This window comes from Tachyglossus aculeatus, chromosome X2 (genome assembly GCF_015852505.1).
Source record: "Tachyglossus aculeatus isolate mTacAcu1 chromosome X2, mTacAcu1.pri, whole genome shotgun sequence".
Taxonomy (NCBI): Eukaryota; Metazoa; Chordata; class Mammalia; order Monotremata; family Tachyglossidae; genus Tachyglossus; species Tachyglossus aculeatus.
Genome location: NC_052100.1, coordinates 5,278,521 through 5,337,234, shown reverse-complemented (window position 1 = coordinate 5,337,234; position 58,714 = coordinate 5,278,521). Strand labels below are relative to the sequence as shown.

The window sequence follows — 58,714 nt, the reverse complement described above, 5'->3', positions numbered from 1 at the left end:
GGCACCCCCTTCCTCCCTCCGGCCCCGTCTCCCAGCCCTCACACTGTGTTAGCCGCCGTGTACTAGTGACAGCCGTGCCTACGTCCCCTCCCCGGCCGGGCCCTGGGGCTCTGGGCTGCCAAGGCCTTTGGTGACGGGAAGCTCGCCCCTGGCCGGGAGCCAGGTGGGGAAGGCGGGGACCGAGGCTCACCCTCTTCCGGCGGCTCCTGGAATTCGTCTTCTCCCTCCCGGGAGCAGCTCCTGGGAGATGAATGTGGCCCCGGACACCCTCGAGGAGCCGCCCCACGCCAGGGCTCCGCAGGCCCGGCCTCACGCCAAACTCCAGGGATGGGAGCAGCCCTTCCCTCCGGCCTCGCTGCCCGGATCAGCTGCCCACCCGCCCCTAGCCACTGCTGCCACATTTGAGCGGGCCCTGGACCCCACGGGTTGGCTGCCACCCGGCTTCCCCCACCCAGGGGCCCCCCCGGCCATCTCAGGGGCCAAGGCTGGTGCCCTAGCAGGAGTCCAGTTACTATTTTTCCCTGCGGGAAGTTCTTCCATTGAGGCTCCTGCTGGGCCGGAAGCTGCTCTCCTTCTTCCCCCTGCCGGCCCCCACCGTGCGCCTTCCAGGGATTCTGGGAGAGAGGATTCAGCCTGGCCTGTGCTGGGATAACCACCCCCTTCCCGCCCACCCCCCCACTAGCCCGATCCCCTCCGGAAGCTTCCCCAGGGCCAGTCTCTGGAGGAGGGGGTCGGGTTTTCTCAATATTCCGGTCTCGTCGGATGGCGTTCCCTTGTCGTTTGAGTTCCTAGCAATAATCTGGACCCTCCTTGTGTGGCCCAGGATGCGCCCCCCCCCAACCCCACACTCCTTTCTCCCCACCCCTCATCCTGGGGCCATTGTGCCGTTGCTGAGCCAGGCTTCTTGGGACTGTGACTTACCCAGTATGGCACCGTATCTGTGGTATCGTTTGCTTGCGTTGCACTGATGTTCCGAATATTTAAAGACTGATTTTTACTACTTTTTGTTTACTGTTAAAATACCAAGTGTCTCCGTGGTTCCTGATGTGCGAAGGTGAATACAGTTAAGCACAAACCTGCCACCTCCCCTGTCACTCCCGTCTCTTTCTTCCATGCGGTCGAGGGCCTCTGGTCCGGCCTCCCCTATACCCACCTGCCAGTCATGCCTCTTGATTATCCCCCCAGCTCCTGATGCCCTCCGCATATGGGGCCACTGGCTGTACTCCGGAGTAAGGAACATGAACGTTCAGAAAACGTGGTTCTTGCCCGACAGCCTCACGGCCCGGGGCCCGCCCAGCCTTCCGTTATCACTACCTAAGGAGTCTGGTCGTAAGGAGGCAGGGAGACTGAGTCACACCCGCAGAGAGGCGAGGAGCTGGTCAAGTTCCTCCCCTGCCGCTTAGAAAGCCAAAGGAGTTGGGACAACTAGAATCAAGCCGGGTGATTAAAAGTGATCCCATACCAGAAATACTGAAAATTGGGGAGGGAGGGGAGCGCCAAATCCAGCTTGATTCAACTCCCAGCAGCCACTGTAGGGTGCGTGTCCACTCTCACTCTGACCCTGCTTGGGATGGGATGGGGAAAGAGCAAGGGGACTGGTGCCATGGGAAAGTGACTCAAGATAATCAGATGAGACATGGTCCCTGTCCCACATGGGCTTCAGAACCTAGGAGCTAGGGAGAGCAAGTCTCTTATACCCATCTGACGATGGAGGGAACAGGCCTGCAAGGGTGAAGTGACTTGTCTAAGGGTCCACAGCAGTGCAGGGGAAGAGTAATCTGCTCTTTCCATTAGGCCACAGTCTCTCATGGGACAAGTGCCCTTGTCTGTAAAGGCGTTTGGGGCTCCTGTGAAGTGGCACCATTTCAGGGGTGATTGGAGCTCTCCTAACCCTAAAAGGAAGATTGGCTATGTCCCATTTTACAGGGCAATCACGAGTACTTATACTCTGCAGAGCACAAAACTAAGTATTGAGAAGAGCACAGAACTAAGTATTGAAGAGAGCACAGCAGAAAGACTAAATGTGATCCCTGACCTCAAGGAGTTTATGATTCATTCAGTCATTTATTGAGTGCTTACTGTATGCTGAGCACTGAACTAAGTGCTTGGGAGAGTACAATAAACAGATACATTCTCTGTCTATAATGAGCTTACAGTCTAGAGGCCGGGAGACAGACATTAATATGTAAAACAAAACCAGATATGTACATAAGTGCTGTGGGGCTGGAAGGGGGGAATAACAGAGGGAACAAGTTTAGCAGGGGAAACGCTAATAATAATAATAATAATGTAGGTATTTGTTAAGCGCTTACTATGTGCCAAGCACTGTTTTAAGCACTGGGGGGAATACAAGGTAATCAAGGTTGTCCCACATGCGGTTCACAGTCTTAATCCCCATTTTACAGATGAGGAAACTGAGGCACAGAGAAGTGAAGTGACTTGCCCAAAGTCACACAGCTGACAAGTGGTGGAGCTGGGATTAGAACCCATAACCTCTGACTCCCAAACCCATGCTGTTTCCACTGAGCCACTCTGCTTCTCTAAAATCAGTTACAGGTGATTATAATTATGGTATTAAGCACTTACTATGTGTCAGGCACTGTTCTAAGCCCTGAAGCAAAGGTAAGGGGAAGCAACGGAATGGAAAGATAAAATAGAAATGCCACAAGAGAGGGGAAGACGCAGAAGAGCTGGAGAGTCAGTTGTGGGGGAAATAGGGTAGGGAGAAGGGAGATTAATCAGGGAAGGCCTCCAGGAGGAGACAGCCGCTCAGGAGGGCTTTGAAAACCGGAAGAGCAGGTGATCTGCCGGATATGAGAGGGGAGGGTGTGAACAAAGGGTCAACAGGGAGAGTCGTGAAAAGGCAGTGCTAAGCAGTGGGTAGTTACAAGTTAATCAGGTCAGGAACAGTCCCTGTCCCACATGGGGCTTACAGACTAAGAGGCAGGGAGAAGAGGTAAGTGAAGCGCTTAGTACAGTGCTCTGCACATAGTAAGCGCTCAATAAATACGATTGATGATGATGATGATTTGACTTTGCAAAGGCCACATGGCAGGCAAGCGGTGGAGCTGGTATTAGAACCCAGCTCCTCTGGCTCGCAGGCCTGTGCCTTCTCTGCTCTGCCATTTGTCTGCTGTGTGACCTCGGTCGTCACTTCACTTCTCTGTGCCTCAGTTCCCTCATCTGTAAAATGGGGATTGAGACTCTGAGCCCCACGTGGGACAGGGACTGTGTCCAACCCAAGTTGCTTTTATCCACCCAGCGCTTAGAACAGTGCCTGGCGTATAGTAAGCACTTAACAAATACCATAAATATTATTATTTCCCACTGCAGACCGTGCTGATTTTGTTATGGTATCCATTAAGTGTTTACTATATGCCAAACACTGTTCTAAGCAGTGGGGGAGGTACAATTTAATTAGGTCGGACACAGTCCCTGTCCTGTATGGGGCTCACAGTCTTAATCACCATTCCTCAAGACCCTTTCTGGGGGGCAACTCCCCCAAGCCTAGGGCACAGGGAAGGCAAACGGTAGCTACTTTGACAGCTCTTTAATAAGAATTGTGGTATTTACTACACGCTTCCCATGTACCAAGCAGCGGGAGAGGTACAATACAGCCCGATCCAAAACAGTCCTTTTCCCCGAGGGTTTCAATCTAAAGGGGAGGGAGAACTGGTTTTGAATCCCCATTTAACAGATGCAGAAAAAGGTCCAGAGAAGTTGTGAAAAGTTCAGTTGAGAAGCAGGAAGGCCAGATGGAAAGCACATGAGCCCGGTAGAGGATCTGCATTCTAATCCGGGCTCTGCCACTTGTCTGCTGTGTGACCTTGGATAAGTCCCTTCTCTGGGCCTCAGTTCCCTCATCTGTAAAATGGGGATTGAGACTGTGAGGCCCATGTGGGACATGATCTGTACCCAACCTGATTACCTTGTACCTACCCTGGTGCTTAGTATGGTGCCTGGCATACAGTAAGCACTTAACAAATTCCACAAAAAAACCTGTGTCCTACCCAAGGTCACATGCCAGGCAAGCGGCAGAGCCAGAATTAGAACTCAGGTCCCCTGACTCCTAGGCCCATATGTCTTTTCCTGTATGCTACACTGCATCTCATCTCTTTGGCAGAGTGGGGTCAGAAAGACCTTCAACCTTCGCATTAGACCATAAATTCTAGCCTATAAACTCCATGTGGGCGTGGAGCGGGTCTACCAACTCTATTATATTGTACTTTACCAAACAGTACGGTGCTCAGCACACAGTAAATGCTCAGTGCAATTGGTTGATTGACTGACACCCCACCCCATGATTGCAGATGTCTTTCCATGGACCAGTAAGCGCTCAATAAATATGATTGATGATAATGGACCATGTGTGTTCAGTGTGTAGGTGCTCCATGAGTGTACTTTTCTGTGATGGGCTTCCCCAAATCTCCATTTCTCTGTAGAAGAGGAGGATGGAGGACTCGGGTAGGCCTCCTCAGTCCCTCGGTCGGTTGGTCTGTTCGCCTGGTGCCCGTCTCCCCCACTCTAGACTGTAAGCTCTGTGGGCAGGAAAGGCACTGTTTATTCATTCATTCATTCAATCAATTGTATTTATTGAGTGCTTACTGTGTGCAGAGCACTGTACTAAGCGCTTGGGAAGTACAAGTTGGCAACATATAAAGACGGTCCCTACCCAACAGTGGGCTCCCGGTCATATTGTACTTCCCCCAGCGCTTAGTAAAGTGCTGTGCACACAATAAGAGCTCAATAAATATGATTGAATGAATGAATGTTTTGTGTGTGTGATTTCTGCTGGGTGTGAATACTTGGCATAGGTCTATGGATGTGGGTGCACTGTGTGAATGTGGCTTCTGGGAGGGGTTTTTTGCTTAGAAAACTCTGGCTTTGTGCTGCTGTTATGTGTGTGCTGTTTGAAGTGCCTGTGATTTCACTGTGTACTCTGTCTGAGGGAGTTCTCCATTGCAGTGTGTGTGTGTCTGTATGATTTGTGCTGGGAGTGAATACTTGGGGCAGGTCTATGGGTGTGGGTGCACTGTGTGAATGTGTGGTTTCTGGAGGGTTTTTTTGCTGGAAATCTGTCTTTGTCCTGCTGTTCTTTGTGTGCTGTATGAAGTGCCTGTGCTTTTTACTTTGTGCTCGGTCAAAGCGGTTCTCTATTGCTCTGTGTGTGTGTGTGTGTGTAATTTGTGCTGGTTGTGAATACTTGGGTAGGTCTATGGGCGTGGATGCACTGCGTGAATGTGTGGTACCTGGAGGGGTTTTTTTTTGGGGGGGGGGGTTGGCTTAGAAAGCCCTTTGTGCAGCTGTTCTGTATGTATCATCTGAAGTGTCTGCGCTTGTGATTTGTGCTGGGTGTGGATACTTGAGGTAGGTCTATGGGTGTTTGTGCACTGTGTGAATGGGGGGTGCCTGGAGAGGTTTTTTGGTGGGTTTTTTTTTGCTAGAAATCTGCCTTTGTGTAGCTATTCTGTGTGTGCTGTAGGAAGTGCCTGTGCATTTACTTTGTGCTCAGTCGAGGGTTCTCTATTGCAGTATGTGTGTGTGTGTGAGTGAGAGTGAATACTTGGGGTAGATCTATGGGTGTGGGTGCACTGTGTGAATAGGGGGTACCTGGAGGGTTTTGGGGTTTATGGGGGGTAGAAATCTGTGTCTTTGTGCAGTTATTCTGTGTGTGCTGTAGGAAGTTCCTGGGTTTTTACTTTGTGCTCGGTGAAGGGGATTCTCTATTCCCGTGTGTGTGTGTGATTCGTGCTGGGTGTGAATACTTGGGGTGGGTCTATGGGTGTGGGTGCACTGCGGGAATGGGGGGTACCTGGAGGGTTGGGTGGGTAGAAATCTGTGTCTTTGTGTGGGCTGTAGGAAGTGCCTGGGTTTTTACTTTGTGCTCTGTCACGGGGATTCTTTATTGCAGAGTGTGTGTGAGTGATACGTGTTGGGTGTGAATAATTGGGGTAGGTCTACGGGTGTGAGTGCACTGCGGGAATGGGGGGTACCTGGAGGGTTTGGGGGTTTTTTGGGGGGGAGGAGAAGTCTGTCTTTGTGCAGCTGTTCTGTGTGTGCTGCAAGAAGTGCCTGGGTTTTTACTTTGTGCTCAATCAAGGGGGTTCTCTACTGCAGAATGTGTGTGAGTGATTCGTGCTGGGTGTGAATACTTGGGGTAGGTCTACGGGTGTGGGTGCACTGCGGGAATGGGGGTACCTGGAGGATTTTGGGGGGTAGAAATTTGCGTCTTTGTGCAGCTGTTCTGTGTGTGCTGTAGGAAGTGCCTGGGTTTTTACTTTGTGCTCAGTCAAGGGGGTTCTCTGTTGCAGAGTGTGTGTGTGATTCGTGCTGGGTGTGAATACCTGGGGTAGGTCTACAGGTGTGGGTGCACAGCGGGAATGGGGGGTACCTGGTGGCTTTGGGGTTTTTTGGGGGGGTAGAAGTCTGTCTTTGTGCAGCTGTTCTGTGTGTGCTGTAGGAAGTGCCTGGGTTTTTACTGTGTTCTTAATCAAGGGGGTTCTGCATTGCAGAGAGTGTGTGTGTGTGATTCGTGCTGGGTGTGAATACCTGGGGTAGGTCTACAGGTGTGGGTGCACAGCGGGAATGGGGGTACTGGAGGGTTTGGGGGTTTTTTGGGGGGTAGAAATCTGTGTCTGTGCAGCTGTTCTTTGTGGGCTGTAGGAAGTGCCTGGGTTTTTACTTTGTGCACGGTGAAGGGGGTTCTCTATAGTCGTGTGTGTGTGTGTAATTCGTGCTGGGTCAGAATACTTGGGGTAGGTCTACGGGTGTGGGTACACTGCGGGAATGGGGGCTACCTGGAGGGTTTGGGGGGGTAGAAGTCTGTGTCTTTGTGCAGGTGTTCTGTGTGTGCTGTAGGAAGTGCCTGGGTTTTTACTTTGTGCTCAGTCAAGGGGGTTCTCTGTTGCAGAGTGTGTGTGTGTGTGTGTGTGTGTGTGATTCGTGCTGGGTGTGAATACTTGGGGCAGGTCTACGGTTGTGGGTGCACTGCGAGAATGGGGGGGTACCTGGAAGGTTTGGGGTTTTTTAAGGGGGCTAGAAAGCTGTGTCTTTGTGCAGGTGTTCTGTGTGTGCTGTAGGAAGTGCCTGGGTTTTTACTTTCTGCTCAGTCAAGGGGGTTCTCTGTTGCAGAGTGTGTGTGTATGTGTGTGATTCGTGCCGGGTGTGAATACTTGGGGTAGGTCTACGGGTGTGGGTGCACTGCGTAAATGGGGGGTACCTGGAGGGCTTGGGGTTTCTTTTGAGGGGGTAGAAATCTGTGTCTGTTCAGCTGTTTTGTGTGGGCTGTAGGAAGTGCCTGGGTTTTTACTTTGTGCTTGGTGAAGGGGGTTCTCTATAGCCGTGTGTGTGTGTGATTCGTGCTGGGTCAGAATACTTGGTGTAGGTCTACGGGTGTGGGTACACTGCGGGAATGGGGGGATACCTGGAGGATTGGGGGGGGTAGAAATCTGCGGCTTTGTGCAGCTGTTCTGTGTGGGCTGTAGGAAGTGCCTGGGTTTTTACTTTGTGCTCAGTCAAGGGGCTTCTCTATTGCAGAGTCTCTGTGTGTGTGAGTGATTCGTGTTGGGGTGATTCGTGCTGGCTGTGAATACTTGGGGCAGGTCTACGGTTGTGGGTGCACTGCGGGAATGGGGGGTACCTGGAGGGTTTTTGGGAGGGTAGAAATCCGTGTCGTTGTGCAGCTATTTTGTGTGGGCTGTAGGAAGTGCCTGTGCATTTACTTTGTGCTCAGTCAAGGGGGTTCTCTATTGCAGAGTCTGTGTGTGTGTGAGTGATTCGTGCTGGGTGTGAATACTTGGGGTGGGTCTGTGGGTGTGGGTGCACTGCCTGAATGGGGGGTACCTGGAGGATTTGGGGGGTTTGGGGGGTAGAAACCTGTGTCTTTGTGCAGCTGTTGTGTGTGTGTGTGCTGTAGGAAGCGCACTGATGGATGTGGAGGGGTTTTCTCTCTGCCCCCCCGTCCGTGTCTCCGTCGGAGCGGAGGGAGGAGGCGGTGCGCGCGCCCGGGGGAGGGGGGGGGGAGGGGGGGAGGGGGAGGCCGGGCCCTCGGCGCGCGTGCCCGGGGCGGGGGGAGGCGCCCGTGCCCGCGCCCGCGCCCGTGCGCGCGCCCAGCGCCTTAGGAGGGAGACCCCGCGCTCCGAGCCGCCTGCGCCGCCCCGGCCCGAGCCAAGCGGCGGGAGCCGCCCCGGGACCCCCGGACCCCCGGACCCCCGGGCCCCCGGGCCCCGCCGGAGGACAGGAGGAGGCCGGGGCGGGCTCGTGAGTACGGGCACAACGACAACGGGCAGGGGGGTCCCCCGGGCCCCCGCCTCCGCGGCCCAGCCCCGAGCACCGGAGCCGAAAGGCCGCCGGCGCCGAGGCTCGCCTCGCCGGAGACCCCCTTCTCCCCGCCCCCGCCTTCCCCTCCACTCCCCTACCCCCACGCCCCTCCATCCCCTCTCCACCTTTCCACCCCTCCCTCTATTCCTCCACCCCTCCACTAATAACAATTATTATTATGGTATTCGTTAAGCGCCTACTATGTGCCAAGCACCGTTCATCCCTCCTTCCACCCCTCCATCCCTCCCCTATCCCTCCATCCATTCCTCCATCCCTCCAATCCCTCCTTCCACCCCTCCAATCCCGCCTTCCACCCCTCCAATCCCTCCTTCTACCCCTTCATCCCTCCATCCATTCCTCCATCCCTCCAATCCCTCCTAATAGCCCTCCAATCTCTCCTTCCACCCCTCCAATCCCTCCTTCCACCTTCCCATCCTTCCATCCCTCTATCCATTCCTCTACCCCTCCAATCCCTCCTTCTACCCTTCCATCCTTCCTTCCACCTTTCCATCCCTCCATCCCTCCATCCATTCCTCCACTCCTCCAATCCCTCCTTCCACCCTTCCATCCCTCCTTCCACCCTTCCATCCCTCCTTCCACCTTTCCATCCCTCCTTCTATTCCTCCATCCATTCCTCCACCCCTCCAATCCCTCCTTCTACCCCTCCATCCCTCCTTCCACCCCTCCAATCCCTCCTTCCACCCCTCCAATCCCCCCTTCCACCCCTCCCTCCCTCCCTCCCTCCACCTCTCCATCCCTCCATCCCTCACCGCTCTCCTCGAGGCAGGGCTCGGCCCTCCCGCCGCCCAGCTGGGGGCTCCTAGCCCCCGGGGAGCGGGGCCCATGACCCCGGGGGCCGGGCGACCTCTCCCGCCCCCAGCCTACCCCTCCCCCAGCCCCCCGCCGCCGCCGCCGCCGCCGCCGCGAGAGCGCGAGAGCAGTTGGTTCGCTTGGTAACGGTTGCCATGGCAAAGAGGCTGCGCTCACCAGGGAAACGCCATCGCCGCCCGAAACCCAGCAACGCCCCCTCCCTGGGAACCCGCTCCGCCGCGGGCTGGGGGGGTGGGGGGATGCCCTACCCCCACCCCCACCCCAAGCTGCTGCAGGGGCACCCGGGGCGCACGGCTCCCTAACACCCCCCCCCCCCCCAAGACCGGGGATTCCCCCATCCCCCGAGGGGTCCAGGGCCCCGGAGCGGAGCACTGGTCATTCCAAGCGGCCCAGGCTCCGGCCTGGTCGGGGATTCCCGCTGGGATTCCCCCCAAGGGGGTTTCGTCCCCTCTCCGGTTTGGCACCACCGTGAGGGCTCGGGTCCTAAGACCCTTCCCTCGCCCCACCTGGTCTCTGGACTTGCCTAAGGAGATGGCTGTTTGCCCCGGATCAGGCCCAGCACCCAGAGGGGTCAGCCTATTCCCGGACTGACTGGGCCCCGTTCTAGCCATGGGCAACGCTGGGGGTGGGCAGAGACCCAGCTGCGGCCCACGTGGGTCAGGGGAAAGAGAAGAGACATATGGGAAGGGGAGGACACAGTCCTTTTTTAGCTTCGGATTTCCATGCCGACACCCCCGCCCCCAGGCACCAGGTCTCTGCCCTACCCAGGCCCGAGGCGAGGGCAAGGTGACCGTCCACCTCGGCCTCTCTGTCTCTCTTTTGTCATATCATCATCATCAATCGTATTTATTGAGCGCTTACTAAGTGCAGAGCACTGTACTAAGCGCTTGGGAAGTACAAATTGGCAACATATAGAGACAGTCCCTACCCAACAGTGGGCTCACAGTCTAAAAGGGGGAGACAGAGAACAAAACCAAACATACTAACAAAATAAAATAAATAGAATAGATATGTACAAGTAAAATAGAGTAATAAATCTGTACAAACATATATACATATATACAGGTGCTGTGGGGAAGGGAAGGAGGTAAGATGGGGGGATGGAGAGGGGGACGAGGGGGAGAGGAAGGAAGGGGCTCAGTCTGGGAAGGCCTCCTGGAGGAGGTGAGCTCTCAGCAGGGCCTTGAAGGGAGGAAGAGAGCTAGCTTGGCGGATGGGCAGAGGGAGGGCATTCCAGGCCCGGGGGATGACGTGGGCCGGGGGTCGATGGCGGGACAGGCGAGAACGAGGTACGGTGAGGGGATTAGCGGCGGAGGAGCGGAGGGTGCGGGCTGGGCTGGAGAAGGAGAGAAGGGAGGTGAGGTAGGAGGGGGCGAGGTGATGGACAGCCTTGAAGCCCAGGGTGAGGAGTTTCTGCCTGTCTCTCTCTACGTCTCAGCACGGTAGGGAGGGAGGAAATCCCCTTGAACTGCGGGGCTTTTCTTCTGGGCATTGCCCCGTGAACTCCCCCTTCTCCAGGTCGGGCCGACGGCCCAAGGATGCGGCCTGGGCAACTCCCTAAAACGGCGGGAGAGCCGCCCAGACTGCCGCAGCTGAGGCAGGTGGGAGGGGGCTAAGCACGAGCTCTGAGGACCCCTGGCCCCGAAATCACTGCCAGAGAGCCAGGGGACCCGGGAGCCCCTTCCACCCGCCCTCACATTCCGCAGGGCCACCTTTTGGGAGACGGGCTGGGGGTGGCCGAAGGTGGGGAAGAGGGAGGCTGTGAGTCACCTGGGGTCGGCCAAACACACAAGCACACAGACCCACACACTCACACAGACATATGCACACACAGTAAGGTCTGTGTGTCTGCGGCTGAGCTCCTCCCCGGATTATGCGCACGCGTCAGCTTCCACGTGGCCGTCGAGCTGGCTGTGAAACTGCAAACGTGGGGGCGTCCAGGACCCCCCCTGGGTGCATGAACCGGGTGGGGATCGGTGCCTCAGTAGCCCCTCCCGTCCCTTCGGGCCCGGACTGTCCAGCCCAGGTGACCGCTGCTTGGGTGGCACAGAAAGGGCCGCATGCAATCGCCCCTGCCCTCCCCGGGCCTTTAGGCCAGGGCGTTTAGGAAGCCGCTTACACTTCCCCTAGCCCCGAGGCAAGCGACCGATCTAAAAACCCAGGATTCCCCCACCCCTCTAGGTCAATTAAGGGCACATCCCTTTGCATCCTCCCCAGCAGCCTATCAAACGACTCTCCGAGCCCCTGGACCCGCTCCAATACCACCTGGTCAGAAGCCTGTTTCTAGAGGGATGTAGGCGGATGGGAAAAGGCGGGGGGGGGGGGGGGGGGGAGTAGCAGAGGGAGCAGGACAGTGGTGAGGGGGGAGAGCAGGATATGACATTGGTCCTTGTGGGATGCGGGGGCAGGGGCGGGCTTTTTTCCTAAGTCATCCGGGACGCTGCTGACACACTTTCAGCCCGGATTTTCTCTCCCTTTGCTCCTGGAGCCAGTAATGGCCTGTTCTTGTTGGTGGACAATAAGGGGTCTGTGCCAGGGTGCCCTGGGCTTGGGGTGAGGATGGGGGGTCTACTTCCGGCCTCTCCCACCCTTCAAAGCCATACTGAGAGCCCACCTCCTCCAGGAGGCCTTCCCAGACTGGGCCCCCCTTTTCCTCTGCTCCTCCTCCCCTCCCCATCGCCCTGACTCCCTCCCTCTGCTCTACCCCCTTCCCCGCCCCACAGCCCTTGTGTATATTTGTACCTATTTATTATTCTATTTGTTTTATTAATAAGGTGTACATATCTATAATTCTATTGACCTATTTTGATGTTATTGATACCTGTCTCCTTGTTTTGTTCTGTTGTCTGTCTCCCCCTTCTAGACCGTGAGCCCGTTGTTGAGTCGGGATTGTCTCTATCTGTTGCCGAATTGGCCTTTCCAAGCGCTTAGTCCAGTGCCCTGCACACAGTAAGCGCTCAGTAAATACGATTGAATGAATGAGTGAATGAATCAGGAGAGGCATGGGGCAGCCAGAGCAGCTGTCTGGGGGAGAGAGGAGGAGATGTGAGTTGGAGGAAATGACCTCCCATCCTGCCGTCCACCACCTTTCCCAGCAGCAGCAGCAGCAGCAGCAGCAGGGAGACAATAACTCTCCGGACTGGCTGTCCACCGCCTGACTCAGCACAAGACGAAGGACAGTCCTGCCCGGCATACTCTGAATAGCGGTCAGTCCATCAATCCATCCATCAGCAGTATTTGAGAGTTTACCGAGGGCACAAACTTGTAATAGAGCGCTTCGGAGAGTTCAGGAGGATGAGTAGACGTGATCCTGCCCCTCAAGGAGCTTACAGTCTACTCTGTGCAGAGCACTGGACCGAGAACTGGACTGAACGATTGGGAGACGACAATGGAGTCAGTAGGCGTGATCCCTGCCCCCAAGGAATTTACGATCGACTGTGTGCAGAGCACTGGACTGAGTGCTTGGGAGTAGGGTTAGTGTGTGTAATCTCTGCCCTCGAGGAGCTTACGATTTAGGGTATTCATTCAGTCGTATTTATTGAGGGCTTACTGTGGGCAGAGCACTGAACTAAGTGCTTGGGAAGTACAGTTCAGCAACAAAGAGAGGCAATTCCTGCCCACAACGGGCTCACCGTCTATAAGGGGGGAGACAGACGTCAAAACAAGGAAACAGGCATCAGTAGCAACATTATAAATAAAAAGAAGTATAGATATATGCGCATCATTAATAGAAATAAATAGAATTACAGCTACGTACATATATACATGAGTGTTGAGGAGCGGGGAGGGGGGTAGAGCAAAGGAGGCATGTCGGGGCGATGGGAAGGGGAGGGGGAGCGGAGGAAAAGAGGGGCTTTGGTCTGGGTTATCTCCCCCCAAGCCCTTGACGCTGGGGTCCCCCCACAATTAAGCCCACTGAACCAGAGAGGAGAAAAGCTGGGTGTTCCAGAAGACCAAGGTGTGGGGTTCCACAGCTCCCCGCCCACCCCCCGTCCCCCCACCAAGTAGCCAGGGACCCTCACTCCCGGCTGCGTTTCCATGGTCCCCGCTACCAAGTCTGAAAGTCACCTTGTTGAGGAGTCACCTAATCTAGCCCACACACCCGTGGGGCTTTAACGCATCTAAAGCCACCCACTCGGATGAGGGGAATCTCGTCTGGAAAGATTGCTGGGGTGGACTGCACAGCCGGCACTTGTGACCCACCGCCGCGAGCATCCCAAGCTCTCACCTAAAGTCCTGCTGCTGCAGTTCAGGTGGATCCCCTCCCGCACTGTCCTCAGCGGGGCAGAGAACCCAAGCAATCCCTCCAGCGTTTAAAGGCCAGCGGGAACTCGCCTCTCCTTCCTTCCTTTCTCTGGGTTCATTAACCCCAGATTCCTCCCCTTCCAAACCCGGAGCTAGGCCGCCCTTTTTTTCCTCCGTTTCTCCCTCACCCTGGGTTCCTTTGGAGGGCTGAGGGTCCCCGTCGCTCGTTGTCAAGAGGGGCGGCTGGCTGGCGGGTTTCATTCGGTCCCCAGTGGGAACAGCCTGTGAGGAAATCAAAGGAAACCCCGATTCTCTGACCCTGGAGCCCGGGGAACAGTAGGTTTTTTTTTTTAATTGGGGGGGTGGTGGTGCTCAAGGAGACGGAGCAGGGGGAATTTATGGAGTTGGTGGGGAGAAGACGCGTTTTGACCAAAGGACAAGAATTAGCCCTCGGAGTTCCAGGGCACAGAGCTGAAGGAATGAATCAGGGGCGGCTCAGAGCTTTGTGTTTTGTGTTTTTGATTGTCCCCATGAAAAATGCAGCCGTTGCCGGAAAGCCTGTAGGCTTGTGGACAAAACAGAAGCAGTGTTGAGAGTTTCTATTCCTCTGGCCCTTTGCATTTTCAAGGGGTCAGCCAGGAGTTTTTGAATCCGGTTCTGTACCCCCCTGGAAGGAAGGAATCGTTGCCCCCATACTCCAGCTGAGAAAGCCAAGGCACCAGGAAGGGAAGGGATTTGCCCACGGTCACCTAGCGGATCAGCTGCAGAATCCAAATCAGACCCTCACGGCCCCTGCTTTATTCTTGCTGGGCCAGAACGACCCTGCTGTCTCTCGAGCCTGGTAACCTCACATGATCTCAGAGTCATGGGGCAAGGTTTTTTATGGTATTTGTTAAGCACTTACAGTGTGTCATGAACTATTCTAAGCAATGAGGTAGATACAGGTAGATCTCCCCCTCTAGACTGTAAGTTTGTTGTGGGCAAGGATTGTGTCTGTTATATTGTACTTGCCCCAGTGCTTAGTACAGTTCTCTGCACACAGTTAAGCGCTCAATAAATACGATTGACTGACTGGCAGACAAGGTATTCAGGTTGGACATAGTCCCTGTCCCACCTGGGGCTCACAGTCTTAATCCCCATTTTACAGATGAGGGAACTGAGGCCCAGAGAAGGCACATGGCTTGCCCAAAGTCTCACCACAGACCAGTGGCAGAGCTGGAACTAGAATCCAGGTCCTCCTGACGCCCGGGCCTCTGCTCTTCCTACTCGGCCTCTCTGCTTCTCAGGGTTGGGAAAAGGGCCACAGGGAGCTTCCTACAATCAGGTCTGAGGGGGTGGACTGGACCACTTCCTGCTGACTCCATTTGCACCCTGATTCCCCCGGCTAGAACAAGAAGCGGCATTGTCTAGCGGATAGAGCCCAGACCTGGGAATCAGAAGGACCCGAATTCTAATCCCGGCTGCGCCACTTGTCTGCCATGTGGCCTTGGGCAAATCACTTCTCTGTGCCTCAGTTACCTCATCTGTAAAATGGGGGTTAAGACTGTGAGCCCCCCTGTGGGACAGGGACTGTGTCCCACCTGATTAGTTCGTATCTAAGCCAACGCTTAGTGCAGTGCCTGGCACATAATAAGCACTTAACAAATCCCACAGTTATTATTAAGAAGGCCAGTGAATGCTCAGGGCAGAATCCCAAAGACCCATTTCCTCCCACGAAAGGATCTTCCCTGACCCCTCGTCCCATCCCCAAGTGTCCAGGACCAGGAGATTCAAGAAACAACCCCAAGCCTGGGAGAGCTGCAGTATACTAGCCTGAGACTAGAAGGGGTGGTGCCAGTGCCCCCCTGCAGCTGTGCCCCTGGCTGCCATCCCCTTCCCCAGAGGAGGCTGCTAATGACCCAACTGTTCTGTACCTGGGGGCCCAATACCTGGGGAGCCCAATACCCTGTTTTCCCCCGGGGCCACTTAAATGGGCCAGCTAAGAATGCACAACAAGCCAGCCAGGCCCAGGTAAATGCCCACAGGGCCCTGGAGGTGGAAAGTCACGTTGGAGTTTCCCTTGCACAGTTCCCAGGTTCTACATCTCCTGGCCAGTCTGGTGAGGAGGATTGACAGGGGCGGGGAGAGTGGGGAAGGCGGTAGGGGGAGAGAGGAGTGGGCCAGAGAGGTGGGCGGCAGGGCAGACCAACTAGCCCAAGGGCCTGAGGGCCAAGGTCTGAAGTGAGCCTAGCGAGAGAGAAGTGTCTTCCATAATTTATTTTAAATGCCCGTCTCACCCCCAGACTAAAAGCTCCTTGAGGGCAGGGATCGTGTCTACCAACTCAGTGGCATTGTGCTCTCCCAAATGCTTAGTTCAGCACCATGCACACGGTAAGCGCCCAGTAAATACCATTGATTGATCGATTGCATCTTCCCGAGGTGGGGCAGAGTGTGGAGTTGGTGTGTGATGTCTCTGCAGGTGCTCAGACTCTTCAAGTCCCAACTTTGGTGGCATCGGGTACCAAAGAGCAGAAAAGACCCCTCTCGTCTCAGGCCCAGGGCTCCATGCTCCGTCTCCCTTTGGTTCTGTCCTACAGTGGGAACACGCAGCCCTCAGCTTCCCAGGCGATTCCCAGCTCTGCTCAGGAGTCCAGTGAGTAAGACTCAAGCCCTTAACATCCGTAATTGATGATGGTATTTGTTAAGCACTTACTATGTGCCATGCACTGTTCTAAGTGCTGGGGTAGATACAAGGTGATCAGGGTGCCCCACGTGGGGCTCACAGGCCTAGTCCCCATTTTGAGGGAACTGAGGCTCAGAGGAGTTAAGTGACTTGCCCAAAGTCACACAACTGACAAGTGGTGGGGCCGGGATTAGAACCCATGACCTCTGACTCCCAAGCCCGGGCTCTTTCCACTGAGCCACGCTGCTGTAATTAAGCACGATGCCCCCAGCTGGAGCCTTCTTCCTCATGCCAAGTCTTTGCAGACAACCAGTCAACGGTTATTTATTGAGTGCTTCCTGTAAGTAGATCATTGGACTGAGTCCTTAGGAGAGTGCAGTGGAGTTTGTAGATTTGGTTCCTACCCTCGAGGAGTTTACAGTCTACTGGGCAGACAGGTAGTAAAATATAGATCCCTCCCATGGGCCTGTCATGGGCCACCAGGGTGGGGTCTCAACCTGGAATGGGAATTTCAAAGCCGGTCCCTTACATTCTCTAGTTCTAACCAGCCTCCTGCTCTTCCAAGTTTCCTTGGGTCTTTGAAACTGGCTCCTCTCCCTTTTCTTCTCCCAAGGAGATGCCCCTCCTGACCCCGGAGTCTTCCCCTTCCCAAGGGCAGAGGTGCCACCTAGTGCCAGCCTGGCTTGTGTCTGAGCTAACGAGGGCATCCCTCCCTCCCAATTAATGTGATCTGCCTCCTTGCAGTATTCCTGAAACAATTCCCTGGGGCTTTGGAAAAGGAGAACAACAGATTTAATTAACTCTGAGTGACTGGCAGCAGCGTGTTTTCCTCTGGGCTCTGTCACCATGGCAGCAGCGTGGAGGGGCTGGCGAGGGGGTAGGCGGGCGCTATTGTTCCTGCCATTGTCTCAGCTCAGAACGCAGTGCCCGGGAAGTGGAGTGACAGTCACGGGCACGGAGCAGCACATGGCAAAAGGCAGCTGCCAGCCAGCGGGGCGAGAGCCAACCTTCATGGGACACTTTTGTTGAAGCAGAAGCTCGAGTGGTTCTGAGCATGGAAGGCTCCCTCCCCTCAAGTGGGACCAGTGCCAAGCTCCCTATTGGCACCTGCCGACCCCTTCACCGGCCAGCAGCCAATGGGAGCCAGAGGTCTTGGGTTCTAATCCCGCCCTCGCTAATTGCCTGTTGTGCGTGACCTTGGGCACTTCACTTCTCAATTTCCTCATCTGTCCAATGGGGATTCAATACCTGTTCTTCCTCCCCCTTAAGACTGTGAGCCCCACATGAGACAGACTGTCTGGCCTCATCATCTTCTATCTAGCCCAGTGCCTTGTAATTATAATAATAATAATAATGATGCCATTTATTAAGTGCTTACTATGTGCAAAGCACTGTTTTAAACGCTGGGGAGGTTACGAGGTGATCAGGTTGACCCACGGGGGGCTCCCGGTCTTAATCCCCATTTTCCAGATGAGGTAACTGAGGCCCAGAGAAGTTAAGTGACTTGCCCAAAATCACACAGCTGACAAGTGGTGGAGCCAGGATGTGAACCCCTGACCTCTGACTCCAAAGCTCGTGCTCTTTCCACCGAGCCACGCTGCTTCTCAGTGCTTGGCACATAGTAAGCGCTTAGTGAATGTCACAAGTATTATTATTGTGGGACAACGTCTAGGCTGATGCAGTGTGCTCTTTGGAGATCTCGATCTTCTATAGATTGGTTAGCCTCAGTGCTAAGGTTGTGGGGGAGGGAGAGAGTTTCGGGTTTGGCAAATCACGCCAGACCCGTTGCCCAAGACCCTCAGCCTAAGCCCCTCCAAGTGCTCATGTAGTTACTACTGCAGCGTTCCCCCCCAACTTGGGCTGGGGGCTTTCTGCCCTCTGGAGTGGGAGAAGAGCTCACATCTGCAGCCCTTCTGATCAGCAGTAGCAAGCAGCTGAGAGGGGCCTCTTCCAGAAGGAAGGAAGTAGGAGGCTCAGCTAGAGATGCCGGCTCCTGGAATTGGGCCAAGACAAGGTGGGCAAGGAAGAATCCAGGAATACCCACTTGGAGGCTGGATGGTGCCGGCCGAGAGAGCGGGCTACTTCCCACCTCCTAAGCCTCCCGGGCTCCTCCGGAGAAGGGGAAGTGGGAAGTCCAGACTTTCGGCTCTGGACACAGGCCTCGGCCTGCTCAAAGGACTGGAGAAGTTTGTGGAGGGCAGGGGGCTGGAGGGGTGACAGACGGAAACGGGAAGGGTGGCAGGGGAAAAGGAGGAAGGGGGAGAGGGGGTGACTGGCACGGGGAGGGAAGGAGGATGGCAGGCAAAGAGAGGAGGGAAGGAGTGTGGAAGGCAGGAGGGAGGAATTAGGTGTGGCAGGAGAAAGAAGGGAGGGAGGTACTCTGGCAGTAGAGGGAAGGAGGGAGGGCAGGCAAAGAGAGGAAGGCATGAGAGAGGCAGCTCAGGGGAGACTAAAGGAGATGCCCACCGAGCCCCGGAGGGCAGGGCAGTGGGCAGACACAGGCCGGGCCCCGCCCCCCGGGAGCTCCTGCCACTCTTGGGGGGGGGGCGCTTGTGTGTGTGTGTGTGTGTGTGTGTCGTCTGTGTGTGTCTGTGTGTGTGTGCCTGGCTGGAAGCAAGCGCATCATGTCCCGGTTCGCGCCTCCCGAGTGGGCGGGGGGAACCGGGGAAGTGGGTGTGCAAACTCGGTGCTCACGAACGTCTATTAATAGCCCCCTCCCCCTCCTTTCCGTCCCCCCCCCGCCCCCCTGTCCCCTGCCAAGGAGCGGAGCCCGTTGGTCGGGGTGGGGTGGGGGGGCGATGCAGAGCTGGCAGCGCCGTGTCGGGAGCATCCCTGCCTTCCCCTACAATAATAATAATAATAATGATATTTATTAAGCGCTTACTATGTGCAAAGCACTGTTCTAAGCGCTGGGGAGGTTCAAGGGGATCAGGTTGTCTAACGGGAGGCTTAGTCTTAATCCCCATTTTACAGATGAAGGAACTGAGGCCCAGAGAATAATAATGGTATTTGTTAAGAGCTTACTATGTGCAAAGCACTGTACTAAGCGCTGGGGAGGGTACAAGGTGATCAGGTTGTCCCACGGGGGGCTCACAGTCTTAATCCCCATTTTACAGATGAGGGAACTGAGGCCCAGAAAAGTTAAATGACTTGCCCAAAGTCACACAGCTGACAAGTGGCGGAGGAGGGATTAGAACCCACGACCTCTGGCTCCCCAACCCGTGCTCTTTCCACTGAGCCAAGCTGCTTCTCTAAGATTGAGTGTGAGCCCCACGTGGGACAACCTGATTACCTTGTACCTACCCCAGAGTTTAGAACAGGTGCTTGGCACATTAGTAAGCACTTAACAAATACCATCATTATTATTATTTAGTGGCAGGGCTGGGATTAGAACCCACGACCTTCTGACTCTAGCCACTGGGCCACACTGCTCTCACACAGAAAACCCGCGGGGTCACACGTGCGAGCGCCCATATTTCCGGACCCACATCCATATAGCCCCCTTGGGGAGGTGTAAGTATCAGGCCCCCCGCGGGGGTCCCAAGCTCTCCCTAAATTCGCTTTCCCAGCCAAGGTGGGTCCCTAGCAGTTCCAGGTCGGAGGGGAATCCGGGGACAGAGGTGGGCCACCGAAAATACTAATAAAACTGTAATAATAATGGTGTTTGTTAAGCGCTTACTATGTGCCGAGCACTGCTCTAAGCGCTGGAAACGACCTTGGTCCGGGAGAATAATAATAATAATAATGGCATTTGTTTCTAAACACTAGGGTAGATACGAGGTAATCAGGTTGTCCCACGTGGGGCTCACAATCCTAATCCCCTTTTTACAGTTTATGGTGATGATGATTATGATATTTGTTAAGCACTTACTATGTGCTGGGCACTGTTCTAAGCACTGGGGTAATAATAGTAATAATAATAATGATGGTATTTGTTAAGCACTTACTATGTGCAAAGCACTGCACTGTTCTAAGCGCTGAGGTTACAAGGTGATCAGGTTGTCCCACAGGGGGCTCACAGTCCTCATCCCTATTTTACAGATGAGATAACTGAGGCACAGAGAAGCTAATTGACTTGCCCAAAGTCATACAGCTGACAGTTGGCGGAGCTGCAATCCGAACCCATGACCTCTGACTCCAAAGCCCATGCTCTTTCCACTGAGCCACGCTGCTTCTATAGTTACAAGGTAATCAAGTTGTCCCATGTGGGGCTCACAGACTTAATCCCCATTTTACAGATGATGGTGATGATGGTAATGGTTTTTGTTAAGCGCTTACTATGTGCCGGGTACTGTTCTAAGCCCAGGGTTAGGTAAAAGATCATCAGGTTGGACCCAGTCCCTGTCCCACAGAGAGCTCACAGTCTTCATCCCCATTTTACGGATGAGGAAACTGAGGCCCAGAGAAATGAAGCAACTTGACCGAGGCCACACAGCTGACGAGGCGGAGCTGGGATGAGAACCCATGTCCTCTGACTCTCAAGCCGGTACTCTTGCCACTCGGCTTCAGCCCCGTGGCGGGGGGAGGCACCGCCGACCCCCGGGCCCTCGCCCCTTCCCCATGGGGCCTGTTTAGAGGGACGAGAGTGGAGTGACCAGGCCGGATTTTATTTCTTTACATTCATTCAATTGTATTCATTGAGCGCTTACCGCGTGCAGAGCACTGGACTAAGCTTTTCTTAGTCCAGTGCTCTGCACACAGTAAGCGCTCCATAAATACGAATGAATGATTTTGGGGCCGCATCTCCAGTAAATAATAATAATAATAATAATGGTATTTGTTAAGCGCTTACTATGTGCAAAGCACTGTCCTAAGCGCTGGGCAGGTTACAAGGTGATCAGGTTGTCCCACGGGGGGGCTCACAGTCTTAATCCCCATTTTAGAGTGCTCTGCACACAGTAAGCGCTCAATAAATACAATTGATTGATTTTGGGGCCGCATCTCCAGGAAATAATAATAATAATAATGATGGTATTTGTTAAGCGCTTACTATGTGCAAAGCACTGTCCTAAGCGCTGGGCAGGTTACAAGGTGATCAGGTTGTCCCACGGGGGGGCTCACAGTCTTAATCCCCATTCTACAGTGCTCTGCACACAGTAAGCGCTCAATAAATACGATTGATTTTACAGATGAGGTAACAGTCACAGAGAAGTGACTTGCCCAGAGTCACACAGCTGACAGTTGGCGGAGTCAGGATTTGAACCCGTGACCTCTGACTCCAAAGCCTGTGCTCTTTCCACTGAGCCACGAGAATGTGCGCCCCCTCTTCCCCATCCCTTTTCCCTCTTCCCCATCCCTTTTCCCTCTTCCCCATCCCTCTTCCCCATCCCTTTTCCCTCTTCCCCATCCTCTCCCCTTCCCCTTCCCCTCCCCGGCCTCGGCTCCGGGCTATTTTAATAATGCCACCGGGTGTTAGAAGCAGACTTGGCAACCGGGTAGGGAACGGCTCGGCTCGTGTCCTCCTGTTCCTCTCCGCCCGCCGGGGGGTCGTCATCTGGGGAGTCGGCCAGCCACGGAGAAGGCAGGGGAGGGGGCGACCAGCCAAAGAGGGCCAGCTGGCGGCGGGCACCAGCCGGGCGCCCAGCAGAGACAGACAGAGACAGAGAGAGACGGGCCCGGCCGGGCCGGTTAATAATCAATCAATAATCACGACCATGACGGTATTTAAGCGCTTACTATGTGCTGAGCACTGGGGTAGATCGAAGCAGCGTGACTCAGTGGAAAGAGCCCGGGCTTGGGAGTCAGAGGTCATGGGTTTTAATCCCGGCTCCGCCACTGGTCCGCCGTGTGACTTCACTTAACTTCTCTATGCCTTAGTTCCCTCATCTGTAAAATGGGGATGAAGACTGTGAGCCCCACATCGGACAACCTGATTAGCTTGTATTCCTCCCCCAGCGCTTAGAACAGTGCTTGGCACATAGTAAGCGCTCAACAAATTCCATCATTATTATTATTATTTTTTTAATGGCATTTATTAAGCGCTTACTATGTGCAAAGCACTGTTCTAAGCGCTGCGCATTGTTCTAAGCGCTGGCATTATTATTATTATTACAAGGTCATCAGGTTGTCCCACGTGGGGCTCAGTTTTCATCCCCACTTTCCAGACGAGGCCCAGAGAAGGGAAGTGACTTGCCCAAGGTCACCCAGCTGGCAAATGGCGGAGCTGGGAGTAGCACCCGCGACCTCTGACCCCCAAGCCCGGGCTCTTTGCCATTAAGCCACGCTGCTTCTCAGGGGCTTCTCGCCCGCTGGTTACTGCGGCCACGGCCAGCCCAGGCGAGGCCTAGTCCGGAACTGGGCGGAGGCGTGGGGACCCCTTATAGGCGGGACAAGGGCTGGGGGGGTGACCCCTTATCCGGGGCGGGGACGTGTGCCCAAAGGCGCACAAGAAGGTGCCCAGAGTCGGCACGGCCTTTACTGGATGCAGAGGGCGGAGGTGGGGGCCTGGGCACCCGGCTTTGACCTCTCCCCCCCGTTTGCACATCCCCCCGCAGGTCCAGCGCACCCGTGGGTAAGGAGGTGCCCGCGTGGCCGGCCCCGCCGGAGCGATGGGCATGAGCTGCGACTGGCGCTCGGCCAACCCCTGGTGCCCGGCGCGCCCGGCCAGCCTCACCAGGAGCCCCTCGGGACGTGAGCGGCGCCCCGCCTTCGCCCAGCCAGGGCCCCCCTCGCCCCCCGCGGCCCTGGCCCGTGCCCAAGCGATGCCCCGGCCAGGGCTCCCCGCCCAGTAGGCCCGGGGCCCCATGGCGGTGGCCCTGGGGCGAGCGGGAGCCCCCACCCAGTGACCCCCCCCCCCCCGGCCCGTGCCCGGCAAGGGGCGATGGGGCTGGCTGCCCGCGGGCAGTGAGAGCGGGCCCTGCCTCCTGACATCGCCATTGCCGCCGTCGACGCCCGCGAAGATGGTGATGTCCCAGGGCACGTACACGTTCCTGACATGCTTCGCCGGGTTCTGGCTGATCTGGGGTCTGATCGTGCTGCTGTGCTGCTTCTGCAGCTTCCTCCGACGCCGGCTGAAGCGGCCGCAGGACGGCCGGCTGCGGGATCAGCCCCTGCGCGCCCTGGAGCTGGAGCCCCTCGACCTGGACGGCAGCCCCTCCCGCAGCCCCCCGGGCCCGGGCCCGGCTCCGGCCCCTCCACCGGCCCCGGCCCCGCTCCGCATCCGCCTGGAGCCCCCCTCGCACCCCCAGCACCGCCCGCACCCTGCCCACCCTGCTGCCCACCCTGCCCACCCGTCCCCCCACGGGCCCGTCCCGCCACCGCGGCCTTGGAGCTACCCGCGCCAAGGTGAGGGGCAGCCGCTCCCCCCGGCGCGGCCGGGCCCCGGGGTCCGGCTCCCGCTGCAGGGGTCCCCGAGGCCGGCCCGCCCCCGCCCCCGCGCCCCCCTCGGGGACCCCCGGCCGGGCGGGAAGGACGAGGGCCCTCGCAGGAGCGGCCAGACCCCGCTGCCCGGGCTGCCCGGGCTGCCCTCCGGCCTGACTGTGCCCTCCGCGCTTCCCCCAGCAGACTCGGACCTGTCCAAGCCCCCGTGCTACGAGGAGGCCATGCTGATGGCCGAGCCACCCCCTCCGTACAGCGAGGTGCTGACCGACACCCGCGGCCTGTACCGCAAGATCGCCGCGCCCTTCCTCAGCCGCGACGGCTCCGAGAAGCAGGACCAGCCGCCCAGCTCCAAGCCCCTCTTCCTGGAGCGGGCCTACTCGTCCGCCCTGCACCTGCCCAGCGGCCCCAGGCCCGGGCCGCCCTGCCCGGCCCTCTACCTGCCACCCGACCGGCCCCGACGCCTCTTCCCCAGCTGGACGGACTCAGAGCTCAGCGGCCGCGATCCCCTGGACCCCGGCGCCTGGCGCCTGCCCGTCTCCGTCCCCTTGCTGGGGAGGACTACAGCCGTATAGAGGGGCGGCCGCCCCCTCCTGCCCCTCTCCACCTCCCCGCCCCCCTCCCCGCAGCCCGCCCCCCGCCACCGTTCCCGGCCGCCGGGGACGGGGAAGGGGGGGCTTTTAAACGCCCCCCTCCCATCCGGGACTCGGGGCGATTTCTTACCCTGTTTGTTATATTTTGAAGAAAATAAAGGTGTGTGATCGGCTTTGGTACAAGGGGTGGGGCCGCCTGACCTCTGTGCCCCCGGCGAGGGGGACGCGGGACAGGAGAGGGGCAGCGGGCCTCGCCCGGCGGCCCCGGCCCCAGAAAGGCCACACACGCAGCCCCCGCCTAAGGTCGGCCCAGACTCCTCCTCGACACCACCGGGCCATCTGGCCTCTGCAGAGGCCCTTCTGCAGACGGGGCCGATCGCAGGCCGGACACAGGCCGACGGGAAGAGCCCTGGGCCCCCCTGCGTTGGCTTCTGGGCCCAGGCTCCCCTCTGGCAGCCAGCCCACTTCTGGAGCAGCCCCCTGCTCTCCTAGGGGTAGGGCTTCTGCCCCGTCAGGGCCGGGACCGCATTCCCGAAATGCGTCCCTGACCCCCCGCCCCGACCTCAGTGTCCAGACCAACGCAGTGGGCAGCAGGACAGTGGCCCAGGTGAGGACACGATGCCCGGGCAGGAGGGTAGGGACCTGCCCCTCCCCACCTCCACGTGGTGAAAGTTCAGCCTACCTGCCACCCCTCCTACGGTGGAGCCGAAGCGTGGTGGGGCTGGGGCCGAGGGGCAGCGGGACTAGAAGAGGATGCCGGGACGGGAGCCCCCACCCCGTTGCATCCCGGGAGCACTAGGCCAGGGCCTGGGTCTGGATTTCTTTATTAACAGACATGAGCACGCGCCATTACAGAAGTTTGTGCTTTCCAAAAAACAGTTACTGAACTTGAAAAAGGAAACTAAGCAAAGGGGTGTTGGGGGGGGCAGGGCACTGGCTCCAACAGAGGCCTTCCCACAAGCAGCCCAGCGGGGACCACCCACACCTTGCCCAGAGGGCACCTGCACTTTGCCCGGAGGGCACCCGCACCTTGCCACGGGGGCCACCTGCACCTTACCCGGGGGCCAGGGACTGGAGCCTCCGCTCTGGGACCTGCCCAGTGGGAGGGGGGGACGGGGGCAACGGAAAGTGGTTTGGGCTGGACCCTGGGGCCGGAGGCAGGCGAGAGAGCCCCCGTCGGGGTGGGGGGGGCGGGAGGGCAGAAACTCCTTCACTTCCCACTGCCCCGTGCCCCATGACTCCGCGGCCCCCCTCCACCCCACCTCTGCTGGCTCCTCGTGGCTCAGATGTGTCGGGGCAGGGAGGCGGGCGCGGGGCAGGACAGGGAGGGGGAAGCCCAGGGAACCGGAGCCCACAGAGCCATTTATTGCCATATTTTCAAATTCGTGCAAAATATCCGAAGCCCTAGACAGAGAATACAAAGTGGTGTTTTCAAGAAACAAACAAAAGTAGGAAAGAGATGGGGGTGGGGGCGGAGGAGGGAGGGGGAAGAAAGGAGGGAAGAAGGGACCCTTTTTCCCACCGGAGCCCAGAAACCCCTGTGGGGCACCAGATGGCCGTCACCGGGGGCCTGGGCCTGCCCCTCCTCTCCTGCCGGAGAGAGCTGAGGCGGGAGGAGGACAGAAATATACAACCTCAATCCCGGGGTGGGAGGGGGATGCGGAACTGCGTCTCACTACCGACAGAGAGGAAAACCAGTCAAATGTACACTTCTCCTATCAACTTTAAAAAAAAGAAAAAAAGCTGTAAAAGTCCAGCCCGCCCCCCGCCCTCCACCCCCCCCGCCCCGGGAGGAAGGGGGTGCCCCTGCCCCAGGACGACAACCGGCAGAGTCCAGAGTGACCGTGGAGCAGCAATACTGTGGGTGCAGGCGCGAGGGGGCCGGCCGGCCTTCGCGTGGTGTCTGCCTTGAGAGGGGAGGGGTCGCGGAGGGGGTCGGGGACGGGGGTGGAGGGGGCTAGACGTTGCCCCCGAAGCCCTCCTCGTCCTCAGGCACCGGGTCTGTGTCCCAGCAGGTGACATCGATCTCTGTGGGGAGAGAGCGGCTCCGTCAGCCAGCGGCAGGGGTGGGGGCCCCTCGGGACAGACCACTGCCCCGCTCCCACCTCTACTTCCCCCGCCTCCCCCTCCGCCCCCCCGGCCAGCAACCCATTTCATTCATTCATTCAATCGTACTTATTGAGCGCTTACTGTGCGCAGAGCACTGTACTAAGCGCTTGGGAAGTACAAGTGGCTTGGCTGGGCCAGCTGGCCCCACTGCCCACCTCACCGTGGGGCCCAGGGTTAGGGTAGGCCTCTGGGAGGTGTGTTTCGATGGGGACGGGGCCAGGTGGGGGCCCGGGATGGGCGGGCCTAGAAGAGAGCCCGGGGCGGGGATCCTGTCTACTACCAACTCTGCTTAATCCCAGCTCCGCCACTTGTCTGCTGGGTGACCTCGGGCAAGTCGCTTGACTTCTCTGAGCCTCAGTTACCTCAACGGGGATGAAGGCTGTGAGCCCCATGTGGGACAGGCACTGTACCCAACCCGATTGGCTTGGACTTCCCCCGCGCCCACTGCTTAATACAGTGCCCGGCACATAGAAAGCGCTTAACAAATATCACAATTATAATGACTTAAGTCCACAGTACAGTGCTGGGCATGCAGTAACTACCCAAAAGAGACAGTTGATTGAAAGAAACTCCTCTTCTTCCCTGTCCCTGCCTCCTTCATCTCCCCCCCACTAACTCACTCCCTGTTCAGTTCCTTGGATTGGTGGGTTTGCCAATCAGCTAGTGGAGTGAAAGGGAACTCTGGACTCTTTAAAAAAAAAAAAGGTATGTATTGAGCGCTATGTGTCAAGCCCTGTGCTAAGCACTGGGGTAGATACAAGTTAAAGGCATCAGACACAGGCCCTGTCCCACCCGGGGCTCACAGTCTGAGTTGGAGGGAGAAGGATCGAATTCCCATTTTACAGATGATGTAAGTGAAGCCCAGGCAAGTTAAGTGACTTGTGCGAGCTCACCCAGTGGACAAGTGGCAGAGCCAGGATGAGAACCCAGGTCCTCTGACACACCGGCTCGGGCTCTTTCCACTGGGCCACGCTGCTTCTTTCCAGAGATCTGGGGTTGGGGAGGGGGGGCAGCTGCTGACCACGTGACCTGGGCCAGTCCTCACCCACTCTGCGGATCTGGGAGATCAGTGCCAGGGATGCCCATCGCTCCCCATGGCAACAGCTGCTCTATTCTCCATTACCTGGAGGCTTGTTGTAAAACACAGGCGGCGGGGTTTTAGCAGACAGTTCTTCCGACTGGGCAAACTCCTCGTCCTGCGATTGGCTGAAATACCCCTCGCTGGCCTGGATTGGAAAGACAACCCTGTCACCCACCTCCCAGTCCCAAGGGACTGGGTTGCAGCTCAGACCGTCTCCATCTGCCTCCCACTCACACCTCCTCCCTCCCCCATAACACTCTCCCAGACACAAGATATTTCACCCCTCCTCCCTCAGCCGCTTACCTGCTAGGACCCGGGCCTGTGTTTCCATGGCAACCAGCGATGGGACTTCTCTGCCAGGATGCCCTCTCTGGTTGCCACGGAAACCCATGGACCACGATCCAGTCCTGGCCGATGAGCCAAAGCACAGCAGGCTTTGGCAGGGGAGCTTACAGCTACCCGGGTGTTGGTGGGGGGGAGGGGGCTCTGACCCATCTGACCCTCTGACCCAACCCCCATCCAGCCCTAAGCTTGGCCCTGGGGACCCCAGGGGGTAGGAGATGGTCAGAGACAGAGCGAGAGAGAGAGAGAGAGAGAGAGAGAGAGAGAGAGGGCTCCTGGTGGGCAGGATGAGTCGGGGGCTGGGCACAGCCTGCCACCGTCGCATCAATCGCTGGCCGACTCTCTTTGGCACTTCCTGTAGAGCCCCCACCCCCAGATCCTTGCCCTCCCTGGACGGCGAGCCTTCGGGCCAGCCCGGGGGTCCCCTCGCTAATCTCCTCCTCCCGGGCTACCTGAGTGCCTTCCTTCTGGGCGGTCTCGCCGTTGGTCAGCAGGTGCGACTCCTGCTCCAGCTCCTCCAGGTCTGAGGGCGGCGGGTGGACCCCGGCGGCCTCCTGCGGGACCGGCTGGTAGCCGAGGGCCACGGGCTGAGAGCCCTCCGAGGCGATCAGATCGGCAGACTCCTCGCCGGGCTCCTCACCGGGCTCCTCGCCAGGCTCCTCGGGGTCGCAGAAGGTGGCGGGCGGCTCCGGGAGCTCGTCAAAGTTCAGAAGGTTACTGCCGCCTCCTCCACCGCCGCTGCCATCTTCCAGCGGGGCGATGGTGGGAGGGGGCGGTTCAGCCGCTACCCCGGGGGTGAAGATGATGGGGGGGGCTTCAGGGGGCGGGGCGAAGGCCTCCACCAACATGGCCTCGGGGCCGGGGGGCGGGGTGGGGGCCCGCAGGTCGGCCTGAAGCTCCCATTCGGCCGAGGACTGGGCCCTCTCACTCTGCCACAGGTCGATGAGACTCTCGGAGGCGGGGGTCTCCGCCGGCTCCCCCAGCTCCATGGAGCTCTCCTCCTGGGGCGCAGGGGGCACAGGGGGCGGAGTGGGCTCGGCCTCATCTTTGGTCTCCATGGATACCAGCTCCTCCTCGGGGCCACTGGCCACGCCCGGCGGCTCCTCTGGCTTTGTCCCCTGGGGGTCTTCAGCGGGGAAGGGCCAGTGCTGCCCCTCAGTCACCTCTGCCGCCTCGCCGCTCACGCTGGGGGATTCTGCAGCCACAAGGGTGGGAGATGCAGTCAGCAATACCCTAACACCCCCTTTTCCCACTCCCACCTCTCCATGTCCTCTTGCACGTTCATTTTGGGAATAACAGTAAGCGCCTTTGTACCACTATTGCTATTATTATGCACCAGGCACTGTGCTAAGTGCTGGGCTAGATATGATATAATCAGATCAGACATGAGGACTCACGGGCTCGGGGGGACATACGTATGTAATTTTACAGGGGGAAAACAAAAGGTGGGAGGGAACCCACAGAGAAGTCAAATGACTTGCCCAAAGTCACCTAGCAAGCAAGTTGGGGAACCAGGGTTAGAACCTAGTTTTCTGATTCCCAGACTCAGGCTCTTTCCATTAGGTAACGTTGCCTCTCAAAGTGTTAGAAAAAAAAAGTGGAATCACTCTTTATAGCATCATCATCATCACCACCACCAGGAACAGAATTCATTGAGCACTGTTCTAGGTGCTTAAAATAGGGTCTGTTTTAAGCAACCATGACAGAACCCAGCGCGGCCTACTGCAAAGAGCACGGGAAAGGGAGTCGGGAGTCCCAGGTTCAAGTCACAGCTCTACCCCGGCCTACGTGAGATCCTGGGCAAGTCACTTGAGCCAATCTGAACCTCAATTTTCTCATCTTGTAAAATGGGGATAAAACAGACTGTGAGCCCGAGGGCCAGGGACCGTGACTGTTCTCATAACCTTGCGTCGCCCCGCAGCGCCACAGTCAGCGTGTAATAACTGCCATAATTACGAGTTAGGGCTGGGGTGCCGGGAGTTATGCTGTAGTGGTATTTATTGAGCGCCTCCTGAGTGCGGGGCGCACTGCATTAAGTCCTTGGGAGGCAGTAACAGCAGAAGTAGGGGGGACATTCCCTGCCCACAAGGAGCTTCTTCTCTAGTGGGAAGCCAGAAAAGCATTACAGATTTGGAAGAAAAGGAGCTGGGGGGTGGCCATGTGTGGGTAGGGGGGCCTGGCCAATGGGATCCATTGAAAGGTCTCTCCCACAGGGCTCTTCATTGGGAAATTTTCTGCAGACTGAGGCACTAATGGGCTGGGCTGCCCCCCGAGATAAGCTGCCATCATCAAATCTGCCCCTAAAGAGCCCAGAGGATGATGAATGCCCCAGCTGCAGCGTGCTTGGGACCCAGAACCCAGGTTAGCTGGGGCCCCTCCCCGGCACTGTTAAACATGGAGCAGAAGGACGGGCAGAGCTTCAACTCCACTGCCCCTTGCCACGACGGTCACCCTCCCACAGCTGCTGCCATCTCTGCAGCCCTGCACAGTGGCTGGAAACCTGTAGCGGAGGTGGAGGCCCCCCCTAGTCGCCAGAGCCCTGAATAATAACAATAATAGTAGTAATAATAATCATAATGATATTTGTTGAGCACTTACTATATGCCCAGCACTGTTCTAAGCACTGGGGTAAATACAAGGTAATCAGGTTGGCCGATCCCCCAGAGGGCTCACTATCAATCCTCATTTTACAGATGAGGTAACTGAGGCCCAGAGAAGTGAAGCTACTTGCCCAGGGTCACAAGGCAGCATGGCTTAGTGGAAAGAGCAGGGGCTTGGGAGTCAGAGGTCGTGGATTCTAACCCCGGCTCCACCACTTATCAGCTGTGTGACTTTGGGCAAGTCACTTCACTTCTCTGTGCCTCGGTTACCTCATCTGTAAAATGGGGATGAAGATTGAGAGCCCCACGTGGGACAACCTGATGACCTTGTATCTACCCCAGCGCTTAGAACAGGGCTTGGCACATAGTATGCGCTTAGCAAATACCATTATTATTATTATTATGTGGTGGATCAGGATTAGAAACCAAGATCTCTGACTCTCTGACCGTGTTCTTTCCCCTGAAGCGGGGGGGGGCGGGCCCTTAGTGGCCAGAGTCCTAGAGCTGGTGGAGGCTCTGCCTTGTTTCCCAAGAAGAGGGGGGAGAAGATAGTCCCACCAGGCTTTTGGAACCCCGAGCTCCACATTCCTCCCCACTTTCCCTTCTGCTTGGCAGGAGATCCAGGCTGTTGGGTTTTGATGGGGTCACCTTGGAGATATCTGGGAGCCCTGAGGAGACCCCTCCTGAGAGAGACAACAGGGACAACCCGCATCCCCCCCAGACCTTATTGGGCCGGGCCCGGTCTCCCGCGCCCCAGCTCCGCTATTCCAGCCACCTCCTGTCTGCCCGCCGCCGGCTCCCTCCACCTCCTCCGGTCGCCCGGCCGGGGTCCCTCGCCCGCTCACCCCTAGGAAACGTCTGGCTCGCCGTCTCCTCCAGCGGCCTCTCCGGCGGCTCCCCGACGGGCGTGGAGGCCGCGCTGGAGGCGGAGGGGCTGCGGGCTGCAGAGGAGGGCGGCTTCCTGTGTCCGTCCACCTGGCCGCCTGCAGAGCAAAGCACAAGGACCTGAGCCGGGGGAAGGGAGCCGTTGCAGCTGGGGGGGGGCGGGGGGCCCAGAGGAGCCGGGGTGAGGCGGGGAGGACCGGGGAGGGGGGCACCGACATCCTGAATTGCCGTCTCCACCTCGTTTCACCGAGAGAGGTTGCTCCACTCCACCTGCCCCTGGTGGGGTCCCCCGTCTCCTCCCCGGAGGGAGGGGTGGGGAGGGGGCAGGGACCGGTCCCCTCTCAGTCACCGGTGCCAGGGCAGTCAGAGGGTCCCTGGTGCCTTTGAGCCTTTAACCCCCGGGCCACTGGCTTGCCCGGTGCCCGCCTGCCTGCCCGCCCCTCGGGCCGACGGAGGCGGGTCTCTTGTCCCCGAGCCTCGGCAGTACCTGCTCTGGGGATAAACAGAGGATGTCAAACGGCAGCTCCGCACCCCCTCGGCCCCGCTGGAGGGGGCTCCGGGGTCGGGGAGAGGGGAGGGGGACTGACCTCAGCCTTTGCCAGGGCCCGGGGGGGGGGGGGGGGGGCAGGGGACGCTGGGACGCAGGGCTCCCCTCGCCCCCCCGCCGGGCCTGCCCGTACCGGGGCCTTGGCGCTGCTACCTACATGGGAAAGAGGAAGAGAGATTTGGGGTGCGGTGACAGGAGACATAGGGGAAGGGAGTCCGAGGAGGGGACGAGGAAGAGGAGGAGGAGGAAGACGGCCCGCTGTCGGGTGCCTTCATGAAAGGACAGTGTGGACGACCTGCTGAGAGAGAGACAGAGACAGAGAGAGACAGAGACAGAGAGAGACAGGCGAAGACAGAAAGAGAGCAGAAGAGCAGAGAGTCAGTCTCCCCCTCGTGGGTCCTCCCGCATCTCCAGGAGATAACTGTGACCCCCAATTCCAGCCATTCCAGGACCCACCAAGGACAGCCAGTTCTGGAGGGACCCAGTAGGATGGTTGGCAGGGGAGAGGAGATGGGCCCAATGCCCCTTCCAGGCCCGAACCCATTTCCGCTTTCAAGAAAGCCGCTGACTTTACTCCTACCGGATTCAACCGCACACAGAAAGCGTGCAACAAAAACCATGGATCGTTCGACGGTCAGCTCCTTGGGGGCAAGGATCGTGTCCACCAACTCTATCACATTAAACTTTCCCGTGCTCTGAGCACACTAAGCGCTCCGTTAAGTACCACTGACCGACGGATAAATAAGGCCGGCGAAGCAAGGCAGAATCACCAGGCAAGTGTCTTGGACACAGACGGAAACACAAAATGTCTGCACACAGACACGCAGAGACGCGCACGTTTCCTCGGGTTGCTGACGTCACACCCTCGGAACTCCTGCGGTCTCCTACGCAGTGGGGGTTAGGGGAGGGAAGAGAGACAAGGACACGGGAGATGAGGAGACTCAAACTGGTCAGCCCTGCCACTTTCTGTTGAAGTGATGGAGCGACAAAGCATTTGACTGCGGCCTAGAGGAGAGAGCCCTGGTCTGGGTGTCGGAGGATCAGGGATCTAATCCCAGCTCTGCCACATGACCCTGGGCAAGTCACTTAACTTTGTAAGACGGGGATTCAATACCAGTTCTCCCTCCCCCTTACTTAGGCTGTGAGCCCCATGAGGGGCAGAGACTGATGATTTTATAGCTACCCCAGCGCTTAGCTCAAAGTAAGCGCTTAATCGATACCACAATTATCTGAAATGTATTTGAATGTCTGTCTCTTCCCCTGTTAGACTGAAAGCTCCAAGAGGGCAGAGCTTGTGTCTACCAACTCTATCGTACTCTCCCAAGCATTTAGTACAGTGCTCTGCACAAAACTTCCAAATACTTTTGACAGATTAATCAACACCATATGATTATAAATATCATTAAGCATTCATTCGTTCAGTTGTATGGTGTAGTAGATAGAGCACAGGCTTGAGAGTCAGAGGACGTGGGTTCTAACCCCGGCTCTGCCACTTGTCTGCTGAGTGACCTTGAGCAAGCCACTTCACTTCTTTGTGCCTCAGTGACCTCATCAGTAAAATGGGGATTAAAACTGTGAGCCCCCCCGTGGGACAGGGACTGTGTCCAACCCGATCACCTTGTAACTACACCAGCGCTTAGTACATTGCTTGGCACACAATAAGCGCTGAACAAATACCAGCGTGAAGCAGTATTGAGAAGCAGTGTGGCTCAGTGGAAAGAGCCCGGGCTTTGGAGTCAGAGGTCATGGGTTCAAATTCCGGCTTCGGCACTTGTCAGCTGGGTGACTTTGGGCAAGCCACTTCACTTCTCTGTGCCTCAGTGACCTCATCTGTAAAATGGGGATTAAAACTGTGAGCCCCATGTGGGACAGGGACTGTGTCCAACCTGATCACCTTGTATCTACCCCAGAGCTCAGTACAGTGCTCGGGACACAATAAGCACTGAACAAATACCAGCATGAAGCAGTATTGAGAAGCAGTGTGGCTCAGTGGAAAGTGCCCGGGCCCCGGGCTTTGGAGTCAGAGGTCTTGGGTTCAAATTCTGGCTCTGGCACTTGTCAGCTGGGTGACTTTGGGCAAGTCACTTCACTTCTCTGGGCCTCAGTTCCCTCATCTGTAAAATGGGGATGAAGACTGAGTCCCCCGTGGGACCACCTTATCACCTTGTAACCTCCCCAGTGCTTAGAACGGTGCTTTGCACATAGTAAGCGCTTAACAAATGCCATCATTATTATTTCACTTCTCTGTGCCTCAGTTCCCTCATCTGTAAAATGGGGATGAAAACCGTGAGCCCCCCGTGGGACAGGGACTGTGTCCAACCCGATCACCTTGTATCTAGCCCAGCGCTCAGTCCAGTGCTCGGCACGCAATAAGCGCTGAACAAAGCAGCGTGGCTCAGTGGAAAAGAGCCCGGGCTCTGGAGTCAGAGGTCATGGGTTCAAATCCCGGCTCCGCCAGTTGTCAGCTGACTTTGGGCAAGTCACTTCACTTCTCTGGGCCTCAGTTCCCTCATCTGTAAAATGGGGATGAAGACTGTGAGCCCCCCACCCCCACCCCGTGGGACAACCTGATCACCTTGTAACCTCCCCAGCGCTTAGAACAGTGCTTGGCACATAGTAAACGTTTAATAAATGCCGTTATTATTATTATTATTCTATACCACAATTATTAGTCTTAAAATGATTTTCCGTAGTACTTCCACAGCCCCACTGCTACACACGGCAGAGCCACTAGAAGGCGTTGACACCATGCACACACATCAAGTCCAAGCCCACACGGCAGGGCGCTGCTGCAACAGCCAGACGAAGCCCACTCCTGCTCCTGCGACTCGGGTCAACAAGCTGCACCGTGGGGGGAAGAGGTCAGAGGTCAGAGGTCGGGGGGTAGGGACGGGACAGGCATGCAGGCTGCACAGCTCTAAGGAAGACAGACTGCCAAGCTGGCACAGCGACACACTGTCAGCCCGAGGCCAGAAGCGACCACTCTGGCGACACAAACTGCAATGGCTAAGCTGGAGCGGGGCAGTCAGGCCCCCCAGACCCACCAGTCTGGGGCGCGGAGTCCACCGAGGACCAAGTGGGCATCCACAGGCCCATTGCCAGCGGCCTGGCCCCAGGCAGCGGGCCTCCCCCTCCCACCCCCTGAGCCCCGGATCGTTCTGATCTCAGAGGTCTGCTAGGCCAGGTTGGCTGTCTAAGCTCTTAAAACCCCAAGTCAGATCGGATGTAGGTGGTACCTGTACCTCCAGGCCCCCACTCCACCCCCGCCCCACGGCACAAATTCCTGTCCAACCCAGCCCAGCTCACATCTCCACGGGCCAGGTGATTTGGGGGCTGGTTTGAAGGTGGGGCACCCCGCTGTCTGCTGGGTGTTGGGGGGAGGGTGGGGTCTTCACGGCACCAGAAAGTCAGTTCCCACCTAGCTCTCTCGTGGGAGGAAGCCCGGCAGCATTGTCCTCACCTCCAGGCCATACTTTTCTGGAACTTCCAGCACTAGGCTGCACCCAAAGCAACTCCTTCCGGGCAGGGGGTCCCTGCCTGCCTCTTCCTCCCTGATCCTTCCTCCAGAAGGGTCAGGAGTGGGGTCTTGCTACACTTGGCCCCTTTCTCACTAGGGTAGTCATGGCCCTGCTTGGCCCCAGTTGCAAGTGGGAGAAAACAGAGGCCTAGCATTCACCGGGGGTGGAGGGGATTAAAAAAAACCCAGAGGGCAAAATCCTTCCAGGGACTCTCTCCGCCACGGTCCCAGCCAGACCCTAGCTCAGGCCTCTCTGGCTCCAGATCTGAATGTTGGATGTGTCTTCGGGCCATAGTGGCCACTCTGGGGGAAAAGGGCAAGTGGGGCAGGGGTATGGGACGGTGAATCGGCCCCTCCCTGCATCCCTCGGGTGGGAGGGGCTGGCATCACATGGCCCTGCCGGGGGTGGGGCTACCTGTCCGGTGGTTGAAGGGGGAGGGCGCATCGCCAGCCGAGGCCACTCTCTCCTGCTGCTTGAAGAACTCGCGGGGATTGTCTGGTCGCTGGGCGATGATGGCCGCTGCCTCCTGTAGAACCGGGTGGTGACAGTCAGCCCTAGCCCCGGGGCACATCGCCCGGCCCACCCATCCACCCTCTGGGGCCTCTAGACTGTAAGCTTGGTGTGGGCAGGGAGTGTACAGACTGCACGCTTGGTGGGGGCAGGGAGTGTATCTGTTTATTGTTGTATACTAAACAAGCTCTTAGTGCAGTGCTCTGCACACAGTAAGTGCTCCATAAATATGACTGGACGAATGAATGGGACCAAAGGACTGGAGAAGGGATAGGCGGGGGGTGCTGAGTAGATTCCTGAAGGCCTGCTTCTTCCAGGAGCAGAAGCACCATCAGGAGCAGCCGGGAAGGGGGCAGAAGGGGTCCCTGATGGGCTCCACCCCAGAAGCAGCCGCGTCTCCAGGACACGAACCCCCACCCCACTCACCTCCACTTCTGACTCGGACTTCTTGAGCTGCGTCTCCTCTTCCTCCTCCCGCTGCTCACCCTGGATTTGCGGGAGGGGAGCACGCTGAGGCCTCAGTTCTCACCCCTTCTGCCGCTGCTCCCTCCCCTACTCCCCAGGCCCCTGCTCCCCTAGCCCGCAATCCACGCTTCTCCCCATGTTGAGGACTCAATAATAGTAATTGTGCTATTTGTTAAGCGCTATGTGTCAGACACTGTACTAAGCGCTGGGGTGGATACAATCAAAGCAGATTGGACAGTCCCCGTCCCACGTGGGGCTCTCAGTCTCATTCCCCATTTTTCAGATGAAGTAAATGAGGCCTTAGAGGTGAAGTGACTTGCCTAAGGTTACACAACAGACAAGAGGCAGAGTCAGGATTAGAACCCTGCACCTTCTAACTCCCAGGCCTATGCTCTATCCACTACACTGTGCTGTGTCTGCTAACTCTGCTGATAATAATAATAATAACAATAATAATTCCCAGTAATAATAATAATTATGGTATTTCTTAAGCACTTACTATGTGCCAGGCACATTCTAAGCGCTGGAGGCACTGCTCACAAGTGCTTAATACAGTGCTCTGCACACAGTAAGCATCCAATAAATAAATTGATAGAGGGGACTCACGAAAATGGACTGCTCCTTCAATCTTTGTTTGGCTTCTTCAGCTTCTAAACTCTGCTGTTTCCGCCTGAAACATGAAACAGGGACTAGGCTGAGCCCCGGTGGGGGTGGGGGAATCTGAGTTCGGGGGGGGGGGGAGGGGTCGCTCTGAAGCAGCCCCTTCTGGAGGGTCGGTCAGGTGCCTGTCTGGGGCTGGGCAGGGAAGGGGAGGAGAGAGGAGAAAAGGAAAAGAAGAGAGGAGAGAGGAGGAGGAGAGGGAAGAAGAAAGGAGGGGAGAAGAGGCGAGGGAGAGGAGAAGAGAGGAGAGGGGAGGAGGAGAGAGAAGAAAGAGAAAGGAGGAGGAGAGGGAAGAAGAAGAAAGAGGAGAGAAGGAGCGAGGAGGAGAGGGAGAGAGGAGGGAGAAGGACGGAGAGGGAGAGAAGAGGAGGGAGGGGGAGGAGAGGGAGAGAGGAGGGAGAAGGACGGAGAGGGAGAGAAGAGGAGGGAGGGGGAGAAGAGGGAGGAGGAGGGAGAGGAGAGGAGAGGAGGAACCTGTGCTCATCGATCTGCTGTTCCCGCTCCTGGTACCGCTTCTCGCGTTCCTCCTGCTCCTGCCGCTCCTGCTCCATCCGCTCCTGCTCAAACTTCAGCCTCTCGTCTAGGGCCTTCTTCCTCTCCTCCTCCTTCCTCAGCTCCTCCTCCTTCTGCAGCACCCACCACCCCCAGCCCCGGCCCCGGTTAGCTCCACCAGGCCTCACGCAGCCTCCCCCTGGCCCTCCGCCCTCCTCCCCTGGGAAAGGGCAGGGAGACTCCAGGTGGGTGGGAGGGAAGAGGGCCTCCACCACCGCCCCCCTTCCCCGCTTACCTTGGCTTGCTCCCAGAACTGCTCCCGGTTAATCCGCTTCATCTCCAGGGCTGCATCCGTCTTCTGATAGGTAGTGCCCTGATGGGGAGGGGGAGAGGGAGGGTGGCGGGAAAACCCGGGAGAAGAGGGGGGCAGATGCATGGGCTCAGCTGATCGAGGGAAGGGGGGAAAGGGAGCCCCGGGGTTGGGGTGGGGGGCAGGGGAAGGGAAAGGGAAGGATGCTGGGGGGGTGAGGGGAGAAAGGGAAGGGTCCCTGAGGGAAGGGAGGGTTAGAAGGGGAAGAGTCCCGGGAGGGGGGAGGAGAAACTGACCACTGGCTCCGTGTTCTCGTCCTCCCGCAGCCGCAAGCGGTGCAGCACGGGGCTGGACAGGCGGGCCAGCCCGTTGGACAGCCGCTGACCGATGGCCCCGGCGTCGATGTCTTCCACGCTGCTGGCGTTGACGATCACATCCACGCCCTGTGCCAGGGACCCCGAGGGGCTTAAAGGAGGGGCCGCTCACCCTAATCCTAACCCCCTCCCTGGCCCACACACTACCCCCTCCGGCTGGGCCCGAGCCCCCTCTGATACAACAGAATCAGGGGACACGTTCTCCTTAAAGACGCGGGAGAGAGGTGTGATGAAAGACTAATCCACTCTCAAGACTCCATTTCCCCTCCTTTTTTAAAAAATACTACTCGTTAAGTGCCACCCCGGGGCCCTGCAACCCCTTCTCACCTGGAAGAACTCTGCCACCTTGGCTACGTGGCTGGCACAAGCACACTTGCGGGCGTCGGGCACGTCCTCGCCAACCTATGCAGGACAGGGAGGGAATAATAATAATAATAATGGTATTTGTTAAGCACTTACTATGTGCCAGGCACTGTACTAACAGCTGGGGCAGATACAAGCAAACTGGGTTGGACATAGTCCCTGTCCCGCGTGGGGCTCACAGTCTCAATCCCCATTTTACAGATGAGGTCACTGAGGCCCAGAGAAGTGAAGTGACTTGCCCAAGGTCACCCAGCAGACAAGCACAGGCTTTGGAGTCAGAAGTCATGGGTTCAAACCCCGGCTCCGCCAATTGTCAGCTGTGTGACTTTGGGCAGGTCACTTAACTTCTCTGTGCCTCAGTTACCTCATCTGTAAAATGGGGACTAAGACTGTGAGCCCCACGTGGGACCTGATCACCTTGTAACCTCCCCAGCGCTTAGAACAGTGCTTTGCACATAACAAGCGCTTAATAAATGCCATCATTATTATTTATAATATATTAATATTATATAACAGTAACATTAATATTAATAATATTAATTATTAATATTAATATTATTAATATTATGTGGTGTAATAATTTATTATTTATAATAAGTGTTGGAGGCAGAATTAGAACCCATGACCTTCTGACTCCCTGGGCACTAGCCACTATGCCATGCTGCTGCTCTAGGGAAGGGGTGGGGAAGCCCGGAGTGGGGAATTGCGGGGGTGTCCCAGGATTCAGCAATAGCTCTACCAGTGGGGATAGAAAGGGGAGAGGGAAGATGTGCCCCCCCAGCCCCCCCCACCCTGGGGGGACGAGAGGTCCCTGGGATCACCTGGGAGGACCGAGAGCCGCTAGGCAGCAATGCTGGAGCAGAAGAGAAGGCACAGGAAGCCCGGAAACCTCACCGAACAAAGCCCAAGCCGGGGCAGGCAGAGGGGAGGCGAGCCATGGGAGGTTTCTAATGAGTCACCAGCCCCGATCCCTTCTCTACCAAACACTAGGAAGTTTTTCCAGCCCCAACGAGTTCTAAACCCTTCTCTGACCCAATCGATCACTAATACTTAAATACAAGTGGTGGAGGTGGAATTAGAACCCATGACCTTCTGACTTCCAAGCCCACACTCTAGCTACTATGCCTTGCTGATGCTCTAGAGAAGGGGTATATTAATAGCATTTTATTAATCAATCAATCAATCGTATTTATTGAACGCTTACTGTGTGCAGAGCACTATACTAAGCGCTTGGGAAGTACAAGTTGGCAACATATAGAGACAGCCCCTACCCAACAGTGGGCTCACAGTCTAAAAGAGGGAGACAGAGAACATAACCAAACATACTAACAAAATAAAATAAATAGAATAGATATGTACAAGTAAAATAGAGTAATAAATATGTACAAACATATATATATAGTATTTAATAATAATTATTATTATAGTATTTGTTAAGCGCTTACTATGTGCCAAGCACTGTTCTAAGCGCTGGGGTAGATACAACATTGTCCCACATTAGGGTCACAGTCTTAATTCCCATTTTACACATGAGGTAACTGAGGCACAGAGAAGTTAAGTGACTTGCCCCAAGTCACACAGCTGATAAGTGGCAGAACCGGGGTTAGAACCCATGACCTCTGAATCCCAAGCCTGTGCTCGTTCCACTAAGCCATGCTGTTGTGCGCTTACTGTAGTATGCACTGTACTAAGTGCTTGAGTTCAATGAAGTTGTTTACAGAGTGCTGTATGCAGAGCGCTGTGTTAAGTGCTTAGAAATGTACCCTAGAGATAATAATAAGAATAATGGCATTTATTAAGTGCTTACTATGTGCAAAGCACTGTTCTAAGCACTGGGGAGGTTACAAAGTGATCAGGTTGTCCCTCGGGGGGCTCACAGTCTTAATCCCCATTTTACAGATGAGGTAACTGAGGCACAGAGAAGTTAAGTGACTCGCCCAAAGTCACACAGCTGGCAATTGGCAGAGCCGGGATTCGAACCCAGGATCTCTGACTCCAAAGCCTGTGCTCTTTCCACTGAGCCACGCTGCTTCTCTTAAAGACGGTAAGTAAACATGACCCCTGTCCTTGAGGAGTTTATAATTTACTGGAGGCCAAGCACAGCATTAAGAGTTTAGGAGAGTAGAATGGAGAGAGTACACATGATGCCTGTGCTCAAGGAGTTGACAGAGCACTGTACTAAGGAAAACTTCAGTTCGTTGTATTTATTGAGCGCTTACTGTGTGCAGAGCTCTGTACTAAGCACTTGGGAGAGGACAACAGAATGATATCACGGACACATTCCCGAGCCACCTACCCAGTTGATGAGGACGTATTTCGGCAGCGCCGCCTGAGAGTCCTTGACGCTGCAGAAGCCGTACATCACCTTCTGGTTCTCGAAGTGTCCTGACAGCTCCTGCAGGCCCCCTCCTGGGGCGGGAGGGGTGCCAGGTCAAGGGGGTCCCACGCTCGGCCTCAAGCCACCCTAGCCCCCCGGGGGAGGACCCCCCACACCCGATTGTGGGTGTGGGAAGACCAAAACGAGCCCTCCTCCTTTGCTTTTTAAGAGCTTGGGATATGAGCTTTGTTTGAGATTCCCCCACCCAAGCCCGGACCAGCTCGGAGCATCAATCTACACATCAGTGGTATTTCTTTTGTACGTCACCGGTGAAAAGCACCGTGCTAAGCGCCTGAGGCTGCAAAAGCATTAGTAGATATAGACCAGGTCCTCCAAGAGTCTACAATCTACGGAGGGAGACACTGAGCTAATTTAGCGATAGGAGGAAAAAGGGGGAGGTGTACGTACATGAATTAAGGCTTGGTAATTGGGTATGTAAGATTTTTGTACATCTCGCTAAGTGGAAAAGAGAGGGCCCGAATAGGGAGGGGAACTGACGGGGGAAGAGAGAAGGAGGGATGGGGAAGCTTACCTCCTGAGGCTGCTAACTTGAGGTCATCGGAATCATCCTCATATGTGTACAAAGCCCTGAGGGAAAAGGAGAAGAGATTGAGAACAGAAAGGGTGTGGAGGGGAGAGGCCCTGATTGATTTGGAGGGGTCTGGCAACAATGGAGGGAAGCCCAACCCTGTCCAAAAAAAAAAAAAACCGAAAAGGGGGAGATTCCTGGGAAAAGTGAGGGGAGCCTCAACTCTGCCTAAGAAAAGAGGCGGGGGGCAGAATTCCTGGGCAACGCGAGGATAGCCCCAATCCTGGCCAAAAAAAGATTGGGGGGTGGGGGCAGAATTCCTGGGCAAAATGAGGGGATCCCCAACTTTGCTCGAGAAAAGATTAAGGGGGCAGGATTCCTAGGCAAAGTGAGTGGAGCCCCATCTCTGCCAGAGAAAAGATCCGGGGGGCAGAATTCACAGGAAGAGGGAGGGGAAGCCCCACCTCGGACCGAGACAAAGCCGGAGAGAAGGTGGAGTTCCTGGGAGAAGAGGAGGAGAGGGAATTTAATGCAAGGCCGCGGAGGAGAGGTGTTGGGGAAGGGAATCCCGGGGCAGCTGGAAACTGTGTCTCCGGAGCGGAGTCTTCCAGTAGAGGCTGTGTTTGAATGAGCGCTATAAGCGCCGGGAGGGCCCAGGACCGGAGAAAATGATCCCGAAGGCCACGAGAGGGGCGGAGACAACAACCCGGGATACAGAACTCCCTGCGTTGCCTTGGCAACCCCAGCCAGAGCCATTTTAGAGGAGGAAATGGGGAAGGGAAGAGGCGGAGGAGGCAGCGGGGGGTGATGGTGGGGAACAACCCCAGGGAGACCCCCGGCCTCCTTTTTAATTGGTATTTATTAAGCGCTTACTATGTGTCAAGCACTGTTCCAAGAGCTAGGGTAGATACAAGTTAATTAGGTCGGACACAGGCCCTGTCCAGCATGGGGCTCACAGTCTAAGTAATAATAATAAAAATAATAATGGTATTTATTAAGCGCTTACTATGTGCCAATCACTGTTCTAAGCGCTGGGATAGATACAAAGTTACCAGGTTGTCCCACATGGGGCTCACCATCTTAATCCCCATTTTACAGATGAGGTTAACTGAGGCACGGAGAAGTTAAGTGATTTGCCCAAAGTCACACAGCAGGCAAGTGGCAGAGCCAGGATTCGAACCCACGACCTGACTCCCAAGCCCGGGCTCTTTCCACTAAGCCACGCTGCTTCCCAGCAGGAGGGAGAGCCGGAGAACTGAGGCACAGAGAACTTGCCCAAGGTCACACAGCAGTAAGCGGTGGAGATGGAATTAGAACCTGGGTCTTCTGACTCCCACTCCCAGGCTCTTTCCACTAGGCCACACTGCTTAAGCCCGCCCTGCTCACTGCCGGGCACAGGGTGGGATGCCAAGGATATCCGCTGGAAGGGGAGGGCCTGTTGGGCTTTCAGGGGTCCCTCCGGGTGGGGAAGGAGGGGCAGCCCACCAGTGATGGTCATAGTTTTCAGGGGAGGCTGCGGCCGGGGCAGGGTCGAGCGAGGAGCAAAAACAGCCCCCCTGGGTGCATTTTTGGGGAGGGGATTTCCTGCACCGCGCTCGGGTAGGGGTGGGGAGCGGGGAGGTCCTCCCGCCCTTCGGACCCGGGCCGAGGGGAGCCGTGGCAGTAGCTGGAGCGGTAAATCAATGAGCCATTAGGGTGTGCGATGGGGCTTCCATGGAGACGGTTCCCTGGAAACTGTTCCTAGGTTACGGCTCTCCTCTCTTGCCATTGGCCGGCGGGGAGAAAGGCTACCTGGAGTGTGCCCTGGTACCCGGGCGGAGAGAGGGGCCGGGGACCGGGTTCTCGCCGGACTCATCCCTCCCGCTCCGAGGGAGTGGACGGCGTGGGAGTGGCCGGGGATGGGGGGGAAGAGGCAGAAACCGCCTCCCATTTGGGCAGTGGGCATCCCTCCATCGCCATAGCAACAGCGCTGTTGCCACCCAGCTGGGAGGATGCACTCAGCCAAGAGGCTGGTTTCACACTCACACACACAAAAGGGTTTGGACGCCTAGAAGGAGGAGGAGGAGTAGGGTAGGGAGAACCCCACGCCAAGAAGTCCTCCCATCCACCAGCCCAGACCCTTCCACATCAAGGCCCTCCCTTCTTTCCCCTACTCCCCCCCCGGGGCTCACGGCTCCACAAACAGGTTACTCCAATTTTACCCTCTGGTCCCTGCCATACCCACCCACATCCTCATCCCACTCCCCTACAGCCCGGCTCCAGCCCCTCGGGGATTCTGGTAGTCGTGGGAATTTCCTGCACTCCCTCCTCTTCCTATCCCAACATCTGTCCCGGCCTTCTGCTGCTTTCTCACTGCACCCCCCGGCCCTTCTTCACCGACCTCTCCCTGGCCCCTCTCATCCCACTCCAGGACACTGGGCGTCCGTGGCCTGGGGCCACCCCTTCTGTTCTCCTTGGACTTAACTCCTTGGACACCTCAGCACGGCGTAGTGGATAGAACCCGGGCCTGGGAGTGAGAAGGTCATGGGTTCAAATCCGGCTCCCCCACTTGTCTGCTGTATGACCTCGGGCAAGTCATTTCACTTCTCTATGCCTCAGTTACCTCATCTCTAAAATGGGGATTGAGACTGTGAGCCCCACATGGGACAGGGTACGGCTCAACACGATTTGCTTGTATCCACCCCAGAGCTTAGTACAGTGCCTGGCTCATAGTAAGCGCTTAACAAATACCACAATTATTATTATTACCTTCTGAACCTCTCGGCCTTCCTTCCTTCTCCGCACAGACCCACCCCACTCTCCCGTCACCTCTGTTCCCCCAGGCACAGGGTCGCATTTTCTCCAGCCCCCAACCCGGGCTCGCCAGAGTCCCCAAGAGCTGCAGTTACCCCTGCACTCCTCCCCTTCCCCATACCCAGAGTCAAGCCCTCTCTGAACTTCCACGTGCCCGGGAGCCGCGTGGATGTTAGAGTTTTTTTCTAGAACTGTCTGTCCCGACTCTTGGTCTCTCGAAAACACTCCGTCTCATCAGCCGAACCATCCTGCCCATTCCCCAGAGGGTGAAACCGAAGCGGCACACAACCCAGCCCACACACTTTGCTCCTCTCATTGTCCCTCCATCTCGCCTCTCTCGCCGCCGACCCCTCGCCCACGTCCTGCCTCTGGCCCGGAACACTCTCCCTCCTCAACTCCGACAGAAAATTATCCTCCCTACCTCCCTACTTCAAAACCTTACTGCAGGCATATGTCCTCCTAGAGGCCTTCCCTGACTGCGCCCTCCTTTCCTCTTCTCCCACTCCCTTCTGCATCACCCTGACTTGCTCCCTTTATTCATCCCCCTTCCCAGTTGCACAGCACTCGTGTCCATATCTGTGTTTTATTTATTTTTACTAAAGTCTAGACTGTAAACTTAATGTGGGCAGGGAATATGTTATACCGCACTCTCCCAAGCGCTTAATACACTGCTCTGCACACAATAAGCGCTCAATAAATACGACAGAATAAATACAATTGGGAGTGACAGACGCCACTGCTGAGCTTGTGGCTACCCATCCTCCCCACCCCAACCCCTGGCTCAGCCTCATCAGCTCTCCCTGGCCAGGGCTCAGCTTGTTGCTGAGTCACCACATTTTCCTCCCGAAGCCAGATTCCCCGGCCTCGGAGCCCAGCATTCACTAGTACGCTGACCAGGGGCCTTAGCGGAGAGACCCTCCTTGGAAAAGCCGAGTCTGGGAGCCTCGCTCATCCCTCTCTCCCCCGACTCCAGAACTCAGAGGCGGTGTGACCTAGCGGAAAGCACACGGGGCTGGTGAGAGTCTGGAGACCTGGGTTCTAATCCTGCCGGGTGATTTTGGGCAAGTCACTTCACCTCTCTGTGCCTCAGTTCCTCATCTGCAAAACAGGGATTAAACACTTGCTCTCCCTTCCCCTAAACTGTCAGCTCCACTTGAGACCGGGACTGTGTCTGAACTAATTGTACTATATCTATCCCAGTGTTCAGCACAATGCTTGGCACTTTGTAAGTGCTTAACAACTACAACAATGATGGCTATGATTAGGGGGTGGACCTGGCAGAGAAGGGGCTGCTGGGAGCAGGCAGTGGGGAGTTCAGGGTGGGTGTGGGGAACACCAGTCACTGCTAGAGCCCCTCTCCAGCCTGGGTCACATTCTCAGGTCAGAGTGGTATTGGTCCCGGGGGGTGGGAGCAGGAGGAGACCGGGAGATTGGAGGATGGGGTCCCTAATGAGGCAGCTCCCTCTCGTCCCCTTGGAGAGAAGGACACCAACTTGTACTTCCCAAGCGCTTAGTACAGTGCTCTGTACACAGTAAGCGCTCAATAAATACGATTGATTGATTGATTGATCCTTCCTGCCTGCAATCCGATCCCCGGGGGCAGCAGCTCAGTCTCTCCACAGAACCCGGGTTTGTGGGGTGTGGACTCTGGTCAGTTCTTTTTTGCCTTCTGCCTCAGCCCCAGGAACAGCCCCCAGGCCAGATTTTTGGTAAAACCTGAAGTGAGAGTGGGATCACCCCACCCTCCCTTCCTTTCTGGGCCTTCTGGGGCCACCCCCAAGGGACCCCTCAGAATAACCAAGCCCCCAGGCAACTCCTCTGTTTCCACCCCATGACTGTTGTATTGTCCTTTCATACTCTCCCGAGCGCTTAGGACAGCGCTACGCACCAGTGAGTGCTCAATAAATAGGATTGGCTGGCTGACTGCCTTGTAGATCTGGACGATTTGGGGGGTCGAGATGGGGGTGGTGGCGGGGGGGAGATTGACAAGGCTGATGACTTGTGGGAAACAGCTGTGGCTCCCCGGGTCTACTGGGAGGGTCGGGGGAGACACGGGTGTCACAGGGGCAGAGAGGTTTAGAGGAAGGGGTGGGCTTGGCTGTGTGGAGAGGGGATTCAGCACCATCTGCCCACCCTCTCTCAAGATGAACCCTCCCCTCCCCGCCAAAAGCCCATCCTGCCCCTCTGGCCTTTCCCAGTGCCATTCAAGTCTGTGGCCACTTAACCCTAATTGCAGTCTGACCTGTTCCCCCCGGACAGACGGACACACACACTCTCTCCCCCCACCCCAAAGCCTATTTCCTATTCCAACACAATGCCAATTGTCCACTTCCCACAGGAGATGTTACACAGCTGCCCCTTCCTCCCGCCCCGCCCCCCCCCACGCCTCTGCCGGGCCTGGGTCCTCAGGCCCCAACATCCAGGAGGCTGGAAGGAGCTGCCGGGAAGGGGGGGTGGGGTGAGTCCAGCTGTTCTTTTCACTTGAAGAAGCCGCCAGCTGTCCAGGACTGGGGAGTTGGGGCAGGGGGACCCCAAACAGCAGCTGTTCCCAATAATGATCCTGCCAACAGGGCCCCTCTAGCAGCCACCTGTCCACTCCCTCCGGCCCTCAGGGGGCTCACTGAGCCTCCCAAGAAACCAGACGGTCAGAAGACCATGCCTGGGAGAATTCTGAGGTGCCAGCCACTTCCAACTCCCCCCTTCCCCAACCTGGGGACATGTCAGATCCCTGCCCAAAGCCCCTGGGGCCCAGAGGGTCCCCTAAAATCAGGAGGGGGCTGAAATCCACATGGAACCTGGGGTTCCCAGAGAAGGGGACCAGACCCCTTGACCCCACTGAGCTTCAGCTCCTTCCTAGCCCTTCCAATCTGGCCACTCAAAGTCCCTGCCCCAGGGAGGTGGGGGCAGGAAGGGCAAGTCAGACCCAAACCCATAGATCCTGGACAGAATGTGGCCAGCTGAGAACTCCCTCCTACCCGATCCCAGAGGCCCCCAAGGAGAGCACCTGGAGGCAGTGTGGTTCAGTAGGCGGAGTCTAATCCCAGCTCAACCACTGGCCGGCTGTGTGACCTGGGACAAATCACTGAACCTCTCTTGGCCTCAGATTCTTCATCTGTAAGATGGGGATTCATTCAATCGGATGTGCCGGTGAACCACGGGGGGTCGAGGGCTGTGTCCTGTCTCAAAACCTATTATCTTTCCCAACGGCTGGCACAGAGTCAGCACTGAATAAATACCATCATTATTATATCACATTCATTTAAGTCCCTTGGAGTGATGATGAAAGATTCCCTAGCTCCACACTCAGATGGAACCCCACCCCAGTGGTGTTATTCACACTGGGCAATGGGTCACTGGCCGGCTACACAACACGCAATCCCTCAGAGGGGGTGGAACCCTGGTCAGCTCCCAGAAAAAGGCTCAGGGCAGAACTTCTCACTGAAACCCCAATCTTGTCTCTCTCGCCCACATATCCGACGAACAATGACTCTCCCCGCCTTCAAAGCCTTATCGAAGTAACATCTCCTCCAAGAGGCCTTCCCTGACTGAGCCCTTCTTTCCTCTTCCCCCACTCCTTTCTCCGTCGCCCTGACTTGCTCCCTTTATTCATCCCTACTCCCAGCCCCACAGCACTTATGTCCAAATCTGTAATTTATTTATATTAACATCTGTCTGGCCCTCTAGACTGTCAGCTTGTTGTGGGCAGGGAATGTATCTGTTTACTGTTGTACTGTCTCAAGCCCTTAGCACAATGCTCTTGACACGGTAACCGCTCAGTAAATATGACTGACTGACTGACTACTCCAGTGGCTCTGCTCTGACTCCCGAGCCCAAGGCGCAGGCCGTGGGGGTGCCCAGGAGAAGGGCTGCGGCCGACTTGCTGGCTGAGGCCCTCAGCTCTGAACCCTCCAGACTGTGCCCGGGATGCTGAGCTCAGCTGGACCCAGCCTGGTATGCCCGGGGGCAGCCATCCACACGGCAACCCCAGGTAGGGCCGGGTGGGGGGCTCCTGGGGAGGAAAAGGGGAAGCTTTCCTGGAGAGGGACAGCGTGCTGGGAGGTGTATCCTGTCAGAGCTTGGCACAGGGCATGGTGCCAGCACGGGCACATCTGAGCTTCGGCTACTTGATCTTTTCAATCCCCAGTCCCCGCAATGACCTGGCACAGCGGGGCAAGGAAGCAACTGCCAGGGATGGAGTGAGTACCCCGCTCCGTGGAATCCAGGGATGCTAACCGCAGAAGTGAAGCCCCCCTAAAGAGGCACCAATGGGTTCCTCACCCCTGCAGGTCCAGGTTCCTGCACAACTGTGGTATTTGTTACACGCTTACTCCGCGCCAAGCACTGTGCTATGCGCTGGGCTAGATCCAAGATAATCAGGTCGGGCACAGACCCTGTCCCACTCTGCCACAGGTCATGCCTGGGGGCCGCTACCACCCGCCCCCTCCAAAGGCCTGTCCGGGTCCAGATCTCCTCCTCCAGAGCTGCAGCTCTGCCACAGGTCAGCGACCCCTGAACACCCAACCCTGGGGTTCACCCCACCACACCCCTCGAGGCTGATCAAGGGGAGGAAAAGGCGTCCATCTCGAGGTCTCTGGCATATCTGGGTCGGGGCAAGGAGGAGCCGCCCAGGGCCTTCCCTCCCTGCAGGCAGTGGGCAGCTAATTTTAGTCATTCCTACTTCCCTCCGGCCCTGGCCTGGGGCCAGTGGTGCAATGCTGGTGTGTGGCAGGAGCTGAGACGGGACCCCCCCAACCCCGGTTCCCCATCCCCCAGTCCCTCTGTCCCCCACAACAGCCCTCAGCCCGTCCACACCCCCGATCGTGCTGAACCTTTCCCTCCTGAACCCCAGCCCCCTGTGGATACCCCCGCATCCTGCCCCATCTCCTGGGCAGTCTTCTCCTGGGAGATGAGACCCAGGAAGGGGGTCGCCATCCTAGAGTTGGGAGGGAAGGGTGCTCGGGGCTGGTGCCGAGGGGGCACCGGTGGGCCGGGTTTTTCCAGGTCACGTGGGGTCCTCGGGATCTGCTGGTGAGGGGCAGCGGGAATGCAAACTCCCAGAGGAACCCCTAGAGGAGCCTTATCTTACTCTTGGCCTGTTTCCCCTTCTTCTTCCGCTGCAGGAGGGATTGATCTCCTGCTCCCCCGAGGGGCAAAGGGAGAGGGCTCCCAGAGGAAAAGCACCTCCGATCTTGTCCCCGCCCCATCCCCCAGCAGAGCTCCTCCCCTTCCAGGGTCCAGCTTGAGTCTGGGGGTCAACCAACTCGAGATCGGCCCAAAGATCGGCTGGTTGGGTTTAGGAGACGGGGGTGGGGTGGGGTGTTGGGGGTTGGCTACCCGCCCCATTGTGTGGGGCAAGCCCTGAGGGGCCACTTCTCTCCTGGACCAGGATACAGAGAAGGCTGGGAAAGGGGCTTTTGGCTAAGGGGAACTCCTGGTATCTATTCCTCCTCCCGTTTCCCAGCTCCGCTTCCAAACCCTGAGCCTGGTAGGTGTGGAGGGGTCACAGCTGGGCAGTGTGTGAGTGGGGGGGTGCAGTCACAGCAGGAGGGATGGAAGGTGGGTCGGGATGCCCACAGGCAGACACAACAGGTGGTGAAGGCCACCCCCTCCCCCCGGGACTGGGGAACCGGGCCAACAGCTGGAATGGGGCGGAGAGGGTCCAGGCAGCCAGGAGGCCCCACCGCCCAACCCTGGGGAGGGCAGTGCCAGGAGGGGCCACTCCAGCCCTGTTCTGCCCAGAACCCCTAACCGTTCCCCCTCCCTGGGAGAATCTTTGGTACTCCCCCCGCCCCACCATCACCACACAAAAAGGACCATCCCCCATCTAGGGTTCTGGTCCTCTGGAGATGATGGGGCACAGAGAATGGGGTATGGGCAGCTATTGTTACTCAGGCTGGGGTCTGAGTGAGGACCCTTCTCCTCCCCAGAGTGTCCTCTCCCTCTCCTCCCCTGGGGCCTGGGGTTGTGCGTCCAGTTCCAGAGGGTGGAGATGGAGGGTGAGATGGCCACATGGGCCTCTTGGGCGCTGGGGTTCCAGGGGTGGCGGGGCCGAGGGCCAGGTCTCCTGTCGCCGTTGTCCCCTTCGGTCACCCCGACTCTGCCCCACAGTCCGACCCCCACGTCTGCCACCCGGACCTGTTGGGGTTGGCGGGGGACGACGCACACACCGTCCTCTTTTCCGGGGTGGTGGTGGTGGGAAACTGAGGCTCAGAGCGGGGAGGGGAGACCCCGAGGTGAGCACAGAACGCATGCGCCTTCCCGCCCCCTCACCCGCCTCACCGAGGGGCTTCGCCTTCATTTTCCTTCATTGCTACAACTGGGAACAAAACTTGCCCCGCCCCGGAAAAGGGGGGGGGGGTCCCGAGGGAATAGGGGACGGCGGGGGGGGGGGGGGGCATCTCCAGCCCGGCTGGGACCCCGGAGTCCCTGGCCAAAGAAAGAAAGGGGTGCGAAGCTAGGCCTGCTCGGGGATGGAGGGCTTGCCGGTCCCTGGAGCCGCCCCGCACCCCGATCTTCCCTCCCCATCTTCTCCAGCCCCCCGTAGGCCTGCCCCCGGGGCCCTGGCCGGCGGAGGGCTCCTCGGAGGCGGCGGCACCGACTCCCGTCCGGGGAGGGAGGCCGCGGCTGCAGCCCGAGGTGACGCACATCTGGGCCTCGTCTTCGTCCCCCCTCCCCGCCCCGGTGACCTTCCAGGGGTCCTGCCCCGGCAGACGACGGCCGCCCCCCCGCCCCCTGCCCAGCATCCCTCCCTCCTTCCCGCCCCTCCCCTCGGGGACCGCACAAAGGCAGGCAGCGAGCGCCCCTCCGACGCCCCCTCCCCAATCCCTGCACCATTTTCTGGAGCCGCTGAATGGCCGCGCCTCCTTCCCCGGGTGTCCCCCCCCACACACACACCTTGGGGAGCCCCCTCCCCCAGAAAGACCCCCCCACCCCACCCTCTCCTTGGCTCCCCCGACCAGGCCGCCCGGCCCCACCCTGGAGACCGCCCCCTCCCCACCCCCCCAAAGGCGGGGCGGCTGGAAACAAAGAGGAGGAGGAGGAGGAGGAGGCCCTCCCAGCCCCCTGCCCATCCTCCCGCCCATCATCCCCGGGGACAAAGGAGCGGCAGGGCTGGGTGGGGAGGGAGGGAGGGAGGGAGGGGTCCCCGGGGGGGGACGGGGGACACTCACCAGTCTGCAGGACTCTCCTCCCGGATGACCTCCTGGTAGGCGGCCAGCAGCGCCAGGCGGTGGCCGCTGAAGCTGACAGTGGCCATGGGGACGCCGGGGGGGGAGGGGGCTCGGGGGTCCTCGGGGAGGCGGGGAAGGACGGAGCGCAGGAAGGAGGGAGAAGAAGAAGAAGCCGCCGCCTCCTCCTCCTCCTCTGCCTCCGAGATACTGCGGCGCGGCGCAGCCCCGACAGCCAGCCGGGGGAGGAGGGGGCGGGCAGGGGGCTGGGCAGGGGGTTGGGCAGGGGGCCGGCCCGGGGGAGGGGGCTCAGCACTCGCTGCTCCGCCCAGTCCTAACGCCGCCTGCCCCAACCGGGGACTCACCCTACCCAAGGCCGAGCCCTGACACGCCCCCCACCCTCACCACCCTCCCCCTGGGCATCACCACCCCGGGCCCGCTGCACCAGGCCCACACTGCCCACCCCTGCTGCATCATGCGTTCATTTAGTCAATCGCATCCAATCAATCAATCGTATTTATTGAGCGCTTACCGTGTGCAGAGCACTGGACTAAGCGCTTGGGAAGTACAAGTTGGCAACATACAGAGACGGTCCCTACCCAACAGTGGGCTCACAGTCTAAAAGGGGGAGACAGAGAACAAAACCAAACATACTAACAAAATAAAATAAATAGAATAGATAGGTACAAGTAAGATAAATAGAGTAATAAATATGTACAAACATATACATATATACAGGTGCTGAGGGGAAGGGAAGGAGGTAAGATGAGGGGGATGGAGAGGGGGACGAGGGGGAGAGGAAGGAAGGAGCTCAGTCTGGGAAGGCCTCCTGGAGGAGGTGAGCTCTCAGTAGGGCCTTGAAGGGAGGAAGAGAGCTAGCTTGGCGGATGGGCAGAGGGATTGGGGGCATTCCAGGCCCGGGGGAGGACGTGGGCCGGGGGTCGATGGCGGGACAGGCGAGAACGAGGCCTAACGGTGAGGAGATTAGCGGCGGAGGAGCGGAGGGTGCGGGCTGGGCTGGAGAAGGAGAGAAGGGAGGGGAGGTAGGAGGGGGCGAGGGGATGGACAGCCTTGAAGCCCAGGGTAAGGAGTTTCTCATTCACTCATTCTTTCCATCGTATTTATTGAGCTGTGTGCACTGGACTAAGCGCTTGGGAAGTCCAAGTTGGCAACATATAATAATAATAATGACAATGGCATTTATTAAGCGCTTACTATGTGCAAAGCACTGTTCTAAGCGCTGGGGAGGTTACAAGGTGATCAGGTTGTCCCACGGGGGGCTCACAGTCTTCATCCCCATTTTCCAGATGAGGGAACTGAGGCACAGAGAAATGAAGTGACTTGCCCAAAGTCACACAGCTTATAATTGGCGGAGCGGGGATTTGAACCCATGACCTCTGACTCCAAAGGCCGGGCTCTTTTCCACTGAGCCACGCTGCTTCCCCATATAGAGACGGTCCCTACCCAACAACGGGGTCACAGTCTAGAAGGGGGAGGGGGACAACAAATCCCCACTCCGCCACTTGTCAGCTGTGTGACTTTGGGCAAGTCGCTTCACTTCTCTGGGCCTCAGTTACCTCATCTGTAAAACGGGGATTGACTGTGACCCCCCCGTGGGACAACCTGATCACCTTGTAACCTCCCCAGTGCTTAGAACAGTGCTTTGCACATAATAAGCGCTTAATAAATGCCATTATCATTACTGCCGCTGTTGGGTAGGGACCGTCTCTATATGTTGCAAACTTGTACTTCCCAAGCGCTTAGTACAGTGCTCTGCACACAGTAAGCGCTCAATAAATACGATTGAATGAATTATTAACAGAACAAAACATGTGGACAGGCGTCAAAGTCGTCAGAACAAATAGAATTAAAGCTAAATAATCATGGCATTTATTAAGCGCTTACTATGTGCAAAGCACTATTCTAAGTGATGGGGGGATACAAGGTGATCAGGTTGTCCCACAGGGGGCTCACAGTCTTCATCCCCATTTTACAGATGAGGGAACTGAGGCCCAGAGAAGTGAAGTGACTTGCCCAAAGTCACACAGCTGACAAGTGGTGGAGTGGGGATTCGAACCCATGACATATCATTAACGAAATAAATAGAATAGTAAATATGTACAGGTAAAAGACAGTAATAAATCTGTACAAATATATCTATATATATATATATATATACACAAGTGCTGGGGGGAGAGGAAGGAGGTAGGGCTGGGGGGATGGGGAGGAAAAGAGGAAAAAGGGGGATCAGTCTGGGAAGGCCTCTTGGAGGAGGTGAGCTCTCAGTTGGGCTTTGAAGGGAGGAAGAGAGCTAATTTGGCAGATGTGTGGAGGGAGGGCATTCCGGGCCAGGGGGAGGACGTGGGCCGGGGGTTGACGGCGGGACAGGCAAGAATGAGCGGGGAGTCACCCTACCCAAGGACGAGCCCTGCCGCGCCCTCCCCCCACATCCTCCTGGGCATCACCACCCCGGGGTCGCTGCACCAGGCCCACACTGCCCACCCCAGCGGCATCATTCATTCATTTATTCGATCGTATTCATTCATTCATTCAATCGCATCCATCGAGCGCTTACTGTGGGCAGACCACCGGACAAAGCGCTTGGAGACAAATAGAGACAATCCCTACACAGCCCAGAGCTTGGAAACCACTTGTACTTCCCAAGCACTTAGTACAGTGCTCTGCACACAGTAAGCGCTCAATAAATACGATTGAATCAAACAGAGATAATCCCCACCCAGCCCCGAGCCCCGCTCCGGCCCAAGCCCCCAACTCAGACGATAATAATGATCATTAATAATAATGATGGTTTTTCTTAATAATAACGATGGCGTTTCACGCTTACTATGTGCCACGCACCGTCCTAAGCGCTGGAGAGGACGCAAGGTAATCAGGTTGTCCCCCGTGGGGCTCAGTCGTAATCCCCATTTTACAGAAGAGAAATCCCCAGAGAAGAGAAGAAGAAGCAGCGCGGCTCAGTGGAAAGAGCCCGGGCTTTGGAGTCGGAGGTCATGGGTTCAAATCCCGCCTCCGCCACTTGTCAGCTGTGTGACTTTGGGCAAGTCACTTCACTTCTCTGGGCCTCAGTTTCCTCGTCTGTAAAATGGGGATGAAGACTGTGAGCCCCTCGTGGGACAACCTGATTACCTTGTATCTACCCCAGCGCTTAGAACAGTGCTTTGCACATAGTAAGCGCTTAACAAATACCAACAAAAAAAAAAAGAGAAGAGACTGGCCCAAGGTCACGCAGCAGACAAGAGGCGGAGCCGGGATGAGAGCCCACATACTCGGATTCCCAAGCCCTTGCTCTTGCCATTAGGCCACGCTGCTTCTCACAGACTCCTGCTCCGTGTCCCACGATCCATCCTCTTTCCCACCACCGCCCTCTGCCTCCTCTGGCTGCTAGACCCTTCCAACCCGTGAAAAATAATAATAATAATGCTTGTTAAGCGCTTACTATGTGCCAGGCATTTTACTAAACATTGGGGTAGGTGCAATCTACCATCAAGCTGGACACAGTCCCTGTCCCACATGGGACTCACAGTCTTCATTTCCATTTTAAAATGAGGTGACTGAGGCCAGGAGAAGCAAAGTGACTCGCCCAAGTTCCCGCAGCAGACGTGCGGCGGAGCCGAGTTTAGAACCCAGGTCCAGGCCTGGGCTCTATCTACTAAGCCACACTGCTTCCTGTGTAGAAAAAGTCTACAACAGCCCCCTCAGATAAGACCTCGCAGCAGGCAGATATCCATGACTTTGCGGCTGGACCCTATCCGGGGTTGGGGGCAGGGGGACACCTTGGACCCTCACCAATCCCCCCCACCAAACAATCTCTTCTTTAATTCCACACCTCAAGTTCCTCATCCGGGAAAGGGAAGAGCAACATTTGGAAGGAGGCCGGACGGAGCTGCTCACAGTCCTGAGATCTGTGGGGTGGAGGGAATATTTGAGGGACCCAACGCTCCCCTCGCCTAAAAATAGGATTCAACCCCCTCTTCCTTGGATTTACAGAAGGAAAACCTGTCCCCTATCATTTCCATCCCCACTGCCTCTTCTAAATCAAAGTGAGAGGGAGAAACTCCCAACATACGCAAACAAGGTGTGTGAATCAATCAGTGGTATTTATTGAGCTCTATTCACAGAACACTGTAATAATAATAATGATGGCATTTGCTAAGCGCTTACTATGTGCAAAGCACCGTTCTAAGCGCCGGGGGGATACAAGGTGATCAGGTTGCCCCACGTGGGGCTCACAGTCTTCATCCCCATTTTACAGATGAGGGAGCTGAGGCTCAGAGAAGTTAAGTGACTTGCCCAAGGTCACACAGCAGACACGTGGCGGAGCTGGGATTCGAACCCTGTACTAAGCGGTTGGGACAGTACCGTACAACGGAGTTGGCAGAAACGTTCCCTGCCCACAACGTTGTAAAGGCACACCATTTAAGGACAGACTTGCGGACTCAAAAAAGTCCTGTCCGCCCACCTGCCCGCTCCAAAGCCCAACACTGGGGTTGGGAGAAGCAGACTATTCTGGGTAAGGAACAGGCAAATCCATCCAGCAAATGTCGATTCTCCCATGTCTAAGGGGACAGAACTGGGAGCCTAAAGCGGGCCTGGGGCATAGTCCGCTCCTCAGCTTCTTTCCAGTACATAGCCCTGGAATCAGCTATGAAGGAACGGTGCTCTCCCTGGAGACGTTAAAAATTGTTTTATAAAGTTCCCTGTCTTTCCCAGATAGATTTGAGGTCTTCTCATGCCTGGAGGCCGGGGGGTGCACCAGATGACCCCTTAAGTTCCTTTTAGCTTCATGACGCCTTGCCTGATGCAGATGAGAAGCAGTGTGGCTCAGTGGAAAGAGCGCGGGCTTTGGAGTCAGAGGTCATGGGTTCAAATGCCGACTCCGCCAGTTGTCAGCTGTGTGACTTTGGGCAAGTCACTTAACTTCTCTGGGCCTCAGTTCCCTCATCTGTAAAATGGGGATTCATTCATTCAATCATATTTATTGAGCGCTTACTGTGTGCAGAGCACTGTACTAAGCGCTTGGGAAGTACAATTTGGCAACAGACAGAGTCAGTCCCTACCCAACAACGAGCTCACAGTCTAGAAGGGGATTAAGACTGTGAGCCCGCCGTGGGACAACCGGATCGCTTTGTAACCTCCCCAGTGCTTTGCACATTGTAAGCACTTAATAAATGCCATCATTATTATCATCGTTATTCTCAGTGTCCCCCCTCCCCGCCACGGTTCCCTGTTTCACTGACCAGGCCAGAGCAGGGCAGAAACAGCCCAATCCCTCCACTCATGTGGCTGCCGTCCCTGGAGCCGACGGCTGACCCGTCAGGGGCCCTGCCTTCCAGCAGCTTCCAGCCAGAGTCCAGGACAGGACCTGGGCTCTATCCAGAGCCAAGCCCCATGAGGTCCTCCTTCTCGGGGAGAAGCAAAGGCCTTTGGGAGGATCTTGAGAGTGGCAGAGGGTGGCTAAAGTGGGGAAAGGGGGTGAAGAGCAGCTGGAGGAGAGTCCCCTCTCCCAGGCAGGAGGACCCCCTGAAGCAAAGGCTTCCGGGAGGGCCCTGGGAGTGGCCGAAGGTAGATGAAGTGGGGGAACGGGTGAAGAGCACCTGGGGGAGACCCCCCTTCCCCACCGCTTAGGCAGAACCCCGTGAGGCAAAGGCTTCTTGGAGGGCTTTGGAGAAACTCTACGTACCAGTGGATCTCCCACTCCGGAGGTTGCATCTGTAAGGGCAGAGGGCCTAGAGGATCCCCTGGGGTGGGGTGGGGGAGTAACAGCATGGCCCAGCTCCGGGGACCCTTCCAACCCATGACATCAGAGGCAGGACCTCACCCTCCCCGCGGCCCGTCCCCCACTCCACCCACCCCACCCACCCCATGACAGCAGGGGCTGAGGGTGTCGGACTCCACCGCGAAGAGGAGGCACTAGATTTGCCCCAGGCTCATCAGGGAGGCAGCACGGCCTAGTGGATAGAGCATGTGCCTGGAGATCAGGTTGTCCCATGGGGGGCTCACAGTCTCAATCCCCATTTTCCAGATGAGGGAACTGAGGCCCAGAGAGGTGACTTGCCCAAAGTCACCCAGCTGACAATTGGCAGAGCTGGGATTTGAACCCATGACCCCTGACTACAAAGCCTGTGCTCTTTCCACTGAGCCACACTGCTTCTCTAAGCTACTTAGAGAAGGCTCTATTTATTTTATTTTGTTAGTATGTTTGGTTTTGTTCTCTGTCTCCCCCTTTTAGACTGTGAGCCCACTGTTGGGTAGGGACTGTCTCTATATGTTGCCAACTTGTACTTCCCAAGCGCTTAGTACAGTGCTTTGCACACAGTAAGCGCTCAATAAATACGATTGATGATGGTGATGATGATGTGCCTGAGAGTCAGTCGGACCTGGGTTCTAATCCAGGCTCCGCCACTTGTCTGCTGTGTGGCTTTGGGCAAATCACTTCCCTTCTCTGGGCCTCAGTTACCTCATCTGTAAAATGGGGATTAAGACTGTGAGTCCCATATGAGACAGGGACTGTGTCCAACCTGATTAGCTTGTATCTACCCCAGCACCTAGAAGAAGCAGCGCTTAGAACAGTGCTTTGCACATAGTAAGTGCTTAACAAATACCATCATTAAAGAGCATGAGCTTGGGAGTCAGAGGTCGTGGGTTCTAATCCCAGCTCCGCCACTTGTCGGCTGTGTGACTTTGGGCAAGTCACTTAACTTCTCTGTGCCTCAGTTACTTCATCTGGAAAATGGGGATTAAGACTGTGAGCCCCATGTGGGACAACCTGATTACCCTGTATCTACCCAGTGCTTAGAACAGTGCTTGGCACATAGTAAGCACTTAACAAATACCAAAATTATTATTAAGAGTGCTTGACACATACTAAGCGCTTAACAAATACCATCATTATGGCGGCCAGACTGGGCAGGTGGTTCGATGGTTCCGGTTCGGTAGCTAGACGGGCCAGAATCTGGCCTGCACCCGGATCAGCAGGAGGGACGGCCCAGGTTCAGTCTCCTCCCCAACACCCACACTCATCCACCCCTCAGCAGCTCTCTGGAAACAGAACTTGGGTCTCACTACAGCCTCGACAGGAACTGCGGGCACGGTCAGAGGTTCAGCTCTGTGAGGACGACGGGGTGTTTGGGGACCAGTCAGGGTTCTGACCTCTGGAACTACTTGTCCCGCCTTTCCCTCCCCCTGCCAGAGGAATTTTGGCCTAGAAGCCTGGCTCCCCATCCCATCTCAGGAGAGCCCAGGGGCTCAGGCTTCTGGCCCGATTTGAGTCTCCAGGACTAGGGCCTCTTCCTTCCTGCCTTGGCCCGGGCTCTGAGACCACCACCATCCTGTCCCTGGGCCACTGTGCCCTCTGAACCACACACAAGAGCCTTGGAGGCGGGGGGTGGGGGGTGGGTGGGAACAGATGGTAGGGCTGTTTCTCGCCAGGAAGCTGAGGGCTCAGAGAGAACAGGAGTCTGGAACCACTGGGCCAGTCCCCTGTAGCTCTGTCCATCACAGCCCCTGCCTAGACACAGGTCAGGCCATCAGCTGGGTTGGCGAGAGAGTCGCAGGGCCCAGTCCTGGGGCTCAGGCTCCAGGAAAAGAGGGGCTGGGGTAGCTAGG

The 58,714-nt window shown here is 56.9% G+C and overlaps 2 protein-coding genes across 7 annotated transcripts; one reads left to right on the top strand and one right to left on the bottom strand.

Moving 5' to 3' along the window:
• Positions 1-22,867: 22,867 nt before the first annotated feature.
• On the top strand, positions 22,868-23,995 carry PRR7 (proline rich 7, synaptic). Of its 2 annotated transcripts, none has more exons than XM_038770952.1 (2): positions 22,868-23,341; positions 23,561-23,995. In XM_038770952.1, the coding sequence occupies exons 1-2, from the start codon at positions 22,957-22,959 to the stop codon at positions 23,947-23,949; spliced, it is 774 nt and encodes a 257-aa protein (XP_038626880.1). In that variant the 5' UTR covers positions 22,868-22,956; the 3' UTR covers positions 23,950-23,995. The 2 variants fall into 2 exon arrangements, with proteins under 2 accessions (XP_038626880.1, XP_038626879.1); XM_038770951.1 differs by having other exon boundaries at positions 23,558-23,995.
• Positions 23,996-25,751: 1,756 nt separating this feature from the next.
• Positions 25,752-51,283, bottom strand: DBN1 (drebrin 1). 5 transcript variants are annotated; one of them, XM_038770948.1, is made up of 15 exons: positions 51,092-51,283; positions 41,133-41,188; positions 40,520-40,632; positions 38,188-38,262; positions 37,783-37,929; positions 37,472-37,549; positions 37,195-37,310; positions 36,631-36,694; positions 35,986-36,045; positions 35,464-35,575; positions 31,689-31,829; positions 30,945-31,082; positions 27,952-28,694; positions 27,200-27,302; positions 25,752-25,995 (listed from the first exon to the last, which is right to left on the bottom strand). In XM_038770948.1, exons 1-15 carry the CDS (start codon positions 51,175-51,177, stop codon positions 25,925-25,927), a joined length of 2,103 nt encoding a protein of 700 aa, XP_038626876.1. In that variant the 5' UTR covers positions 51,178-51,283; the 3' UTR covers positions 25,752-25,924. The 5 variants fall into 5 exon arrangements, with proteins under 5 accessions (XP_038626876.1, XP_038626875.1, XP_038626874.1 ...); XM_038770947.1 differs by having other exon boundaries at positions 37,159-37,310; positions 37,472-37,534; positions 51,092-51,282; XM_038770946.1 differs by having other exon boundaries at positions 31,689-31,826; positions 37,159-37,310; positions 51,092-51,278.
• Positions 51,284-58,714: the final 7,431 nt, after the last annotated feature.

Coding starts and splice junctions, on each gene's coding strand:
- PRR7 (XM_038770951.1), top strand. CDS start 22,957: ATGGTGATGTCCCAGGGCACGTACACGTTCCTGACATGCTTCGCCGGG. Junction 23,342..23,557: donor TTGGAGCTACCCGCGCCAAG/GTGAGGGGCAGC, acceptor CGCTTCCCCCAG/CAGACTCGGACCTGTCCAAG.
- DBN1 (XM_038770945.1), bottom strand. CDS start 51,177: ATGGCCACTGTCAGCTTCAGCGGCCACCGCCTGGCGCTGCTGGCCGCC. Junction 40,633..41,132: donor CAAGTTAGCAGCCTCAGGAG/GTAAGCTTCCCC, acceptor CTCCCGCCCCAG/GAGGGGGCCTGCAGGAGCTG. Junction 36,695..37,158: donor CAGCAGATCGATGAGCACAG/GTTCCTCCTCTC, acceptor TTCATGTTTCAG/GCGGAAACAGCAGAGTTTAG.